Source organism: Triticum urartu, chromosome 1A (assembly GCF_056163025.1).
Source record: "Triticum urartu cultivar PI428250 chromosome 1A, HENAU_Tu73, whole genome shotgun sequence".
NCBI lineage: Eukaryota > Viridiplantae > Streptophyta > Magnoliopsida > Poales > Poaceae > Triticum > Triticum urartu.
This window is the reverse complement of record NC_141873.1, coordinates 63,698,928-63,770,225: the sequence shown is the minus strand read 5'-3', so window position 1 is coordinate 63,770,225 and position 71,298 is coordinate 63,698,928. Positions and strand designations below refer to the sequence as shown.

The 71,298-nt window shown below is 44.9% G+C and overlaps 3 protein-coding genes and 1 pseudogene across 26 annotated transcripts; 3 read left to right on the top strand and 1 right to left on the bottom strand.

Moving 5' to 3' along the window:
- The first annotated feature begins 14,002 nt into the window (after positions 1–14,002).
- Positions 14,003–16,781, top strand: LOC147990042 (wall-associated receptor kinase 3-like; annotated as a pseudogene).
- A 3,411-nt stretch (positions 16,782–20,192) lies between these two features.
- On the top strand, positions 20,193–31,068 carry LOC125529005 (putative mitochondrial saccharopine dehydrogenase-like oxidoreductase At5g39410). 24 transcript variants are annotated; one of them, XR_015619038.1, is made up of 12 exons: positions 20,193–20,555; positions 21,019–21,144; positions 21,244–21,464; positions 21,543–21,607; positions 21,776–21,938; positions 22,330–22,423; positions 22,522–22,781; positions 22,956–23,125; positions 23,645–23,702; positions 23,789–24,021; positions 24,560–24,632; positions 27,794–28,145. XR_015619038.1 is itself a non-coding variant. In XM_087547188.1 (12 exons), the coding sequence occupies exons 2-6, from the start codon at positions 21,106–21,108 to the stop codon at positions 22,553–22,555; spliced, it is 348 nt and encodes a 115-aa protein (XP_087403314.1). In that variant the 5' UTR covers positions 20,193–20,555; positions 21,019–21,105; the 3' UTR covers positions 22,556–22,781; positions 22,956–23,125; positions 23,645–23,702; positions 23,789–24,021; positions 24,568–24,632; positions 25,607–25,749; positions 27,868–28,145. The 24 variants fall into 24 exon arrangements, 21 of the variants coding, with proteins under 21 accessions (XP_087403314.1, XP_087403299.1, XP_087403340.1 ...); XM_087547188.1 differs by lacking the exon at positions 21,543–21,607 and adding an exon at positions 25,607–25,749 and having other exon boundaries at positions 21,019–21,111; positions 21,244–21,299; positions 22,335–22,423; positions 24,568–24,632; positions 27,868–28,145; XM_087547173.1 differs by lacking the exon at positions 21,543–21,607 and adding an exon at positions 25,607–25,749 and having other exon boundaries at positions 21,019–21,111; positions 21,244–21,299; positions 22,335–22,423; positions 27,868–28,145.
- On the bottom strand, positions 28,409–30,373 carry LOC125529006 (mitochondrial pyruvate carrier 1). The gene is made up of 4 exons (XM_048693418.2): positions 30,139–30,373; positions 29,025–29,079; positions 28,798–28,933; positions 28,409–28,618 (listed from the first exon to the last, which is right to left on the bottom strand). Exons 1-4 carry the CDS (start codon positions 30,232–30,234, stop codon positions 28,582–28,584), a joined length of 324 nt encoding a protein of 107 aa, XP_048549375.1. The 5' UTR covers positions 30,235–30,373; the 3' UTR covers positions 28,409–28,581.
- A 2,713-nt stretch (positions 31,069–33,781) lies between the features above and the next one.
- On the top strand, positions 33,782–35,588 carry LOC147990041 ((R)-mandelonitrile beta-glucosyltransferase-like). Its single transcript, XM_087547153.1, has 2 exons — positions 33,782–34,406; positions 34,516–35,588. Exons 1-2 carry the CDS (start codon positions 33,896–33,898, stop codon positions 35,466–35,468), a joined length of 1,464 nt encoding a protein of 487 aa, XP_087403279.1. The 5' UTR covers positions 33,782–33,895; the 3' UTR covers positions 35,469–35,588.
- Positions 35,589–71,298: the final 35,710 nt, after the last annotated feature.

The following is a 71,298-nucleotide window of genomic DNA, read 5'->3' as shown; positions in this document are numbered from 1 at the left end:
ATTTTGGGGCTATGCTTTAGAGACTGCCGCATTCACTTTAAATAGGGCTCCGTCGAAATCCGTTGAGACGACACCGTATGAATTATGGTTTGGGAAGAAACCTAAGCTGTCGTTTCTAAAAGTTTGGGGATGCGATGCTTATGTCAAGAAACTTCAACCTGAAAAGCTCGAACCCAAGTCGGAAAAATGCATCTTCATAGGATACCCTAAAGAAACTATTGGGTATACCTTCTACCTCAAATCCGAAGGCAAGATCTTTGTTGCCAAGAATGGATCCTTTCTAGAGAAAGAGTTTCTCTCAAAAGAAGTAAGTGGGAGGAAAGTAGAACTCAATGAAGTATTACCTCTTGAACCGGTAAGTGGCGCAACTCAAGAAAATGTTCCTGAGGTGCCTGCACCAACTAGAGAGGAAGTTAATGATGATGATCATGAAACTTCAGATCAAGTTGCTACTAAACTTCGTAGGTCCACAAGGACACGTTCCGCACCATAATGGTATGGCAACCCTGTCCTGGAAATCATGTTGTTAGACAACGGTGAACCTTCGAACTATGAGGAAGCGATGGTGGGCCCAGATTCCGACAAATGGCTAGAAGCCATGAAATCCGAGATAGGATCCATGTATGAAAAAAAAGTATGGACTTTGACTGACTTGCCCGATGATCGGCGAGCCATAGAAAATAAATGGATCTTTAAGAAGAAGACAGACGCGGATGGTAATATAACCATCTGTAAACCTCGGCTTGTCGCTAAGGGTTATCGAGAAGTTCAAGGAGTTGACTACGATGAGACTTTCTCACCCGTAGCGAAGCTGAAGTCCGTCTGAATCATGTTAGCAATTGCCGCATTCTATGATTATGAGATATGGCAAATGGACGTCAAAACGACATTCCTTAATGGTTTCCTTAAGGAAGAATTGTATATGATGCAACCGGAAGGTTTTGTCGATCCTAAGAATGCTGACAAGGTGTGCAAGCTCCAACGCTCGATCTATGGGCTAGTGCAAGCATCCCGGAGTTGGAACATTCGTTTTGATGAGATGATCAAAGCGTTTGGGTTTACACAGACTTATGGAGAAGCCTGCATTTACAAGAAAGTGAGTGGGAGCTCTGTAGCATTTCTCATATTGTATGTGGATGATATACTGTTGATGGGAAATGATATATAATTCTTGGAAAGCATAAAGGCCTACTTGAACAAGTGTTTTTCAATGAAGGATCTTGGAGAAGCTGCTTACATATTAGGCATAAAGATCTATAGAGATAGATCGAGACGCCTCATTGGTCTTTCACAGAGTACGTACCTTGACAAGATATTGAAGAAGTTCAATATGGATCAGTCAAAGAAGGGATTCTTGCCTATATTGCAAGGTACGAGATTGAGCACGGCTCAATACCCGACCACGGCAGAAGATAGAGAAAAGATGAGTGTCGTCCCCTATGCCTCGGCCATAGGGTCTATCATGTATGCTATGCTGTGTACCAGACCTGATGTAAACCTTGCCGTAAGTTTGGTAGGAAGGTACCAAAATAATCCCGGCATGGAACACTGTACAGCGGTCAAGAATATCCTGAAGTACCTGAAGAGGACTAAGGATATGTTTCTCGTTTATGGAGGTGACGAAGAGCTCGTCGTAAAGGGTTACATCGATGCTAGTTTCGACACAGATCTGGATGACTCTAAGTCACAAACCGGATACGTGTATATTTTGAATGGTGGGGCAGTAAGCTGGTGTAGTTGCAAGCAAAGCGTTGTGGCGGGATCTACATGTGAAGCGGAGTACATGGCAGCCTCGGAGGCAGCACAAGAAGCAATCTAGGCGAAGGAGTTCATTACCGACCTAGGAGTCATACCCAATGCGTTGAGGCCGATCAAGCTCTTCTGTGACAACACTGGAGCTATTGCCCTTGCCAAGGAGCCCAGGTTTCACAGGAAGGCCAGGCATATCAAGCGTCGCTTCAACTCCATTCGTGAAAGTGTTCAAAATGGAGACATAGATATTTGTAAAGTACATATGGACCTGAATGTGGCAGATCCGATGACTAAACCTCTCCCTAGAGCAAAACATGATCAAGACCAGAACTGTATGGGTGTTCGATTCATCACAATGTAACTAGACTATTGACTCTAGTGCAAGTGGGAGACTGTTGGAAACATTGCTGAGGAAATCGTTAACTGGTAGCTGCTCGGTCGGCTGGTGAGTAGGGGATTAATAGGCTAATCGGCAAGTTAATCGTCCATTTAATCAATTAATCGGATGATTTATCAGGAAATCGGCTACTCGGGGACCCTATGAGTAGGGATTAATCGGCAAGTTAACTGGTTAATCGGATGAATTCTTGAACAGGGGTTGGAAATATGCCCTAGAGGCAATAATAAAATGGTTATTATTATATTTCCTTGTTCATGATAATTGTCTATTGTTCATGCTATAATTGTGTTATCCGGAAATCGTAATACATGTGTGAATACATAGACCACAACACGTCCCTAGTGAGCCTCTAGTTGACTAGCTCGTTGATCAAAAGATAGTCATGGTTTCCTGACTATGGACATTGGATGTCATTGATAACGGGATCACATCATTAGGAGAATGATGTGATGGACAAGACCCAATCCTAAGCATAGCTCAAAGATCGTGTAGTTCGTTTGCTATAGCTTTTCCGAATGTCAAGTATCATTTCCTTAGACCATGAGATTGTGCAACTCCCAAATACCGTAGGAGTGCTTTGGGTGTGCCAAACGTCACAACGTAACTGGGTGACTATAAAGGTACACTACGGGTATCTCCGAAAGTGTCTGTTGGGTTGGCACGAATCGAGACTGGGATTTGTCAATCCGTGTGACGGAGAGGTATCTCTGGGCCCACTCGGTAATGCATCATCATAATGAGCTCAAAGTGACCAAGTGGTTGATCACGGGATCATGCATTACGGTACGAGTAAAGTGACTTGCCGGTAACGAGATTGAACAAGGTATTGGGATACCGACGATCGAGTCTCGGGCAAGTAACGTACCGATTGGCAAAGGGAATTGTATACGGGATTGATTGAATCCTCAACATCATGGTTAATCTGATGAGATCATCGAGGAGCATGTGGGAGCCAACATGGGTATCCAGATCCCGCTGTTGGTTATTGACCGGAGAGTCGTCTCGGTCATGTCTGTGTGTCTCCCGAACCCGTAGGGTCTACACACTTAAGGTTCGGTGATGCTAGGGTTGTTGAGATATTAGTATACAGTAACCCGAAAGTTGTTCGGGGTCCCGGATGAGATCCCGGACATCACGAGGAGTTCCAGAATGGTCCGGAGGTGAAGATTTATATATAGGAAGTCAAGTTTCGGCCATCGGGAAAGTTTCGGGGGTAATCGGTATTGTAGCGGGACCACCGAAAGGGTCCCGGGGGGTCCACCGGTTGGGCCACCTATCCCGGAGGGCCCCATGGGCTGAAGTGGGAGGGGAACCAGCCCTTAGTGGGCTGGTGCACCTGTTGGAAATATGCCCTAGAGGCAATAATAAAAGCATTATTATTATATTTCCTTGTTCATGATAATTGTCTTTATTCATGCTATAATTGTGTTATCCGGAAATCGTAATACATGTGTGAATAATAGACAGCAACATGTCCCTAGTAAGCCTCTAGTTGACTAGCTCGTTGATCAACAGATAGTCATGGTTTCCTGACTATGGACATTGGATGTCATTGATAATGAGATCACATCATTAGGAGAATGATGTGATGGACAAGACCCAATCCTAAACATAGCATAAGATCGTATAGTTCGTTTGCTAGAGTTTTCCAATGTCAAGTATCTTTTCCTTAGACCATGAGATCATGTAACTCCCGGATACCGTAGGAGTGCTTTGGGTGTACCAAACGTCACAACGTAACTGGGTGACTATAAAGGTATACTACGGGTATCTCCGAAAGTGTCTGTTGGGTTGACACGGATCAAGACTAGGATTTGTCACTCCGTATGACAGAGAGGTATCACTGGGCCCACTCGGTAGTGCATCATCATTATGAGCTCAAAGTGACCAAGTGTCTGGTCACGGGATCATGCATTACGGTACGAGTAAAGTGACTTGCCGGTAACGAGATTGAACGAGGTATTGGGATACCGATGATCGAATCTCGGGCAAGTAGCATACCGATTGACAAAGGGAATTGTATACGGGGTTGCTTGAATCCTCGACATCGTGGTTCATCCGATGAGATCATCGAGGAGCATGTGGGAGCCAACATGGGTATCCATATCCCGCTGTTGGTTATTGACCGGAGAGCGATCTCGGTCATGTCTACATGTCTCCTGAACCCGTAGGGTCTACACACTTAAGGTTCGGTGACGCTAGGGTTGTAGGGATATGTATATGCAGTAACCCGAATGTTGTTCAGAGTCCCGGATGAGATCCCGGACGTCACGAGGAGTTCCGGAATGGTCCGGAGGTAAAGAATTATATATAGGAAGTGCTATTTCGGGCATCGGGACAAGTTTCGGGGTCACCGGTATTGTACCGGGACCACCGGAAGGGTCCCGGGGGTCCACCGGGTGGGGCCACCTGCCCCGGGGGGCCACATGGGCTGTAGGGGGTGCGCCTTGACCTACATGGGCCAAGGGCACCAGCCGCAAGAGGCCCATGCGCCTAGGGTTCAAGAAGGGAAGAGTCCCAAAGGGGGAAGGCACCTCCTAGGTGCCTTGGGGAGGAGGGATTCCTCCCTTGGCCGCACCCCCCCTAGGAGATTGGATCTCCTAGGGCCGGCGCCCCCCCCTTGGACTCCCTATATATAGTGGGGAAGGAGGGCCTCTCATAACACATCTTTGGTGCCTCCCTCTCCCTCTCCAACACATCCTCCTCCTCCATAGTGCTTGGCGAAGCCCTGCCGGAGTACTGCAGCTCCACCACCACCACGCCGTCGTGCTTCTGTTGGATCCATCTTCCTCAACCTCTCCTTCCCCCTTGCTGGATCAAGAATAAGGAGACGTTACGCTGACCGTACGTGTGTTGAACGCGGAGGTGCCGTCCGTTCGGTGCTAGGATCTCCGGTGATTTGGATCACGTCGAGTACGCCTTCCTCATCCCCGTTCTTTGAACACTTCCGCGCGTGATCTACAAAGGTATGTAGATGCAATCCGATCACTCGTTGCTAGATGAACTCCTAGATGGATCTTGGTGAAACCGTAGGAAATTTTTTGTTTTCTGCAACGTTCCCCAACAGTGGCATCATGAGCTAGGTCTATGCGTAGTTCTTTTTGCACGAGTAGAACACAATTTGTTGTGGGCGTAGATGTTGTCAACTTTCTTGCCGCTACTAGTCTTATCTTGCTTCAACGGTATTGTGGGATGAAGCGGCCCGGACCAACCTTACACGTACGCTTACGTGAGACCGGTTCCACCGACTAACATGCACTAGTTGCATAAGGTGGCTGGCGGGTGTCTGTCTCTCCCACTTTAGTTGGAGCGGATTCAATGAAAAGGGTCCTTATGAAGGGTAAATAGAAGTTGACAAATCACGTTGTGGCTTTCACGTAGGTAAGAAAACGTTCTTGCTAGAACCCTACTTCAGCCACGTAAAACTTGCAACAACAATTAGAGGACGTCTAACTTGTTTTTGCAGCAAGTGCTTTGTGATATGATATGGCCAAAGTTGTGATGAATGATGAATGATATATATGTGATGTATGAGATGTTCATGCTATTGTAATAGGAATCACGACTTGCATGTCGATGAGTATGACAACCGGCAGGAGCCATAGGAGTTGTCTATATTTTTTGTATGACCTGCGTGTCATTGAGAAACGCCATGTAAATTACTTTACTTTTTTGCTAAACGCATTAGCCATAGTAGTAGAAGTAATAGTTGGCGAGCAACTTCATGGAGACACGATGATGGAGATCATGATGATGGAGATCATGGTGTCATGCCGGTGACAAGATGATCATGGAGCCCCAAGATGGAGATCAAAGGAGCTATGTGATATTGGCCATATCATGTCACTATTATTATTTGATTGCATGTGATGTTTATCATGTTTTTGCATCTTGTTTACTTAGAACGACGGTAGTAAATAAGATGATCCCTCATAATAATTTCAAGAAAGTGTTCCCCCTAACTGTGCACCGTCGCGACAGTTCGTTGTTTCGAAGCACCACATGATGATCGGGTGTGATAGATTCTAACGTTCACATACAACGGGTGTAAGACAGATTTACACATGCAAACACTTAGGTTGACTTGACGAGCCTAGCATGTACAGACATGGCCTCGGAACACAGAAGACCGAAAGGTCGAGCATGAGTCGTATAGAAGATACGATCAACATGAAGATGTTCACCGATGTTGACTAGTCCGTCTCACGTGATGATCGGACACGGCCTAGTTAACTCGGATCATGTTATACTTAGATTACAGGAGGGATGTCTATCTAAGTGGGAGTTCATTAAATAGATGAACTTAATTATCATGAACTTAGTCTAAAATATTTACAATATGTCTTGTAGATCAAATGGCCAACGTAGTCCTCAACTTCAACGCGTTCCTAGAGAAAACCAAGCTGAAAGACGATGGCAGCAACTACACGGACTGGGTCCGGAACCTGAGGATCATCCTCATAGCTGCCAAGAAAGATTATGTCCTACAAGCACCGCTAGGTGACACACCTGTTCTCCCTGCAGAACAAGACGTTATGAACGCTTGGCAGGCACGTACCGATGACTACTCCCTCGTTCAGTGCGGCATGCTTTACAGCTTAGAGCCGGGGCTCCAAAAGCGTTTTGAGAGACACGGAGCATATGAGATGTTCGAAGAGCTGAAAATGGTTTTCCAAGCTCATGCCCAGGTCGAGAGATATGAAGTCTCCGACAAATTCTTCAGCTGTAAGATGGAGGAAAACAGTTCTGTCAGTGAGCACATACTCACTATGTCTGGGTTGCATAACCGCTTGACTCAGCTGGGAGTTAATCTCCCGGATGACGCGGTCATTGACAGAATCCTTCAGTTGCTTCCACCGAGCTACAAGAGCTTTGTGATGAATTTCAATATGCAGGGGATGGAAAAGACCATTCCTGAAGTATTTGCAATGCTGAAATCAGCAGAGGTAGAAGTCAAAAAGGAACATCAAGTGTTGATGGTGAATAAAACCACTAAGTTCAAGAAGGGCAAGGGTAAGAAAGCCTTCAAGAAGGACGGCAAGGGAGTTGCCGCGCCCAGCAAACAAGCTGCCGGGAAGAAGCCAAAGAATGGACCCAAGCCCGAGACTGTGTGCTTTTATTGCAAGGAAAGTGGTCACTGGAAGCGGAACTGCCCCAAATACTTAGCGGACAAGCAGGCCAGCAAAACGAAAGGTATATATGATATACATGTAATTGATGTGTACCTTACCAGTACTCGTAGTAGCTCCTGGGTATTTGATACCGGTGCGGTTGCTCACATTTGTAACTCAAAACAGGAGCTGCGGGATAAGCGGAGACTGGTGAAGGACGAGGTGACGATGCGCGTCGGGAATGGTTCCAAGGTCGATGTGATCGCCGTCGGCACGCTACCTCTACATTTACCTACGGGATTAGTTTTGAACCTCAATAATTGTTATTTAGTGCCAAGTTTGAGCATGAACATTGTATCAGGATCTCGTTTAATACGAGATGGCTACTCATTTAAATCCGAGAATAATGGTTGTTCTATTTATATGAGAGATATGTTTTATGGTCATGCTCCGATGGTGAATGGTTTATTCTTAATGAATCTCGAGCGTAATGCTACACATATTCATAGTGTGAATACCAAAAGATGTAAGATTGATAATGATAGTCCCACATACTTGTGACACTGCCGCCTTGGTCACATAGGTGTCAAACGCATGAAGAAGCTCCGTGCCGATGGACTTTTAGAGTCTCTTGATTATGAATCATTTGACACGTGCGAACCATGCCTCATGGGTAAAATGACCAAGACTCCGTTCTCAGGAACAATGGAGCGAGCAACCAACTTATTGGAAATCATACATACTGATGTGTGCGGTCCAATGAGTGTTGAGGCTCGCGGTGGCTATCGTTATGTTCTCACCCTCACTGATGACTTGAGTAGATATGGGTATGTCTACTTAATGAAACACAAGTCTGAGACCTTTGAAAAGTTCAAGGAATTTCAGAGTGAGGTTGAGAATCAACGTGACAGGAAAATCAAGTTCCTGCGATCAGATCGTGGAGGAGAATACTTGAGTCATGAGTTTGGCGCACACTTAAGAAAATGTGGAATAGTTTCACAACTCACGCCGCCTGGAACACCTCAGCGTAATGGTGTGTCCGAACGTCGTAATCGTACTCTATTAGATATGGTGCGATCTATGATGTCTCTTGCCGATTTACCGCTATCTTTTTGGGGGTATGCTTTAGAGATTGCCGCATTCACTTTAAATAAGGCTCCGTCGAAATCCGTTGAGACGACACCGTATGAATTATGGTTTGGGAAGAAACCTAAGCTGTTGTTTCTAAAAGTTTGGGGATGCGATGCTTATGTCAAGAAACTTCAACCTGAAAAGCTCGAACCCAAATCGGAAAAAATGCGTCTTCATAGGATACCCTAAAGAAACTATTGGGTATACCTTCTACCTCAGATCCGAAGGCAAGATCTTTGTTGCCAAGAATGGGTCCTTTCTAGAGAAAGAGTTTCTCTCGAAAGAAGTAAGTGGGAGGAAAGTAGAACTTGATGAAGTATTACCTCTTGAACCGGAAAAGGGCACAACTCAAGAAAATGTTCCTGAGGTGTCTGCACCGACTAGAGAGGAAGTTAATGATGATGATCAAGATACTTCTGATCAAGCTCCTACTGAAATTCATAGGTCCACAAGGACACGTTCCGCACCAGAGTGGTACGGCAACCCTGTCTTGGAAATCATGTTGTTAGACAACGGTGAACCTTCGAACTATGAAGAAGCGATGGCGGGCCCGGATTCCGACAAATGGCTGGAAGCCATGAAATCCGAGATAGGATCCATGTATGAAAATGAAGTATGGACTTTGACTGACTTGCCCGATGATCGGCGAGCCATAGAAAATAAATGGATCTTTAAGAAGAAGGCAGACGCGGATGGTAATGTGACCATCTATAAAGCTCGGCTTGTCGCTAAGGGTTATCGACAAGTTCAAGGGGTTGACTATGATGAGACTTTCTCACCGGTAGCGAAGCTAAAGTCCGTCCGAATCATGTTAGCAATTGCCGCATTCTATGATTATGAAATATGGCAAATGTTCATCAAAACGGCATTCCTTAATGGTTTCCTTAAGGAAGAATTGTATATGATGCAGCCGGAAGGTTTTGTCGATCCTAAGAATGCTGACAAGGTGTGCAAGCTCCAACGCTCGATTTATGGGCTGGTGCAAGCATCTCGGAGTTGGAACATTCGCTTTGATGAGATGATCAAAGCGTTTGGGTTTACGCAGACTTATGGAGAAGCCTGTGTTTACAAGAAAGTGAGTGGGAGCTCTGTAGCATTTCTCATATTATATGTAGATGACATACTTTTGATGGGAAATGATATAGAACTCTTGGACAGCATAAAGGCCTACTTGAATAAGAGTTTTTCAATGAAGGACCTTGGAGAAGCTGCTTATATATTAGGCATCAAGATCTATAGAGATAGATCAAGACGCCTCATAGGTCTTTCACAAAGCACATACCTTGATAAGATATTGAAAAGGTTCAATATGGATCAGTCTAAAGAAGGGGTTCTTGCCTGTGTTGCAAGATGTGAAATTGAGCTCAGCTCAATGTCCGACCACGGCAGAAGATATAGAAGAGATGAGTGTCATCCCCTATGCCTCAGCCATAGGTTCTATTATGTATGCCATGCTGTGTACCAGACCTCATGTAAACCTTGCCGTAAGTTTGGTAGGAAGGTACCAAAGTAATCCCGGCAAGGAACACTGGACAGCGGTCAAGAATATCCTGAAGTACCTGAAAAGGACTAAGGAAATGTTTCTCGTCTATGGAGGTGACGAAGAGCTCGTCGTAAAGGGTTACGTCGACGCTAGCTTCGACACAGATCTGGATGACTCAAAGTCACAAACCGGATACGTGTATATTTTGAATGGTGGGGCAGTAAGCTGGTGCAGTTGCAAGCAGAGCGTCGTGGCGGGATCTACATGTGAAGCGGAGTACATGGCAGCCTCAGAGGCAGCGCATGAAGCAATTTGGGTGAAGGAGTTCATCACCGACCTAGGAGTCATACCCAATGCGTCGAGGCCGATCAAGCTCTTCTGTGACAACACTGGAGCTATTGCACTTGCCAAGGAGCCCAGGTTTCACAAGAAGACAAGGCACATCAAGCGTCGCTTCAACTCCATTCGTGAAAATGTTCAAGATGGAGACATAGATATTTGTAAAGTACACACGGACCTGAATGTAGCAGATCCGTTGACTAAACCTCTCCCTAGAGCAAAACATGATCAACACCAGAATTCCATGGGTGTTCGATTCATCACAATGTAACTAGATTATTAACTCTAGTGCAAGTGGGAGACTGTTGGAAATATGCCCTAGAGGCAATAATAAAAGCATTATTATTATATTTCCTTGTTCATGATAATTGTCTTTATTCATGCTATAATTGTGTTATCCGGAAATCATAATACATGTGTGAATAATAGACACCAACATGTCCCTAGTAAGCCTCTAGTTGACTAGCTCGTTGATCAACAGATAGTCATGGTTTCCTGACTATGGACATTGGATGTCATTGATAACGAGATCACATCATTAGGATAATGATGTGATGGACAAGACCCAATCCTAAACATAGCATAAGATCGTATAGTTCGTTTGCTAGAGTTTTCCAATGTCAAGTATCTTTTCCTTAGACCATGAGATCGTGTAACTCCCGGATACCGTAGGAGTGCTTTGGGTGTACCAAACGTCACAACGTAACTGGGTGACTATAAAGGTATACTACGGGTATCTCCGAAAGTGTCTGTTGGGTTGACACGGATCAAGACTGGGATTTGTCACTCCGTATGACGGAGAGGTGTCATTGGGCCCACTCGGTAGTGCATCATCATTATGAGCTCAAAGTGACCAAGTGTCTGGTCATGGGATCATGCATTACGGTACGAGTAAAGTGACTTGTCGGTAACGAGATTGAACGAGGTATTGGGATACCGACGATCGAATCTTGGGCAAGTAGCATACCGATTGACAAAGGGAATTGTATACGGGGTTGCTTGAATCCTCGACATCGTGGTTCATCCGATGAGATCATCGAGGAGCATGTGGGAGCCAACATGGGTATCCAGATCCCGCTGTTGGTTATTGACCGGAGAGCGATCTCGGTCATGTCTACATGTCTCCCGAACCTGTAGGGTCTACACACTTAATGTTCGGTGACGCTAGGGTTGTAGGGATATGTATATGCAGTAACCCGAATGTTGTTCGGAGTCTCGAATGAGATCCCGGACGTCACGAGGAGTTCCGGAATGGTCCGGAGGTAAAGAATTATATATAGGAAGTGCTATTTCGGGCATCGGGACAAGTTTCGGGGTCACCAGTATTGTACCGGGACCACCGGAAGGGTCCCGGGGGTCCACCGGGTGGGGCCACCTGCCCCGGGGGGCCACATGGGCTGTAGGGGGTGCGCCTTGGCCTACATGGGCCAAGGGCACCAGCCCCAAGAGGCCCATGCGCCTAGGGTTCAAGAAGGGAAGAGTCCCAAAGGGGGAAGGCACCTCCTAGGTGCCTTGGGGAGGAGGGATTCCTCCCTTGGCCGCACCCCCCCTAGGAGATTGGATCTCCTAGGGCCGGCGCCCCCCCTTGGACTCCCTATATATAGTGGGGAAGGAGGGCCTCTCATAACACATCTTTGGTGCCTCCCTCTCCCTCTCCAACACATCCTCCTCCTCCATAGTGCTTGGCGAAGCCCTGCCGGAGTACTGCAGCGCCACCACCACCACGCCGTCGTGCTTCTGTTGGATCCATCTTCCTCAACCTCTCCTTCCCCCTTGCTGGATCAAGAAAGGAGACGTTACGCTGACCGTACGTGTGTTGAACGCGGAGGTGCCGTCCGTTCGGTGCTAGGATCTCCGGTGATTTGTATCACGTCGAGTACGCCTTCCTCATCCCCGTTCTTTGAACGCTTCCGCGCGTGATCTACAAAGGTATGTAGATGCAATCCGATCACTCGTTGCTAGATGAACTCCTAGATGGATCTTGGTGAAACCGTAGGAAAATTTTTGTTTTCTGCAACGTTCCCCAACAGCACCCCCATGGGCCTCCCCCTGCGCCTAGGGTTGGAAACCCTAGGGGTGGGGGGGCGCCCCACTTGGCTTGGGGGGCACTCCACCCCCCTTGGCCGCCATCCCCCTTGGAGATTGCATCTCCTAGGGCCGGCGCCCCTCCTAGGTGTCCTATATATAGTGGGGGGGAGGAAGGGCAGCCGCACCCTAGCCCCTGGCGCCTCCCTCTCCCTCCCGTGACACTTCTCCCTCTCCCTGAGCTTGGCGAAGCCCTGCCGAGATCGCCGTTGCTTCCACCACCACGCCTTCGTGCTGCTGGATCTCCATCAACCTCTCCTTCCCCCTTGCTGGATCAAGTTGGAGGAGACATCTTCCCAACCGTATGTGTGTTGAACGCGAAGGTGCCGTCTGTTCGGCGCTAGGTCATCGGTGATTTGGATCACGACGAGTACGACTCCATCAACCCCATTCTCTTGAACGCTTCCGCTCGCGATCTACAAGGGTATGTAGATGCACTCCCCTCTCCCTCGTTGCTAGATGACTCCATAGATTAATCTTGGTGATGCATAGAAAATTTTAAAATTCTGCTATGTTCCCCAACACCACCGTCCTCGTCGGCCGCACTGGCTTGCCCGGAGACCTACTCTGGTGGCGGCGAGGGGGGAGCTAGCAGGGGGCGCCGGCGCGCGCTAGGGTTTCGTCGCCGCCCGAGTCGCCCCGAGCGGAGCAACACGGGGGTTGGGGGGTGGGCTTTGGATCTACTTTTTCCAACCATATAGGAATACTCTCTACGTGTACACAACCTTAGGGGTAGTTTGGTCTTTTCTGATGCTTACAAATGGAAAAGAAAAGAGAAAATCAATAAAAGAATGGAAGTGGCATGGTAATCAAAGAGTCGACCAGCCGAGTGGCAATTTTGCGAAGCCAATCTTCGAAGTGGCAATTTTGCGAAGCCACATATAAAAAGTGGTAAATATCCAATTTTATCGTCGGAAGTGGCCCGGTTGGTTGCTACTGGCTAGGGTTCAACCTCACCTGCGACCGCAGCAGCAGTCTACCGCGGTTGTTCCTCGACAGCGAGCGCGAACTCATTCGCGTCCAGGAGATCTTTCTTCAAAACAACACAGTGCGCGTCCTTCGTGACGACACGATCAAATTGATGACCAACATGCCTGTCATTATCATTTATGACAGTGACTTTGACTGCGTCTTCACGGGTCTTGGAGACACGCCCTACTCACTTTCGACCAACGGCAACGAGCTCATCCTCATAGGGTGCAACGTTCAGGCGTCTGTTCGGACAAGGTAGCCAGCAGGACCGAGTAAATAGCATAAAAGTACTACTTTACAGGTTAGGGTTTCAAAAAACTACCGGTTTTAAATTTTTCGCTGATAACTACCAACTCAGGGGTTGCCTGTTTCAAAAAACCCAAATTGTTGAGTCTTTATCAGTTGATACCGATTATGACAGGTCGGGCCCGCATGTAAACACACCGTTACTTTGACCTTAGTTTGACCGTTAACTTACATGTGGGGCCCACATGTAAGTTTCCTCTTCCTCTTCTCTTTCTTCTTCCTCTCCATCTCTTCTCTTCCCTCCCCCTGTGTCTCCCGTCCCGGCCATCTCCCCTCCAGAGCCGGCGACCTCCCTCCCCTCCAGAGCCGGCGACCCCCCTCCCTTCCCAGGCCGGCAACCCTCCCCCATCCCCCCCGAGCCAGCGACCCTCCCCCCCGAGCCGGAGCTCCTGGTGGTGACGAGGCCGGCCTCGTCCGCGAGTCATGGCGTGGCGGCGGCCCCAGGCGAGGCACGGGAGCCGCGAGTCATGGCGTGGCCGCGACGCAGGTGAGGCACGGCATGGCGGCCGTTGCGGGCGCGGCTCGCCGCTGCAGGTGATGCCCGGCATGGCGGCCGCTGCGGGTGCGGCTCGCCCGCCTCAGCTGGTGCACAACATGGATTCCGCCGCTGTGGGCGCGGCTCGCCGGCCGAAGGCAGAGCGCTCGAGATCGAGCTCCTGCCATGGTGGGTGCGCCTTCTCTGGATCTAGGGACCTGGTTGCTTTTTTAAAAACTTCCAGGGACTCGATCGCTTTTTCAAAAAACTTCCAGGGACCCGATTGCTTTTTCAGGCATCGACATGTGGGCCCTGCATATCAGTTAACGGTCAAACACACGGTCAAATAGACGGAATGTTTAGGTGCGGGCCCGACCTGTCATAAACAGGTTTAATTTTTAAGCAATGGACATTTAGGGTTTTTTGAAACAGCCGACCCCCGAGTTGGTAGTTATCAGTGAAAATTTGAAACCGATAGTTTTTTGGAACCCTAGCCTGTAAAGTAGTACCCCCTCCATTCCACAATGTAGTGCTTCCTCTATCCACGTGCTTCAACTTTGACCGTAAATTTAACTATCAAGATCGATTGCGGCGGGAGCAAAAATTATATCAGTGAATTCGTATTCGAAAGAAGTTTCAATTATATAACTTTTTCTCCCGTCGCAGTTGGTCTCGTTGGTTAAATTTATGATCAAAGTTGGACATCGAAAAGCGCGGGCGCACTATATTTTGAGATGGAGAGAGTAGTTTTATGCTATTTACTCAGCAGGACCCCATCAGCGGTTGCACCTCCTTCTGCCCCGTCAACAGATCAACTGGCAGTTACGCCTCAAGGCAGGTACCGTCTGGCGGCAGCGACTGGTACTGTTATGGCATCGGCTGCTGCCAGGCGCGCATCTCCATGTCCACGGACAACATGCTTGCATCGTGGATGGTCAACACAATCGGCGAGGACCATGCAACGCAGGGCAAGAATTCGTCGCGTGCGACCATTCTGATCGCGGAGGAAGGATGGTTCGACCAGCGGCAGGTCTCCGACATGCTGGCCCGAGATTTTCAGCACCACCTTAGCAGATTGAGATCTGTGCTGCATGTTCCCGTTATTTTACAATGGGAGGTCGTGCAAGGCTTGCCGGGGCGGCCGGCTGACGCCAAGTCACAGCATCCGACGACGGCGACTTGTCCCGTGGAGGTAGCCAGAGGTCTCTGCAAGAGCACGCACAGCGATTGCAAATGTGGGAGCAGAGGCTATTTGTGCCAGTGCAGCAATGGCTACGTAGGCAATCCTTACAACAAAAAGGGATGCAAAGGTAACATATCTCCATCTTGTACTATCTCATGTAGTATATGCCAGCAGGCGAATTTACCCTTTTTTGTTTCTTCCTCCCAGGTGTCCGGAAGTCCTTAAATACAGGTGAATAGCACTGCAACTTAAACAAATTTTCTCTCCCCTTTTCACCTATATTTTTACATGCAGGTTGGAGAAGATGATTGACTAGCAGCCATATGCATGTCTTTTCAGGTATATACATCATTATGGGAGTTGCTATTGGGGCTGCTGCTGTCATACTTTCGGGGCTGCTGTCATACTTTCGTTCTTCATTGCTATCTTCATTTCAAAGAAAATTAAGCACCAGCGGGCACAAATGTTGAAGCGGCAGTTCTTCTTGAAGAATCGTGGACAGTTGCTACAACAGTTGGTATCTCAAAGAGCCGATATTGCGGAAAGAATGGTTATAACCTTGGAAGAGATTGAGAAGGCCACAAATAATTTTGATAAAACATGTGAGCTTGGTGGCGGAGGGCATGGCATGGTTTACAAAGGGATCTTATCGGACCTCCATGTTGTGGCCATCAAGAAACCAAAGAAAGTGATTCAAAAGGAGATTGATGAGTTCATTAATGAGGTTGCAATCCTATCACAGATCAACCATAGAAATGTAGTAAAACTATATGGTTGCTGCCTTGAAACAGAAGTCCCCTTGTTGGTTTATGAGTTCATATCCAACGGTACACTTTATGAGCATCTTCATGTTAAGGGGCCAAGATCTTTGTCATTGGATGATAGGTTGCGGATAGCAACTGAAACAGCTAAATCTCTAGCATACCTTCACTCGACAGCTTCAATACCTATCATCCACAAAGATATCAAGTTTGTTAACATACTTCTCGCTGACAGCAAAGGTGGCTGATTTTGGTGCTTCAAGATACATTCCCGTGGATAGGTCAGGAGTAACAACAATGGTGCAAGGTACAATTGGATATTTGGACCCCATGTACTTTTATACACAAAGGCTCACAGAGAAAAGTGATGTTTATAGTTTTGGTGTCATTCTTATAGAGCTGTTGACTAGAAAAAAGCCATTTGCATACATTTTATCGGATGGTGAAGGCCTCGTTGCACATTTTTCTGCTTTACTTACTGAAAGCAATTTGTCACAAATACTAGACCAACAAGTTATTGATGAAGGAGGCAAAGAAGTGGAAGAAGTCGCTGCGCTTGCTAAGGCGTTAAGAGGAAAGGATCGTCCGACCATGAGACAAGTAGAGTTGACATTGGAAGGCCTTCCAGTATCCAAGAAGAACATGTTAGAGGCCAAGGAATTTGAAAGGAATGATATAATGATAAACCACCCATGGGTTGGAGATGAAAGAAGCAGTGAAGAATCGACAAGACAATATAGCATGGAAGAAGAGTACATGTTATCCTCAAGGTATCCTCGATAGCTCTGTATACACACGAGTACAACACAGACTCAATTTCTGTCTGTATTCATTTAACCTAGCTTTGTGCCCTTGGTTCATTTGCTCAAATGGTTAAAAGCTATGTAGCCTGTATTACATTCTCGCTCTGTATAAACTTTTTGTTAGTCAGTCTAGTTGACTGTGAACTTGTTTTCAGTGGTTAATTGAAACTCGTTGTCAATGGTTACACTGCTTTCGATCTTCTTTTTTATTTGTGGAAGAATCATTATTTGTATTCTTGCTCTTTTGTAAACTCAAAGTCAGTCTTGGTTATAAACCTTCTTTGGACCTGCTACTCTGCTTTCAGTAATAGCTGAGCGTGACCTTTTTGGACTGATCTACTACTCTAGAGCAGCATCTAGAGCCAAATTGATGTGCTTACATAGCTCTTCTTTCCCCGTTTGCCTCCCCTCCATTCCTCCCATTCGTCTCCCCCTTCGGATCCCCACTGCCCTCCCGATCTTCACCTCACGCCCGCCTCCCCTCCCGTCGCCGCCGGATCCTTGCTGGGCAAAGCCTGTGTGGGGGATGATGGCGGCGGTGGGGGCGTCCCTTCTTCCCGGCTTGAAGGCGTGTTTGTGACGGTGGATCTTGAGCGGGTGCCTCGGGATGATGTGTGTGTGGCCATGGCGCCGGTCACGCAGCGATGTGACCTTCTCTACCTTTGGCTATCTTCATCGTCGGTCCAAAGGGATCTGGTCGATGGGTGTTGCCTCGCGGTGGCTTTCCGGCGGTGGATCAACTAGAGGAGGAGATAGTGGCCTAGCTACTGAAGTGGGTGAGGATGCCACCATCGTCGGCAGTGCCCGTGGGTGTCGTTTTCCTCGTTGGAGGCGATGGTGGGGCGTCCCTCGCTCCATTGTTTTCGGGGAAACCTCAGATCTGGAGGAGGCTACCATTGACGGCGGGTTTCCACTACGATGCGTCGTCCACCGGCCTGCTCGCCTTCACTGTGGTCCTCCTCGCCCGGCGCTGGCGTCAGCGCGTGCGCGTGGAGACCTTCAGGTCCGCGACCGGCAGGTGGGAGACAAGGGAGCAAGCCGCGAGCGGCGCCGCTCGCTGCCTCGGCACGACATCCCATGGCATCCATGCCGGCAACTGCTTCTACTGGCTCAGCCGGCGCCGGGGCCGCATCCTCCGCTATGATGCAGCCCGTGAATGCGCCCCCGTGGGCGGACCGGTCGAAACGGAGGGTGGGACAGTCACTAGGATCCGTCGGCGGCAGGCTCCGGATGTGGGTGGTAGATGCTTTGTGACTTGTGAATGCCACGTGTTATTCATCAGGATGGGTCTCGCGTGAGACCTGGTCTCATAAAATTCTTTTCCCAACAGAGGCAAAGCGTCTCGCGGGAAGAAAATCTTATACGACCCGGGTCTCACGCTTCAGATCGATAGACCCACTCTGATCTATCTGGCGTTATGAATCTTGAAGCAGCTAACTCCCTCGTCTCTTCCAATGCCAAGTCCCGATTCGTACCGGGCAATTTGCTGCTACTCGGCGCTCGTGCGGAGATGCCTTTTGCCGTCAGCGTCCGACACCGTTTCTCGCTGCCCGGGCTCGAGGCACAGCCGGCGCACCGACCCGGCTGCTCACCTCCATTAGCAGCGGCCAGGAGGATTGCAGTCCTAGTTCTGCAAACAATTGCAACGCCTCCAATGTCAGCCATCAGCATGACCTCTTCCTTCTTGGCTATCAAATAAAAAACAAATCGCATTAGGGAAGAGAGTTAGCTGCGAGTTTTTAGATCACAAGTTAGATCTTGGATTTGCACAATGAAAAAAATAGCGCGCTATATCGCTGCTAATAGCACGCTATAGCATATAGTGAATTGTCTCACTAAATAAGTCAATGTACAATGCCTCGCTAATAGGATATTTTCAGGGGCCACGCTATTTTCTGTAGCGCGCTATTTTTTTCATTGGATTTGCATACTCGCTTCTGACTTTGGAATTCATGATTTTATCACCGGCATCTTCCAACTGACATCATGACATTATTTGAAACCAGTGCTTGTGCCTGAGCGTGGCCGTGGCATATGGGAGTGGGCATCTGGCCGCGGTGGAGCGCCGGCGATTCGGCGACGAGGAGCAGGGTCGTCGCGGGTAGGGACGAGCAGCAAGGTCGCGGCCTTGGAACTGAAGATTGGGGAAATTTTAGTGGGCTAGTTGCTTTGAGATTCGTAACGCCGGATGTCAAAGATCAGAATAAGTCTACCTATTTGAAGCGTGAGACCCAGATCGTATAAGATTTTCTTCCGAGTATCGCGGCATGAAGAGAGTCATCAGCGTGTGGTTGATGGACGAGGCAGCAACGAGGCCGCCGGTGTGGCGGCGTGTGCACGAGGCGGTTCTGGGCGAGATGTGGGAGTACTATTTAAATAGGAAAAAGTCTAAAACAAACCTTAAACTTGTAAACCAAAGTTAAATCGAACCCCAATCTTCAAATCCCTGAAATCAACAATTTTAAAATAATCAACAATTTTAAAATCTCGATATCCTTAAAAGAAAAGACAGTTTTTAAGAATTGCGAACATGTTTGCAAAAGTGTAAAGAAATTTTGGAAATACGGTTTTTTTAAACACAAAGTTCAAATGTGACCATTTTGAAATCCCTGAATATATTTTACACATGAACCATTTTTAAACGTGATTTTTCAGTAACAATTTTTAAACCTGAACAAAATTTTGAATTGAGAACAATTTTCGAAAAGATGAACATTTTTAAACATAATCATATTTTGAAAAATAGGAACAAATTTTGAATCCTGAACAATATTTTAGAATGTGAACATTTTCTAGAAAACTTAATAATGGGGAAATAATCGTACTTTAATTATTTTTCCAGGTTTCAAAATAGATTGTATTTTCAACAATTTGTCCTTTTTTGCCAAAAAGGGATCACACTTTAAAGAATGTTTGGTGCTTTAAAAAATGGTTTATGTTTAAAATGTCATGTTTCTCAAAAACTGTTTGTAAAACAAAAAAAATGTTCAAATTTTTAAAAAACGTTTGGAATTTTAAAAATTGGCTGTTTCTTCGAGAATATTCGGATTTCAAAATTGTTGACAATTTTCAAAAAAATATTTCAAACAATTGTAGAAAATGTTTTCAAATCTCGACGTTGTGTTGGTTTAAATATTTTCGCGCTTTCCTTATCTCTGCAACGGCAATCAGTTAGATTGGCTAGCAGGACGTCTGTACTAGTGTTAGGTTGGAGGTTCGATTCACAAGGCTCTTTTTTTTTTCAACGTTTTGATGTGGCGCGGTTTTGGAAAAAATATTGCAAAATAAAAAACACGCTTCGCCCTGTCTGATGGGCCGGCCCAGTCTGGCCGCAGCAACGTCAACGATCCCTGTTTGGGAACGCACTTAAAGTTTAAAATAGACCGAGAGCCACCGCAGGTCGCCACCCTTCGCCGCGGGAGAGCCGGGGCCGCCGCGATCGTGAGCAGCCGCCCGCCCATCCTCCATCCCCACGCGGGCGCACCTTCCTTCAGCTCCTCCTCGCGCCGCCCCTCTCCTTTGCCCCAGCCGCCAAGACCCCGCGGCCGCTTCACCGGGTTGCGGCGCCGCCCCGCCCGATAGCCTCCCAGCGGCCGCCTGCCGCCATCCGCGCAGACTGCTTAACCGACTCCCGCGGCCGCTTCACCGGGCCACGGCGTCGCCCGCCCATCCCTGCGTGTGCGATGGCTGAAAAATTCGATCTGCGATGTGCACGGAGATCAAGCAATGACGGCAACATCATCGAGCTTTGCAGGTATTGAACCCCCCCCCCCCCCCCCCCCCCCCCCCGGTCCCCTTCCCCTTCCCCAGATGAATGAATTTGCTGGCACGAGTATGCAAGATAGAAAATTAAGTGAATCTTTTGATGTTGTCCCCTCCGCATTAGTATGAAATTCAGAAATTATCTTGTTATCTTTGCCCACTAGCATTTTCTAGACTAATAATGGTAGTGCAGATTTCAGCTAGAGCTTGCAGAGTTTTAAAATATGTTGACCAAATCGTTTCTTCAAAACCTGGTTCACAAATACTATAATCTTGCTATTGGCTTCTATGAGTGTGGCTGGACTGAATCCTTCCACTTTGCTCATAGGTGAGGACTCTTATCAAAGGAACAAATAATTGGTCTTTCATTCTTCAAGAAAGTTATATTTCAAAAGAAAAAATATATGAAAATATGTCATAGAACATTGCTAACTGTGATTCCCCATGTGTCTTAGCATTTTAGGTGGAATGGTGAATCTTGAAGCGAAAGTACCAAACGGTACGAGCACTTTCTGGCCCTATAGCTTGAGTTGAAGCCTGGGATGAAGGTCGTTTTTCTTATGAAGATCAAATAACCCATGGTAGAATGATTTTCCTTTTTAAGCTGCTCTTGCTGCAGCTATATAACTTGATAATGGAGCATACAACATCGTGATGTTTGTTTAATTGTTTTGCTGTAGGTTTTGGATGTCAAGTGTGGAATAGGCAGACCATTAAGAGAAATTCCAAGATTTAGGTTTAATTCCCGTTTCGCGCTTTCACCTCTCTTCATATCTGTGAATACTGATGTGTTCGGGTTTAGACATTCTCATATGCATGATTAATGCAACTGAAGTGATTCATGTTTTTCTTACTTTGAACTGAAAACCTGTGGGGGCATGATTTTGAGGAGGCGATCCCGGTATTATTCATCTTTCAATTTTTTTTATCATGATCTGTCTCTTTGAAAAAGTTGAAAACCTAATATGATGGTTTACAGAGCACCAATAAGTTAGAGAAGTTCGACCTCAACCTTTCCAGGAATTAATCTATTTTGGAACGGAGGTACTAAGCAGTACTAATACTTGTCTCTTCTGTTTGTAACCTAAAGAAGATGTATAATTGTGTCTGTAAGTTAGATAAGGACTATTGGCTTTGTGATATTTCGTTATCTGATGTTTGTAACCTAAAAAAGATATATAACTGATCAAGCAACTGTTTTTTGGTGATGAGGTCGCCACCAAGAACGGGTAACATGGAGGCGTGCCTTAGCCTGGAGCCCAGCAAGAAGATCATCGGGAGCTTCGGGACATTTGAGACGGCCGTTCTCCATGTGGCCAACGCCAGCCAGCTGCAGGCATTGCGCCGGCCTCGGCAGGAGTCGGTCAAGCCCAATGTGAGTTACCAATCTTCTTACATTAGAGTGTCGTAATTGATTTACTTATTATCATAGCAATATGCTTGGATGGTAGTAATTCATGACGGGATTAACAGTACCCCATCACAGAAACTTCTACATTCAGTTAGAAGGACTACTTATGTCTACTTAAACGTGTTCCTTATCCCGACTTTCATATACACGCATAGTATGAACCGTAGTCCTGCTAACTGCTAGCTTTCTTTGGTCATATCTGATTCTGTGGTGTTAATCCACTCCTACGTTGCCAAACTCAGTTTGATTATACATGGAGTGTGTTATATACTTTGATGATATTTTCAGATTTTAAATATATGACAAGCACAATCCCTGATACTAATGCTTACTCTGTTTATTTTGGATGTTCAAGTGTAGCATCTATTGACCAATGCAAGCTCCATCAGGATGTGCGTAGTGTCCATAAGTTCCCTTTTGGCCAGTACATGGAGAAAAAAACATGGAATGTACAACAATCCTACATGAAACATTCTGAACGAAGTCTTATTGAGCTACCCCTAGAAATTTTTGCAGTTTCTGTGAACTCTTGTTTTATGTTCTATAGGGCCAACTTGCATTTTCACGTCAAGCATGGCTGATTATCAGAGGGCAAGGAAAGATGGAGTAGCAGAAGCATTGCTTACGATGAGTTCATCGGGTCAATAGTGCACATTAACAAGCATTGCCTGTTGTCCGCCTTCGCCTACTTTGACGAGGACGATAGCGGGTACATCACCGTTGACCGCTGGAAGAGGTGTGCTGGGAGTACAACACAAGCTGACCGGCATCGCGACATCGCCAGGGAGGTCGGCAATGACAACATGCGTATGTTTATTCACTGCAGTCACCATCTCAAATTAATTAATTAGTTTCAATTAACTCTGTTGAATAGTCTGTACTATTACGCTAATTACTACAAATCTGAAATGCAAATTGACCATGTCTCATTTGATTAGGATGTTCAAATTGACTATGGAGAGTATATGACAACTCATGCAGGTTCGTAATGACTTGAAGAAAGCATATGAGAAGCGAGTATAGGAGCTTTAATATTAGAGCAACAGGGGAGGAGCAAATGATTGAAGGGCTATCAGCCGTGTAAAAGAAAGCTGAGGATAACGTCACCAGGTGGAAAACTATATTTGGTTGACATAATAACACTAGCAAAGGTGAATAACAATGTAACATTATCTTTTCATTAGTTGATCCATTCAACTTTTGTTTGATATGACTGGCATGATATTTGGATAGGAAAGTTATTTGTTAACTTCGTATCATTTTTATGTGCAAGCTAATAATTATGCACTGTGCATTTGCCTGCAATTTCCTAGAAGTTTTCCATACTTTTCGAAGAAAATGTTTTGTGAAGTATAGGCTTTCTCCCTGTTGTACATTACCGCGCACAGGCTTTCTCCCTGTTGCATATGCCTTTATAATAACTTGAGCTATCCATACTTGGATTAGCAACTAAATCTTAGATAATATGAAACTTGTTCTCACATGTCCATTTTCCATAATTCTTAGATGTCCATTCTAGATATTGAGCCTAGAAGCATGCACTTCATGTACAGAATATCTAAGATTTATAGCATTCACTCATATCTCTGACCACAAGATACAATCACTGACTATATAGTACAATAAGATTTGATCTCTGAATAAAACCTCACCAAAGAATCTTCATACAGAAGTATAGACGTTGATGCAAATGTATGGAGCAGGGTAACCAACAGATCCACACATTTGGTCAGTGATGAATCAGTGCAACCTATTGGTACATGAGTTATTTCTCTTTCTTTCTCTAAACTACTCTTTCTCTTTCACAATTGCAGTTCAGCACCTTCTATGAACTGCACCTTATATCATGTCTGATTGATAATTCCTTGTGGTGGGAGGGGAGGATATTCGGTCTGAGTATGTCAGAGAGGAGGAGCAAGACAGAATTAATAAGGCAATAATTGTTTCCCTTTTAGTTTGGATCTCTGTTGCTTCATGATGATATTATCTAACTGATGAAAAGGGAACGTTGTACGTGACTGATGAAAGAGTTGTTTCGCCTCACCAGGCAAGAAACTTTTGACCCATCCCTGCAATGTATTTTCATAGTGCCCTTGTATAAGTAAATGGAAAGAATTCTGAATGATGAAGAGTGTCTTATTGCATTAGTTTTTTTATATCTGCAGAGTGTGCACATGACTTTCTTCCCTGCCTTTACTTACTAATGAAAAATAAACAGCAATGCATGTTATCTTTACTAAATAATAACACTAAGTAGGAATTCAGAATAATAACATATTAATAACAACGGGTAGGAATTCTGAATAAAAATAGTGCATGAGAAATATGGCATGCACCTTAACATAGAAATGTCCTTTTCAATTGCTCGGATGTTAATGTTGCAAATGTTCTTTTCTTGTTCTCTTAATAATGGTTTCAGACAGAGAGTTGCGCCCATGTTGTATGCCAACATTGGTCCTTAGATTAGTCAATTTTTGTTGCAGCATATGTTCTCTATAGATTTTTTTAGAATGTCTATGAAGTTTCATCTGCAAGCTTTTGATCCAAATGGCTACATCCTTATAAGGCTATTTCTTGTTTGTAAGATGAATAGTCTATGTCAAGACTCAAGACTCAAGAGAAGCAAGAGTGCATAGCAGTAGCAGTTGTTCAACCAAGGTAATCACTTGAACCGAATATTTCTAAATTATAATTAAAAGAGGATGGGTTCTTAAAAATCTAACATATTCCTTTTGATTCTTGATCTTGTTTCATATATAGCTTAGACGTAGCATGTCATGTATGAATTTATTTCCACTGGGTGGAAGCATTTTATGCTCTTACCTTTCTTATGCTTTTAAGACTTTTCATTTTGGCTTTATTAGTCAGGACGTGCATTGCATGTACACGATTAACAAGTACAAAATGCCAAACCGGTAAAAGCGCACTTTATTATCAATTCAGTCCAAATGGTTTGTGCAACATTTGCATGTAAGAGTAGATTTGCATGTGTTCTTATTTTTTTATGGCTAATTAGCTAAACACAGTTGCTACATAATGGTTCCACTTGCTGACAACGGTGAGGTGCAATGGAGATTGCCCTAAGATACACAAATATATTGCTGAATTTAGCAAAGTTGTCTCGAGCTAACTCTTCTAACTTCTACAATAGCCAATATACATGGCATGTTGTTCTCCAGACAGAGGTCAATTCATTTTTTACTATCATTGTCTATTGCTTCCGAGATAAGCACATGCTGACTTTTATATTATCATTCTAGATGTATCTTGTGTTACAAGTTGTTAGATCATTGTTGATGCTGCTACATCACTCTGACTTTTGAAGATGCTCTTATCCCTTTTGTTTCAACATGTCTTCTTTGCTTTCAATTAATCTTGTGTGAATTCAAAGCCGACAGAAAGTGCCATTTTTTTTGTTCTAGCATGTCTTCTTTATACTCCCTCTGTAAAAGGCTTTTATATTTCTTTACGGAGGAAGTATTTGTAAAAGGCACATTACATATTTTTTTAATTTGACTTGACTAACTGAGCTTGCATAATTCAGTTCATCATAGATTATCCAACGTGATGTAGTAAAAGGCACATTACATATTTTTAAATTTGACGTGACTAACTGAGCTTGCATAATTCAGTTCATCATAGATTATCAAATGTGACATAGACAATAGAATATAGATGGCTTAGAAGGGTTCTATGAGCATAGATGGCTTAGAAGGGTTCTATGAGCAAGGATTTTCTTTGGGCGGAGACGTGCATTGCACGTGCAAACTTACTAGTAAGTTCTAATTCAACTCACTGTTGTTATCAGTAGTACCATTAATTACCTAGAGTGCGTACTGCTGGAAACTGAAAAATACTACTCCCTCTGTTCACTTTTATAAGGCTGCTCCCAATGGACAGGTACTTAGATGGGGTGCTAAGCATATTAAATAGCTTAGCAACAAACTTCCCTATGCATAGGTGATTAGTTTTTTGTAGCTAAGCTCCCTTCATTTAATGATTTAGCTACTAAACACTCTCATGCATTGGTGAGTTTGCTTCATTTAAATATTTTGCCTAGGTTCGCGCGTTTGGCATTGATTCTTTCCGGGGTTACTACACCCGTCTCTCTCCTCTTAATTGTCTTGCCACATCAGATTTTTCATCTACATGGCATGCTTAGCACCCGTACAAGGTGGAGCATTGGGAGGGGCCTAAGACCTTGAAGACATTTCAGACAATATGCAAAACAGCTCATTTTGAGTTGTCTGAAACGACTTACAAAACATCTCTCTCCTCTTAATTGCCTTGCCACATCAGATTTTTCGTCTACATGGCATGCTTAGCACCCGTACAAGGTGGAGCATTGGGAGGGACCTAAGACTTTGAAGACATTTCAGACAATATGCAAAACAGCTCATTTTGAGTTGTCTGGAACGACTTACAAAAGTGAATGAAGGGAGTAGTAACTGTCTAGGGGAGAAGAATAGTGCCCCATGGCGAGCAAGCCCAAAATGCGACTCAAATTGCCACTTCCATCTAGATCTTGTCAGCAAATTTCACTACTACTACATGTTGGAAATATGTGCAATTTACCAAATGATTTTATTAATAGAAATATTAGATAAAGCATGACTAATATAACATGGATAAAAGTAGTCGTGCGATCTGACAAAGAGAAGGTAAATAACATCTTCATATATGAACTGCAACCAAACATGTCTAAAGCAGATAATAGAACAGGTTGCATAGATAGCGTAGAACCTAACATATTTAGGACAAACACTAGAGCAAAGAACTGCTAGAGAATTTCTAACAGAAAGAGCAAGAACACGTGCGGGACAGCAGCAGCAGTAGCACTGGACTTGGGGTCGGTGTCGTCGCCAGCCATGTCGTCGAGAAGATCGTCAACGTCGGGGAAGAAGTCGTCGTCGGGGAAGTAGTCGTCGGAGTCCGGGGCGTCCGCGACGAAGAAGTTAGTAGTACCGGGGCGTCCGTGACGAAGAAGTCAGTAGTCGCGCTGAGCGCTCCCCAAAAACCTTATCACCCTTCTCCCGTACAGGACTCAAAAGGTGTGATTTCGGAGGCCTACTGTCCCGACCCGCGGTGCACGCCGCAAGTAGGGATGGGGAAGAACGTAGCAGCAGCGCAGTGCTCAGGAACTTGTGGCGAGAGGAAGAAAAGGTTCTGATGCGTCTTTCTGGGAGGAGCGACCTCCCTTTTATAGGCGCAAGAGAAGGAGGCGAGAGGGCAGTGATGGGAGGTGAAACGAAGAGACAGAGATGAAGCGAACAACCAACAGCCAAAGGGCTGCACCGTTCGCATTCAAACTTCACTTTCGCAAAAATCTTTTCAGTTTTCGTGTGACCTTTCGTATACCCGTAGTGCGTGGCAAAAATTTAGACATCGGCTCGGCTCATTCCCGCAACCCAAGGCGTGGCATGGCGGGCGGCAGGGGAGGAGCGCGCGTGGATGTCCCTCTTGTTCTCATGCTCATACTAGTGGGGAAAGAACTAAACTAGTAATGTGGGACTAAACTTTAGTTCCACCTCCTGCCTTGTACGAATGGGCTGCGTGGGCTTTTAGAATTTATTAAGAATTTCTAAAACTGCTATTGGGCTAGTCCTAAAGTAGACAAAATTCCAACACTACAGCCCCTAAAGCAACAAAGAAATTTGTTACCTCCTAGGAGCCATGTGAAGCTTAATGTAGACGCCCCATTCGATCAAGATTTCCTGGAGGGGAATACCTATTATATGGGTTGAGAAGATGAACTTTATTAATGCAAGTAATTGGAGAATTGATATGGGCCCTGATGTTTATTTTTGTTGAAGCTATAGCTCTGCGGTATGGACTTTCTCTTGCACAGACAATTGGTTTCAACAAGATCATAGTGAACTTGGACAATCTGCAGGTTATCAATACAATGAACGAGGGAGGCCGATCACTGCACCCCGTGGCTGCATTTTTTTGGTGATTGCTATCAATGGCGTGCAAATTCTATTTTACTTCATTTGTGCACTGTCCTAGGGAAGCTAATATTGTTGCACATGGATTAGCTAAGTTGGCTAAAGGCCCTTCTTGTAACAGTTTCCTTGATAAGTCTCCTGGGGAGCTCATCCCTCTCTTGCTAAATGATGCAGCATTGATCACAAGGTTATAAATATAGAGACATGTTATCAAAAATTATAATCGTACACAGTCTCGTTAAAAAACCCGCAAAGGGTGCCTTTATGAGCTGTATATTCAGGATAGTCTGGTCGAAGGAGGAATAAAATGTAAAGTAGTTAATTAACAAACCAACTCAACAAATCTCTTGTGGGCTTAATTAGTAGATCAGACGACCTTCGTGCACCTTACCAGACGGCCTCCGGCTAGTATGATAGATGCAAAGTATCTATAGTCCGATGCCTAGAATTGTCGAATGCGGCATGGACAGACGATGCACATTGACGTCCTTCTAATCCCTCCTATGTCAAAGGATCTCATTCCGTATCATAGGGGTTTCCATTTTGTTGTATTCCGACAGTGTAATTAATACATAAACTTTACGATCACAAGCATTACAAATTGCCCGAAACCAATTTTGTTTACATAAATAGTGTCTACAGTATTCTTCGGGCCATTGTTACTGTTGGGCTTCAGGCTCTTTCTTCTCTAGGTAACTGCAAAATCCAAGGCCAAACATCTATATTATCACTCTATTGTTGCATTAATTAAGTGCCATGTTAGCATTTGGCAATTATGCAACAAACAAGAAAACAATATAACCATGTTTATGATCTTTTGGTGGATACTGTGGTATAGTAATATGGCAAGAAAAAGTTCACATAAGAAGACTTACCCTTGAGCCCTAGCATAGCGAGATAACTGGTAGAGTTGGACGCTTTCGTTGGAGGCATGGGTTGCCATAAGAAAATAGTTCCGGGGCCGTACCACCCATGCGAACCTCATAAATAGGCCAGAATACACACACATGACTGCACAACACAATAGTAGTCACTAAAGATAGTTGAAGATGTATTGATCATGAAACTATATCTAGAATCTGTGACTTGTCAGACAAATAACCTGCAGTCATATGGCCGGATATCAATTCAGGTGGCTTGTTCATGTCAGCCATACCCTAGAGATGAAATAACAACCGAGGGATTATTAAGTTACAGTGTCAAAGAATTTAATGACAGGCGAACTTGAAAAGATTATTCATTTACACCGTTTCATGAACTTCCTAGAAAGAGATCATGCTTCAAAATCCGATAATATTTTTGTAACTATAGTAAGTAACAAATTAATGAATTATTCTTATGAGTAACAGACATACAACACTGATGCATATGAATCGACTGGAATTCATGGGTTCTAATAATATTTAAGTATATATTAGTTCTCTTTTGGTTCATAAAAATATGAAAATCATAGAAAGTAAGATGACATGTATCTCAATTTCTACAAGGAAAGAGAACGATGTGATTTGATGGATAGGATATGAATTTTTCTATCGAGTCTAGGCTAATATTTTTTTTTCTTTAAACTATGAAGGATTGCTTCCTATCCTATATAAGAACAGGAATCCATTCCTACAAATGAAAGAGCTTTGGACGAACTTTTTCTATAAAATTTAAAACCTTTAGTATTCCTACGAAGTTCCCGTAAATCAAAGGAGGCCTTAAATCGTGAAATTGCAGTGGGTCGCTAAGAGATATATTAGGTTGACTATAGATGACACAATAACTTTATTTATTAGTCATGCTCTAATAGATTCGGGGCATGATAGACTCACCGAAGAGAACATTATCATGCAAATAAAAAACTAAAACATCTGTCTTTCCTTGGTCTCCTTCCCCGTTTCCACAACCTCTCTGGTCACTCATTTGGGGCGATTGGAAGATAATTAATTTCGGGTTGTATATGTTAATATGTTTGTCAAACTTAAAGAATTTTGACGTAAAGCTAGAACTATAATTAATTTGAAATGGAGAGCACGGGAGAAATTCCCCGTATATAGATAGATGATCATAAACTGCAACCGGTGTCACTAGGAATTCGCAGCACTCTGGTAGTCGCGATCAACCAACAGCACAGGTTAATTTGGGAAAGCTAGATAGATAAACCAGGTACAGAGAGAGAGAGAGAGAGAGAGAGAGAGAGAGAGAGAGAGGAGAGGGAATCGTGGAGCGCGTACCGCGAGGATGAAGCCCCAGTTGCTGACGGGTCCCCAGAAGTGCGTGGTCTTGGGGCCGACGGGGCTGTTCAAGAACGCCTTGAGCGCCGTGGCCATGGCCGATGACCTCGCCCCCTCTACGGCTGCTTGCTTGCCGTCCGCGGTCGCGGGTGGAGTGGACTCGTGGAGACGGCCAACGGCTGAGGAACGGGCTTCCGAGCTTGTGGGGGGTGGGTGGGGGCAGCGAAATAAGAAGATGATTTAACGGAGAGTAGGCGCACTGTCCCACTCATGCACTTGCGTGCGCAGGTCCATCACATGATCTGGAAATGATGCGGCCATGCCCATGCGGGGGCACTGTACATGGAGTGGATATGCACTGCACCGTGAGCTGATTAGGCTCCACCGCGTTCGTGGCATGGGCGGCTAGCTCGAATACTTTGAGGTGAGGTTGCTCTTGTTCCTACCACATACGATCGTATCGCCGCCGGGTGGTTGGAGCATTTGAATTACTCGCTCCACGTAACCGAGGGCAGATCGGCATGCCTAGCCGAGGCTCAGCGTAGCTGGATTTGCTCTCATCACCTGTCTGCTTGTACGTGATAGTTAATTGCTTGTACAGTATTTTTAACTGAAAGGGAGACCGGTCCGACGATGGATGTGTCGAACAATGACTTGGTAACTGACACATAAACAATGGATTCGTTGGAATAACCATAGCAGCCACTTGTGGGGGGCCGGCATCGTGACGTCCGATAATCTTTGTTCTTTTTCAGGAAGGAAATGATCGGATAAGATCACGTATGCTGACCAGGACGTCGACGGCGGCGGACGATGTGGAGAACATGGGTCAGTTTTCCTTTTTTTTTCCATCATGGAAAACATGTTGATTAGTGTGTGTTTGGCCACCTTCCCACATCTACCCGAAGGGTAGGAGCATTTTCATTTTTATAGTTCATTACATCTATGCACTCTCTCCGTCCACTTTTGTAAGACTGTTTAGACATTTAAGACAATACCCAAATCAGTTCACTTTTCAGCTGTATGAAATAAGTATCTTATAAAAGTGAACAGAGGGACTACAACTTATATGGATTGTTCACTTTGTCCTTTTCACATAAGCACTACCTTTCCGATGATGGCTATCCTAGCAAAAAGGGATACATCGCACCGTACAAAGAAGAAAGATAGCATATAATGTTTAATTCTTTGACCGTTCACCACTCTCGAATTTGTGTCTTCGAAGTTGTTGATTTTTATGGCATCGGAACGGTAGACCTCCTCGATGATATAAAGACCTTTCCATTCAGAGAGGAGTTTGCCTGCAAAAAATCTTAACCGGGAGTTGTATAATAATACATAATCATCTATAAAAATAAAAGAAGCGTAAACTGTAAAAGGAGGGAAATAAACAGGGGCGCCACGCACCCGCACATGGGCCTACACAAATCGTGCACGGGATGGAAGGGGGTGCGCACTTTTGCGCTATCTTTCGCCTCGGTCGTCGAATAGGAGGACACGATCTCCTGGCTATTCAATCGAGAGTTGGTTGGTGGTTTTCGGCTAGAGGAGTTAAGGATTTGAGGGCTGTGGAGCACTACCGATCACGTTGTGAAAGCATAATCTTTTTTGCTACTCGTTTCTTCTCTCTCCTTTATCCATAACAGATTTCGATGTTGTTAGGGCATGTACAATGGTTGATAAAATTGTCTTATCTTAAATCTGACACATAATTTAGAGAAGGCAACAAAAAAATTAAATGCACTGGAGGTCCTGAAAGTTTCGTCGGGGTGTCACTTTAGTCCTAATTCTTTCAAAATGCACCTTTAGGTCCTAATTCATTAGTAAGTGGTTCACCCGAGGTCCTTTTTTCACGAGCGCTTGCTGACATGCCCACTTGGCGCATTGACCCACGGCACGTCAACAGAGGGCCCAATCGCCAGGCGAGAGAAATACACTGGAGGTCCTAAAAGTTTCTGGGCAGTATCACCTCAGTCCTACTTTTTTCAAAATGCTCGTTTAGGTCCTAATTCTATAGTAAATGGTTCACCCAAGATCCTTTTTTGCACGACCGCACACTGACTTGCTCGGTTGCGCGTTGACCCATGCCACGTCGACTTAGGGTCACTAGCAGATGACGAACATTGCAACAAAAAAAACCTATTTTTTCAATCACTAGCTGTAAGCATTGATTTAGTTTGATTTGCATTGTTTCATTAAGTTTCTCAAACCGCCTGCTCTGATTTGAGGTTGGGTGATAGGAGCTTGTGGAGGAGGTGGAGCCGACGATGCTGCTGCAATGCTCCCCTTCGTCACCCGCTTCCCTGTCGAGGAGCTTGTTGTCCTAGCCATGGCGATGGTGTGGGCACGAGAGGATTTCGGTAGGGGCTGGAAAATGTCAAGAGGGGGGGTTTACAAAGGGCTTTCTGTAAAAAAGAGCAACCGCAACAGCCTCTAAGTTGACATGGTGTGGCTCAACGCGTCACGCGAGCAGGTCAGCAACCGCTCGAGCAAAAAAGGACCTCGGGTGAACCACTTACTATAGAATTAGTACCTAAACGCGCATTTTGAAAGAAGTAGGACTAAAGTGACACTGCCTAGAAACTTTTAGGACGTTTCTCGCCTGGCGGATGGGCCCTGTGCTCATGTGGCATGGGTCAATGCGCCACGCAGGCAGGTCAATGAGCGCTCGTGAAAAAAGGACCTCGGACGAATCACTTACTGAAGAATTAGGACCTAAAGGTGCATTTTGAAAGAATTAGGACTAAAATGACACCCCGTCAAAACTTTTTAGAACCTCTAGTGCATTTAACTCCAACAAAAATATGATGTACAATGGTTATCTCTTAATCTTATTGCTAATAACTAGGCATTGCTAGAAAAGTGGTGAGACATATTGTTGCCAAGAGGTTTTTTAACATGCTCACTCCTACCTCTCATTTTCACATGAGAGGCAAAAGTGTAAGATAGATCCAATCCGTTGATTGCACTAAGTAGTGGGTTTTATTATCTCTTATCTTCTTACTTTTCATGTAAAAGGGGGGGGGGGGGGGGGGGGGGAGGGTAAGAGGGAGCATGTTAAAATTGAGGCAAATATTTTCTTATGTTTTTTTTTACTTCACCTTTATCTTGTCCATCAATTCTCCTCGGCATAGGTCATGCGGGCCTGCATGAAGTTATAATCTCACGGGCACTACTCATGTGACCTGGGTTAATGTTATTTCTTGTTCTGGTTTTATATCTATTTGGGTTAGAGTAGAAATGGATGAACATAATCTTGTCAAACAAAAGTGGATGAACATAATTATTATCTTGTCAGATGTCGTTCCCGTTATCAACAATTTAGGACCAGTAAGGGAGCATGGTGACCAAATGATGATTGCAAAGAGTCCCCGGAAGATGCAATCGGAATCTAATGTGCCGTGTTGAGTGATTTATTGCTCTTACCCTCAAAGTAAATGAAACAATTTAGGACTAGTCAGTGTGGCTAAAAAATGGCAACATATGCTCTGAACGGGGAAAACAAAAAGAAGATTATTGCTTCATCCATCACCTGTTATCTCTAGCTATGTCGTACTCCTTTTTCCAGCCACACCTATGTGTAGATAAGCAGGCCGAAAAGTCTTCGTCACGTGCAATGCCAGGATTTCCTTTTGGAATTGCGTTCACAAAACAACAACGGTGTGCAGTTTTCTTTCCAATGGCCCGGCAGCGACACAAGGTTGCTGTTCTGAATATCCAGATCAATAGATAGGGAAGGGAAAGTGTGCCGCCGGCGATGGGCGTGGAAGAAGGCGAGAAGCCGCACGCCGTGTGCCTGCCGGCACCGGCGCAAGGGCACATCACGCCGATGCTGGAGATGGCCAAGCTGCTCCACGCCCGGGGCTTCCACATCACCTTCGTCAACACCGAGTTCAACCATCGCCGGCTGCTCCGCTCCCGCGGGGCGGCGGCACTTGACGGCCTCCCGAGCTTCCGCTTCGCCGCGATACCGGACGGGCTCCCCGCGTCAGACGCCGACGCCACCCAGGACGTCCCCGCCCTGTGCTACGCCATGATGACCACCTTTCTCCCCCACCTCCGGGCCCTTCTTGCCAAGCTCAATGACCCGGGCTCCGGGGTGCCGCCGATCACCTGCCTCGTCGTCGACGGTGTCGCATCGTTCAGCTACGATGCCGCGCAGGAGCTCGGCGTGCCTTGCGCCGCGTTGTGGACGTCCAGCGCTTGCGGGTTCATGGGTTACCGCCACTTCCGTCGGCTAATCGACCGGGATCTTGTGCCTTTCAAAGGTCTATCTATTGATCCTATTCTATACCGTGCTGGGCTGCCGCTTCGTTTCTTGGCGCACCATGATGTCCTTAGAATTAACAGAGTGTTGCCTTTGCCGCTTGTGTGCAGACGAGGAGCAGCTGACGGACAATGGGCATCTCGACACGGCGGTCGACGGCATGAGCGGCATGTGCCATGGCATACGGCTGCGCGACTTCCCGACGATGATCCGCACCACCGACCGCGACGACATCATGCTCAACTACGTCATGCGCGAGGCCGAGAGGCTGTCGCTCCCCGACGCCGTGCTGCTCAACACCTTCGACGCACTCGAGCAGCCGGTTCTCGACGCCATGCACGCCATCCTCCCGCCCATGTACACCGTCGGCCCGCTGCATCTCCACGCCAGCAGCGTCGTCCCCACCGGCACCCCGCTCGACGGCCTCGGCTCCAACCTCTGGAAGGAGCAGGACGGCCTCCTCGCGTGGCTCGACGGGCACGGCGCCGGAGCCGTCGTGTACGTCAACTACGGAAGCGTCTCCGTGATGACGAACGAGCAGCTCCTGGAGTTCGGGTGGGGGCTGGCCGACAGCGGCTACGCGTTCATATGGAACGTCCGGCCGGACCTCGTCAGGGGAGAGACCGCCGTGATGCCGCCGGAGTTCCTAGCATCGGTCCACGGCCGCGCCATGCTCACGACGTGGTGCCCGCAGGCGGAGGTCCTCGGGCACGAGGCGGTGGGGGTGTTCCTGACGCACTCCGGCTGGAACTCCACGCTCGAGAGCATCTCCGCCGGCGTGCCGATGCTGTGCTGGCCGTTCGCCGGGGAGCAGCAGACCAACTGTCGGTACAAGTGCACCGAGTGGGGGATCGGGATGGAGATCGGCGGCGAGGTGAAGCGGGCGGAAGTGGCGGCGATGATACGCGAGGCGATGGTGGGGGGCAAGGGGCGGGAGATGAGGCGGCATGCGGCGGAGTGGAAGGAGAAGGCCCAGCGTGCGTCGCTGCCAGGTGGGGCCGCAGAGGCCAACCTAGACGAGGTGATTCGTAGCGTGCTCCTCGCCAAGTACTACAACATTTAGTAGTCGAGGAAATTCAATAACGCGCATGCTAAATATCAGTCGACTGGGATTTAACTAAGTTTCAGACGACCATGCAACATTTTTGCCATCGTTTGCAATATTTTTTCTTATCAGTTGCAATATCCGTCTTGCTGGTTGTAGCATGTCGTCCCTCATCGATTAGTAGCACGTTATCTCACCGGTTGCAACATCCTTCATTAAAGGCTATAGTATTTCAGTTAGAATAGTTGTCGCATTTATTGTTGTTGCTTGCAATACTGTTGTAATATTTCTTGTCCCCGTTTGTAGCATCGAACCGTGCCGCTTGTAGCAAAAAAAAACCACATTGGCGTCACTCGACTGAGACCGACTGAGTTCTAGACACGTCCATTAAACAACGGAAATGTTAACGCCCACACGTGTGGGCGTTTGCATCTCGCCCACACGCGTGGATCCGCGTCCGTTCATGAGCGCACGAATCTTGTCATGTTTCTAGTGCCACGTAGGACTGGCCTGGTGTGTGGGCGTTCAGCCGGTCGCCCACACGGCCGTTTCATCACACAGGAGGGGCTGGTGTGTGGGCGTTCAGCAGTTCGCCCACACGCCACTTTGCACGCACACACAAGGGCTAGTATGTGGGCATTTGGCATCTTGCCCACACGCCCTTCTCCTCTCCCACACCCAAGCTGCTAGTTGTCATGTGTTTTTGCACTGCACATGGCAACTGCCCCTAATGTGCTTTTATAAGCAGGTGGCAACTCTCTTTTTTTACCCGAGTTTGCCATGTGTTTTGCAGGGTACACGGCAACTGCCTAGTGTGCACGTAAACAGATGGCAACTCCCTTTTAGCGAGTTGCCATATGTTTTTGCATGGTACATGGCAACTGCCCTACCGTGCACGTAAGCAGATGTCAACTCTTCCTTTTTACATGGCAACTGCCCTAGCATGCTTGTGAGCACATGGCAAATCTCTCAACTGCCTAGTATTAGTATGTGGCAACTCCTAAAGTTATGAAATCATGGCAACTACATTAGATCAGACCATACATGGCAACTGCAGTTGAGCAACCATGGCAACTGCAGTTGTCCGACATGGCAACTGCAATTAAACGAACATGGACGAGGGTCTGGACCATGGCAACTGCGGGCGCGCGGTGACCGTCACGCGTGGCGTGCGGGACCAGGAGGTACGAGGCCTGACATACGGGCGTGTGGGCGTTATCAACTTCGCCCACACGCACGCGTGTGAGAGGGATCGGGAGGGAAAAAAGAGGCGTGTGGGCGCTAATTGTTTTGCCCACACGTAGGTGTGTGGGCTGTTCCTCTTATACACCACACAAAATGTGTGGACGGACTCCCTAACGTCCACACGTGTGGCACTTATCGGCGTCCTTAAACAAAGCTTCACGGGGATTGCTAAAAAGATGGGGGCCAGCGGTCTGATACGTCCATTTTGCATCATGCTTTTATATCGATATTTATTGCATTATGGACTGTTATTTCACTTTATGCCACAATACTTATGGTTATTCTCTCTTATTTTACAAGGTTTACATAAGGAGGGAGAATGCCGGCAGCTGGAATTCTGGGCTGGAAAAGGAGCAAATATTAGAGACATATTCTGCGCAACTCCAAAAGTCCCGAAACTCCACGGAATATCTTAAAATAAATAAAGAAAAATCATCGCCAAAGATGAAGGCCAGGAGGCCCACACCCTGCTCACGAGGGTGGGGGGCGCCCCCCCTAGGGCGCGCCCCCCTACCTCGTGGGCCCCTTACTGGGTCTCCGACATCCATCTTCTCCTATATGAGGTCTTTCGATGAGAAAAAAATAAGAAGGAACTTTTTGGGACGAGACTCCGCCGCCACGAGGCGGAACCTTGGTGGAACCAATCTAGAGCTCCGGCAGAGCTATTCTGCCGGAGATACTTCCCTCCGGGAGGGGGAAATCATCACCATCGTCATCACCAACGCTCCTCTCATCGGGAGAGGGCAATCTCCATCAACATCTTCACTAGCACCATCTCATCTCCAAACCCTAGTTCATCTCTTGTATCCAATTCTTATCTCAAAGTCCGGGATTGGTGCTAGTAGGTTGCTAGTAGTGTTGATTACTCCTTGTAGTTGATGCTGGTTGGTTTATTTGGTGGAAGATCATATGTTCAGATCCTATATGCACATTATTACTCCTCTGATTATGAACATGAATATGCTTTGTGAGTAATTACGTTTGTTCCTGAGGACAAGGGAGAAGTCTTGCTATTAGTAGTCATGTGAATTTGGTATTCGTTTGATATTTTGATAAGATGTATGTTGTCTAGCCTCTAGTGGTGTTATGTGAACGTCGACTACATAACACTTCACCATTATTTGGGCCTAGAGGAAGGCATTGGGAAGTAATAAGTAGATGATGGGTTGCTAGAGTGACAGAAGCTTAAACCCTAGTTTATGCGTTGCTTCGTAAGAGGCTGATTTGGATCCATATGTTTCATGCTATGGTTAGGTTTACCTTAATACTTTTGTTGTAGTTGCGGATACTTGCAATAGAGGTTAATCATAAGTGGGGCGCTTGTTCAAGTAAGAGCAGCACCCAAGCACCGTTCCACCCACATATCAAATTATCAAAGTATCGAACGCGAATCATATGAACGTGATGAAAACTAGCTTGACGATATTCCCATGTGTCGTCAGGAGCGCTTTTCTTATTATAAGAGTTTGTTCTGGCTTGTTCTTTGCTACAAAAAGGATTGGGCCACCTTGCTGCACTTTATTTACTTTTGTTACTTGTTTCTCGTCACAATTTATCTTATCACAAAACTATCTGTTACCATTTATTTCAGTACTTGTAGAGAATACCTTGCTGAAAACCGCTTATCATTTCCTTCTGCTCCTTGTTAGGTTCGACACTCTTACTTATCGAAAGGACTACGTTAGATCCCCTATACTTGTGGGTCATCAAGACTCTTTTCTGGCGTCGTTGCCGAGGAGTGTAGCGCCTTTGGTAAGGAAAAATTTATATAGTATGCTGAAATTTACTGTCACTTGTTAGTATGGAAAGTAATTCTTTGAGGGGCTTGTTCAGGGTATCTTCACCCTGTCCAGTAGAGCAAAGAGTTGCTCCTCAACCTACTGAACCGATTGAAAATGAAACTCCTTTTGAATTTCCTTCGGGTATGATGGAAAAACTGCTAGCTAACCCTTTTACAGGAGATGGAACAAAGAATCCTGATGAGCACTTAATATATGTGGATGAAGTTTGTGGATTATTTAAGTTTGCAGGTATACCCGATGATGTTGCTAAGAAGAAGGTCTTCCCTTTATCTTTGAAGGGAGACGCATTGATATGGTATAGGCTATGTGATGATATGAGATCATGGAACTATAAAAGATTGAAGTTGGAATTTCATCAAAAGTATTACCCTATGCATCTTGTTCATTGTGATCGCAATTATATATATAATTTCTAGCCTCACAAAGGAGAAAGCATCGCTCAAGCTTGGGGGAGGCTTAAATCAATGTTATATTCATGCCCCAATCATGAGCTCTCGAGAGAAATAATTATGCAAAATTTTTATGCTCGGCTTTCTCATAATAATCAAACCATGCTCGATACTTCTTGTGCTGGCTCTTTTATGATGAAGACTATTGAATTCAGATGGAATTTATTGGATAGAATTAAACGCAACTCTGAAGATTGGGACCTCGACGAAGGTAAGGAGTCAGGTATGACACCTAAGTTTGATTGTGTTAAATCTTTTGTGGACACCGATATTTTCCGTAAGTTTAGCACTAAATATGGACTTGACTCTAAGATAGTAGCTTCTTTCTGTGAATATTTTGCTACTTATGTTGATCTCCCTAAGAAGAAGTGGTTTAAATATCATCCTCACATAGAAGTAAAAGTAGCTGCACCTATTAAAGTTGAAGAAAAGACTGTCACTTATAATGATCCTATTGTTCCTACTTCTTATGTTGAGAAACCACATTTCCCTGTTAGAGTAAAGGATCATGCTAAAGCTTCAACTGTTGTTCGTAAAAGCAATATTAGAACTTATACACCCCCTGAGCAAGTTAAAATAGAACCTAATATTGTTATTGTTAAAGATCTCCTGTATGATAATATTGATGGGCATGTTATTCAGTTCGAAGGTGAAACTGCTAGAATTGCTAAACCTTGTGCTAAAGATAAACATAGACCTGTGGTAGGCGTGCCTGTTATTTCTGTTAAAATAGGAGATCATTGTTATCATGGCTTATGTGATATGGGTGCGAGTGCTAGTGTTATACCGCATACTTTATACGAAGAAATTAAGAATGAAATTGCACCTGCTAAGTTAGAAGGTATTGATGTCACAATTAAACTTGCCAATAGAGATACTATTTCACCAATTGGAATTGTTAGAGATGTTGAAGTCTTGTGTGGGGAAACTAAATATCCTGCTGATTTTCCTTTTCTTACTTCTCCGCAAGATAGTTTTTGTCCCATTATATTTGGTAGACCCTTCTTGAACACTGATAATGCTAGGATAGATTGCGAAAAGAATGTTATTACTATTGGCTTGGATGATATGGTTCATGAGTTTAATTTCTCTAAATTTAGTAAATAACATCGTGGGGAAGAATTACCTAGTAGGGATGAGATTATTGGTCTTGCTTCTATTGCCGTACCTCCTAATGATCCTTTAGAACACTATTTGCTAGACCATGAAAATGATATGTTCATGAATGAAAGAAGGGAAATAGATGAAGTATTCTTTAAACAGGAACCTATTCTGCAACACAATTTGCCTGTTGAAATTTTAGGGGATCCTCCTCCACCCAAGGGTGATCCCGTGTTTGAGCTTAAACCGTTGCCTGATAATCTTAAATATGCTTATCTTGATGAAAAGAAGATATATCCTGTTATTATTAGTGCTAACCTTTCAGAGCATGAAGAAGAAAGATTATTGAAAACTCTGAAGAAGCACCGTGCTGCTATTGGATATACTCTTGATGATCTTAAGGGCATTAGTCCCACTCTATGTCAACATAAAATAAATTTGGAGGCGGACGCCAAACCAGTTTGTGATCCTCAACGACGTCTGAATCCTAAAATGAAAGAAGTGGTAAGAAAAGAAATACTCAAGCTTATGGAGGCAGGTATAATTTATCCCGTTGCTGATAGTCAGTGGGTAAGTCCTGTCCATTGTGTCCCTAAGAAGGGAGGTATTACTGTTGTTCCTAATGATAAAGATGAATTGATTCCACAAAGAATTATTACAGGTTATAGGATGGTAATTGATTTCCGTAAATTAAATAAGGCTACTAAGAAAGATCATTACCCCTTACCCTTTATTGATCAAATGCTAGAAATATTATGCAAACATACACATTACTGCTTTCTAGATGGTTATTCTGGTTTCTCTCAAATATCTGTGTCGGCTAGAGATCAATCAAAGACTACTTTTACATGCCCTTTTGGTACTTTTGCTTATAGACGTATGCCTTTTGGTTTATGTAATGTACCTGCTACCTTTCAAAGATGCATGATGGCTATATTCTCTGACTTTTGTGAAAAGATTTGTGAGGTTTTCATGGATGATTTTTCCGTCTATGGTTCCTCTTTTGATGATTGCTTGAGTAATCTTGATCGAGTTTTGCAGAGATGTGAAGAAACTAATCTTGTCTTGAATTGGGAAAAGTGCCACTTTATGGTTAATGAAGGTATTGTCTTGGGGCATAAAGTTTCTGAAAGAGGTATTGAAGTTGATAAAGCCAAGGTCGATGCTATTGAAAAGATGCCATGTCCCAAGGATATCAAAGGTATAAGAAGTTTCCTTGGTCACACCAGATTTTACAGGAGGTTCATTAAAGACTTCTCAAAAATTTCCCGGCCTCTGACTAATTTATTGCAAAAATATATAGCATTTGTCTTTGATGATGATTGTGTAGAAGCATCTGAAATACTTAAGAAAGCATTAGTCTCTGCACCTGTTGTTCAGCCACCTGATTGGAATTTACCCTTTGAAATTATGTGTGATGCTAGTGATTATGCTGTAGGTGTTGTTCTAGGGCAAAGAGTTGATAAAAAATTAAATGTTATTCATTATGCTAGTAAGACTCTAGACAATGCTCAAACAAATTATGCTACTACTAAAAAAGAGCTTTTAGCAGTTGTATTTGCTTGTGATAAGTTCAGACCTTATATTGTTGATTCTAAAGTAACTGTTCACACTGATCATGCTGCTATTAAATACCTTATGGAAAAGAAAGATGCTAAACCTAGACTCATCAGATGGGTTCTCCTGCTACAAGAATTTGATTTGCATATTGTTGATAGAAAGGGAGCTGAGAACCCCGTTGCAGACAACTTGTCTAGGTTAGAGAATGTTCTTGATGACCCACTACCTATTAATGATAGCTTTCCTGATGAACAATTAAATGTTATAAGTACTTCTCATAGTACTCCATGGTATGCTGATTATGCTAATTATATTGTTGCTAAGTTTATACCACCTAGCTTCACATACCAGCAAAAGAAACAGTTTTTCTATGATTTAAGACATTACTTTTGGGATGATCCACATCTTTATAAAGAAGGAGTAGATTGTGTTATTAGACATTGTGTACCTGAGCATGAACAGGAACAGATCCTACGCAAGTGTCACTCTGAGGCTTATGGAGGACACCACGCTGGAGATAGAACTGCACATAAGGTATTGCAATCTGGTTTTTATTGGCCTACTCTCTTCAAGGATGCCCGTAAGTTTGTCTTTTCTTGTGATGAATGTCAAAGAATTGGTAATATTAGTAGATGTCAAGAAATGCCTATGAATTATTCACTTGCTATTGAACCGTTTGATGTCTGGGGCTTTGATTATATGGGACCTTTTCCTGCCTCTAATGGATACACACATATTTTAGTTGTTGTTGATTACGTTACTAAGTGGGTAGAAGCTATTCCAACTAGTAGTGCTGATCATAACACTTCTATTAAAATGCTTAAGGAAGTTATTTTCCCAAGGTTTGGAGTCCCTACATATTTAATGACTGATGGTGGTTCACACTTTATTCATGGTTGCTACGTCTTGAGCTTGCATTGGTTTTCCCCGAAGTGGAAGGGATGATGCAGCAGAGTAGCGTAAGTATTTCCCTCAGTTTTTGAGAACCAAGGTATCAATCCAGTAGGAGGCCACGCTCAAGTCCCTCGTACCTGCACAAAACGATAGCTACTCGCAACCAACGCGATTAGGGGTTGTCAATCCCTTCACGGTCACTTACGATAGTGAGATCTGATAGATATAATATTTTTGGTATAAAGATGCAAAGTAAAAAGTAAAAGCAAAGTAAAAAAGCAAAGCAAGATTAAAGTGATGGAGATTGATATGATGAGAATAGACCCGGGGGCCATAGGTTTCACTAGTGGCTTCTCTCAAGAGCATAAGTATTCTACGGTGGGTGAACAAATTACTGTTGAGCAATTGACAGAATTGAGCATAGTTATGAGAATATCTAGGCATGATCATGTATATAGGCCTCACGTCCGTGACAAGTAAACCGAAACGAATCTGCATCTACTACTATTACTCCACTCATTGACCGCTATCCAGCATGCATCTAGAGTATTAAGTTAAAAACAGAGTAACGCATTAAGCAAGACGACATGATGTAGAGAGATAAATTCATGCAATATGAAATAAACCCCATCTTGTTATCCTCGATGGCAACGATGCAATACGTGCCTTGCTGCCCCTTCTGTCACTGGGAAAGGACACCGCAAGATCGAACCCAAAGTTAAGCACTTCTCCCATGGCAAGAACTACCAATCTAGTTGGCCAAACCAAACGGATAATTCGAAGAGACTTGCAAAGATAACCAATCATACATAAAAGAATTCAGAGAAGATTCAAATATTATTCATAGATAGACTTGATCATAAACCCACAATTCATCGGTCTCAACAAACACGCCGCAAAAAGAAGATTACATCGAATAGATCTCCACAAGAGAGGGGGAGAACTTTGTATTGAGATCCAAAAAGAGAGAAGAAGCCATCTAGCTACTAGCTATGGACCCGTAGGTCTGAAGTAAACTACTCACACTTCATCGGAGGGGCTTGGATGATGATATGGAAGCCCTCTGTGATTGATGCCCCCTCCGGCAGAGCTCCGAAACAGGCCCCAAGATGGGATCTCATGGATACAGAAAGTTGCAGCGATGGAATTAGGTTTTTGGCTCCTGTTCTGATCGTTTGGGGGCACGTAGGTATATATAGGAGGAAGGAGTACGTCGGTGGAGCACCGAGGGGCCCACGAGGCAGGGGGGCGCCCTAGGGGGGCGCGTGTTGGGGAACGTAGTAATTTCAAAAAATTTCCTACGTGCACGCAAGATCATGGCGATGCATAGCAACGAGAGGGGAGAGTGTTGTCTACGTACCCTCGTAGACCGGCAACGGAAGCGTTGACACAACGTAGAGGAAGTAGTCGTACGTCTTCCCAATCCGACCGATTCAAGTACCGAACGTACGGCACCTCTGAGTTCTGCACACGTTCAACTCAGTGACGTCCCTCGAGCTCCGATCCAGCAAAGTGTTGAGGGAGAGTTTCGTCAGCACGACGGCGTGATGACGGTGATGATATTCTACCGATGCAGGGCTTCGCCTAAGCACCGCTATGATATGACCGAGGTGGAATATGGTGGAAGGGGGCACCACACACGGCTAAGGAACGATCACGAAGATCAACTTATGTGTCATGGGGTGCCCCCTTCCCCCGTATATAAAGGAGGGAGAGGGGGAGGTGCGGCCAGCCCAAGGGGTGCACCTGGAGGAGTCCTACTCCCACCGGGAGTAGGACTCCCCCCTCTTGCCTTGTTGGAAAAGGAAGGGGGAAGGGAGAAAGAGGAAAGGGGGCGCCGCCGCCCCTTCCTTGTCCTATTCGGACTAGGGGGGAGGGGCGCGCGGCTGATATGTCTCCAACGTATCTATAATTTTTTTATTGCTCCATGCTATATTATCTACTATTTTGGGCAATATTGGGCTTTATTATCCACTTTTATATTATTTTTGGGACTAACCTATTAACCGGAGGCCCAGCCCATATTTGCTGTTTTATGCCTATTTCAGTGTTTTGAAGAAAAGGAATATCAGACGGAGTCGAAACGGAACAAAATCAACTGGAGAAGTTATTTTTGGAAGGAAACACATCTGATGGACTTGAACCTCATGTCAGAAGATACGGGAGCTGCCCACGAGGGTGGGGGGCGCGCCCACCCCCTAGGGCGTGCCCCCCTGCCTCGTGGGGCCCCCGTGGCTCCCCTGACGCGCTTCTTGTGCCTATATAACTCCATATACCCTAAAACTTCCAGAACACATAATAGATCGGGAGTTCCGCTGCCAGAAGCCTCTGTAGCCACCAAAAGTCAATCAGGACCCTGTTTCGGCACCCTGCCGGAGGGGGGAACCCTCACCGGTGGCCATCTTCATCATCCCGGTGCTCTCCATGACGAGGAGGGAGTAGTTCTCCCTCGGGGCTAAGGGTATGTACCATTAGCTATGTGTTTGATCTCTCTCTCTCTCTCTCTCTCGTGTTCTTGAGATGATACGATCTTGATGTATCGCGAGCTTTGCTATTATAGTTGGATCTTATGTTTCTCCTCCCCCTCTTCTCTCTTGTAATGAATTGAGTTTCCCCTTTAAAGTAATCTTATCGGGTTGAGTCTTTAAAGATTTGAGAACACTTGATGTATGTCTTGCCGTGGATATCTGTGGTGACAATGGGATACCGTGTGCCACTTGATGTATGTTTTGGTGACCAACTTGCGGGTTCCGCCCATGAACCTATGCATAGGGGTTGGCACACGTTTTCGTCGTGATTCTCCGGTAGAACTTTGGGGCACTCTTTGAGGTCCTTTGTGTTGGTTGAATAGATGAATCTGAGATTGTGTGACGCATATCGTATAATCATACCCACGGATACTTGAGATGACATTGGAGTATCTAGGTGACATTAGGGTTTTGGTTGATTTGTGTCTTAAGGTGTTATTCTAGTACGAACTCTAGGGCTGTTTGTGACACTTATAGGAATAGCCCAACGAATTCATTGGAAAAAATAACTTTGAGGTGGTTTCGTACCCTACCATAATCTCTTCGTTCGTTCTGCGCTGTTAGTGACTTTGGAGTGACTCTTTGTTGCATGTTGAGGGATAGTTATGTGATCCAATTATGTTAGTATTGTTAAGGGAACTTACACTAGCGAAAGTATGGACCCTAGGCCTTGTTTCAACACATTGCAATACCGTTTACGCTCACTTTTATCACTTGCTGCCTTGCTGTTTTTATTATTTCAGATTACAAAAACTATTATCTACTATCCATATTGCACTTGCATCACCATCTCTTCGCCGAACTAGTGCACCTATACAATTTACCATTGTATTGGGTGTGTTGGGGACACAAGATACTCTTTGTTATTTGGTTGCAGGGTTGCTTGAGAGAGACCATCTTCATCCTACGCCTCCTACGGATTGATAAACCTTAGGTCATCCACTTGAGGGAAATTTGCTACTGTCATACAAACCTGTGCACTTGCAGGTGAAAGTGCAACTACCCCTAGGTGGTTTTGGTAATTCATAACAACATATAGCTCATTGAGCTAATGCTATTCCAAGATGACTATTTCAGGAAAGCTCAGTGATTGGCATGGCATGGATGTGAAAGTGGAACCCTCAAAATGCTAAGGACAAAGGATTGGCTCAAGCTCAAAAGCTCAAGACTCTTCATTTTATATTTTAGTGATCCAAGATCACATTGAGTCTTTAGGAAAAGCCAATACTATCAAGGAGGGATGAGGTGTTGCTTAATGAGCCTCTTGCTTCATGTGCTTAGTGATATGCTCCAAAACCCTCAACTACTTTCCCATATCCACATATGACCTAAACCCTAAGCCAAACTCGGTCATACCGATTCTTTCTATCCGGCGCCACCGAGTTTCACTTGTCATAAGCCACTGCCAAACCCTAGCAATTCGGTTCTACCGATAGGGATCTCGGTCTCACCGAGATGGGATTGCAAACTCTCTGTTTCCCTTTCGTAACTTTTCGGTCTCACCGAAAGAGCGAATCGGTCCCACCGAGATTGCAATGTAAATTCAGTGTTTCCTTTTTGTAACTTTTCGGTCTCACCGAAAGAGCAAATCGGTCCCACCGAGTTTGCCTGACCAACTCTCTGGTTAGCCAATTACCAAAATCGGTCTCACCGAGTTTGTGTAATCGGTCTCACCGAGATTACGTTATGCCCAAACCCTAACCATATCGGTCCTACCGAGTTGCATGTCAGTCCCACCGAAAATCTCTAACGGTCACTAGGTTTACCTTTTCGGTCCGACTGAGTTTGTTGATTCGGTCCCACCGAGATTGGAAAACTGTGTGTAACGGTTGGATTTTGTGTGGAGGCTATATATACCCCTCCACCTCCTCTTCATTCGTGGAGAGAGCCATCAGAACACATACACAATTCCAACTCATATGTTCTGAGAGAGAACCACCTACTCATGTGTTGAGACCAAGATATTCCATTCCTACCATATGAATCTTGATCTCTAGCCTTCCCAAGTTGCTTTCCACTCAAATCTTTTTTCCACAAAATCCAAATCCTATGAGAGAGAGTTGAGTGTTGGGGAGACTATCATTTGAAGCACAAGAGCAAGGAGTTCATTACCTACACACCATTTGTTACTTCTTGGAGAGTGGTGTCTCCTAGATTGGCTAGGTGTCACTTGGGAGCCTCCGACAAGATTGTGGAGTTGAACCAAGGAGTTTGTAAGGGCAAGGAGATCGCCTACTTCGTGAAGATCTACCGCTAGTGAGGCAAGTCCTTTGTGGGCGATGGCCATGGTGGGATAGACAAGGTTGCTTCTTCGTGGACCCTTTGTGGGTGGTTGCTTCTTCGTGGACCCTTCGTGGGTGGAGCCCTTCGTGGACTCACGCAACCGTTACCCTTCGTGGGTGGAGCCCTCCGTGGACTCGCGCAACCGTTACCCTTTGTGGGTTGAAGTCTCCATCAACGTGGATGTAGGATAGCACCACCTATCCGAACCACGGGAAAAACATCCGTGTCTCCAATTGCGTTTGAATTCTCCAAACCCTTCCCTTTACATTCTTGCAAGTTGCATGCTTTACTTTCCGCTGCCAATATACTCTTTGCATGCTTGCTTGAATTGTGTGATGATTGCTTGACTTGTCCTACAATAGCTAAAATCTGCCAAGAACTAAAATTGGGAAAAGGTTAAGTTTTTATTTGGTTAAGTAGTCTAATCACCCCCCCTCTAGACATACTTTCGATCCTACAAGTGGTATCAGAGCTTTGGTCTCCATTTGCTTTGATCTCCATAGCTTTTGGTGGTCATAGCCTTGGTTTCACAACCTAGGAGAGTATGGCGTCTAGCGAGGGAAATTATCACCGTAGAGGTCCTTACTTTGATGGTACTAATTTTGCTAGTTGGAAGCATAAAATGAAAATGCATATTCTTGGACATAACCCCGCCGTTTGGGCTATTGTGTGTGTTGGTTTGCAAGGTGACTTCTTTGATGGGAAAGAACCAAACCGTGAAGCTACCGCGGATGAGTTGAAGATGTTGCAATACAATGCTCAAGCTTGTGATATTCTCTTCAACGGATTGTGCCCCGAAGAATTCAACAAAATCAGCCGTCTTGAGAATGCAAAGGAAATTTGGGACACTTTGATTGATATGCACGAAGGTACCGACTCCGTCAAGGAATCCAAGTTGGATGTGCTTCAAAGTCAACTTGACAAGTTCAAAATGAAGGATGGTGAAGGTGTCGCTGAAATGTACTCTAGGCTTGCTCTCATCACAAATGAGATTGCCGGTTTAGGAAGTGAAGAGATGACCGATAGATTCATCATCAAGAAGATTCTAAGAGCCTTGGATGGAAAATATGATACCGTGTGCACATTGATCCAAATGATGCCCAATTACAAAGATCTCAAGCCAACGGAGGTGATTGGAAGAATTGTTGCTCATGAGATGTCACTTAAGGATAAAGAGGAACTTCACAACAAATCAAGTGGTGCCTACAAAGCCTCATGTGAAGCCCCTACATCATCAAGTGAGAAACAAAACTTCAATGAAGAATTGAGCTTAATGGTGAAGAACTTCAACAAGTTCTACAAGAGTAGAAGCAAAGATAGAAGCTTCAAGTCAAGGTCCTACAATGACAAAAGATCTTCTAGTCAAGAGCGAAACTGCTACAGTTGTGGAAGACTCGGACACTATTCCAATGAGTGTACGGCTCCCTACAAGAGAAGAGAAGATTCTCCAAAAAGAAGAAGCAAAGAATCTCCACCAAGAGAGAGAAGGAGTAGAGATGATCGTTATGAACAAAGATACTCACGGAGAAGCAAGGATTCGGAAAGGAAGGAAAAATCATCAAGGAGCTACACAAAACGAAGACATCAAGCTCATGTTGGTGAATGGGTATCCGGCTCCGACTCCGACAGCCACTCCGAGAGAAGTTATCACTCCGACTCCGAAGATACTCAAGATGAAGGTGTTGCCGGTCTAGCACTTGTGTCAACCAACTCCTACGACATATTTGACTCACCAAATGAAGGAATTGGAAGATGCTTCATGACCAAAGGTCCTAAGGTAACACACCCCGAGTATGTTGATTTCAATAGTGATGAAGATGACTTGTTAGGTGATGATTTGCTTGTTGACAACTCTAGTGATGAATACTATGATAAAACATCAATTAATCATGCTAATCAAGATAAAACGAATGACAATGATAAGGAGAAGATTGAGGCTCTAACTAAAGAACTAAACACTCTTAAGTTAGCTCATGAAACTGTCTTCGAAGATCATCGAGAACTTTTAAGAGCTCATGAGAAATTACGCTTTGAAAAGCTCAATCTTGAGCAAGAGCATGAGTTCTTAAAATAATCAATGATGATCTCCGCAAGAAAAGTTCTTCTTACATTGCCAAGCGTTTACTCTTATCCACTTACATGCCTCAAGTCAAGTCTAGTAACAAGAACAAGAAAGATTCTTCCTCTAGCAGTAACAATGATCATGCTAAATCCAATATTGTTGCTTCTAGTACTTCTCTTGATTCCACTAATGATTCTCTTAGCCAAGTTACACTTGAGCAAGAAAATAGCTTATTGAAGGGAATTATAGAGAAAGGAGTGTACAAAAGCCTTGCCGGGATAAGCAATTTGAGGAAATTGTGCGCAAGCAAGGAATGCACCGGAAGAATCAAGGTGTTGGTTTTGAACAAAAGTTCAATGCCAATGGAGTTGAGTGGGAAGAAGATCAATACCCCAAGACAAAGTTTGTTCCTCAACAAGAGAAGTATGATACTTTTTTCAAGGGGACACAAGCTCAAGATGATCTTCCACCACAAGACTACAAGCAAAAAGGCAAGGACAAGCTTCAAGAGGAAATTGATGCATTTGAAGAAGCTCCTAAGACCTTAGTCAAGTGGATTCCCAAGACTACTTCAAGTTCCACTTCATCAAGTACGACTACAACTCCAAGGATTCCCATCAAGATGGTGTGGATCCAAAAGAAGAAGAACTAGAGAGTTCTTGAGGGTGACTCCGCCAACATACTTCACTCTTATCATTTTGGCAAGAACAAGTGCAATCAACTTCCACATCTTGTACTACTTCAAGGAGTCACAAACCCTCTTGTTGGTAAGACAAGGGACAAGGTAACCTAAAAGTTTTTATGGACATCATCTTGTGTGTGCATCACTCTATGTCTATGGATATCCTTGTTTGTTCCTTGTGGGACTAACCCATGTAGGTATTGAAAGTGCAATTCACTCAAATGGATAGCTCCAAGTGATCTACATCAACATTGAGCATCCACATCTTCAACATCTACATGAAGTCATCATCGACAAAACCCGAGGTTAGTTCATCCCTCTAAGGGGGGATATCACATCTAGGGGGAGCTTTACTCTAAGACTTGAGCTAAAGCAACTCTAAAGATGTGAACACAACAATGCTTTATGTAAAAGTGGTAACCCCACTTGAGCTTAAACGATGAGTATGACCTATGATCAAGTGTTCTCACTTGACTCCTAAGTCAATATACTCATATATAGATGACCTTGTCATCGCAAATTGCTTGATAGATGCTAGAATTGGTTGTGCATGCCTTGTCACATATTTCATTTGCCATCTTATTGTGTGAGCATGCTGGTTGCATATTTTACTCATTCGAGGACATCCACTTGTTGTTTTGATTGTTTGGTTTTATTTCCTTTTGCCAAGTGGATGGACAAGAATGCCTAAGAACCTCCTCTAGCTATCTATGCTTTTCTCGTCTCAAACTCTATTCATGCTACATCACAAAATTTGATCAAGTCAGATTCGAACCACTCTGTGTGAGGAGCGCTCGGAGTCCCTGATTCGTCATAGACTTAAACTTCCAAAACCTCTTTATGATTTTCAGTCTGACCGATACCCTACTTTCGGTCCTACTGAGATCATTAAGTTGATCTAGGTTTTTGATCTCAGTGTAACCGATTTGAACCTTTCGGTCACACCGAGTTGCAATAACTGTATACAGTTTTGCATCTCGGTGCCACCGAGTCGTTCCACTCGGTCACACCGACAGGGTCGGGCTATATATAGTCACGGGCAAAATTTGGAAATTTCTCCGAACCCCTTCACCTGCGCGATAGCCTGCTCTGCCAACTTGGTCTTCGGATCGTCTCCTCGCCGCCAGCCGCCTCCAGTCGCTGGTCTCCATCACCATCAACGGAATTCAACCCCGCCGTTGCCGCCGTAGCGAGTCTCCGCCGAACTAGGGGTCTGCAGTCAGCTTGTTCATCATGTCAGACCAAAGTGATAGCCAGAACATGTCAGAATAGCAAGTGCAGATGAGTGAGGGCACTAGTCCCTCAAGTTCTTCAGATGATGGCAGCAGAAGTACTCCTAGCAATCTGCCAAAAGCTGCCACCAGACAGAGGAAGAAGAGAACCTCAGAATCAGATGATGAGGATTATGTGGCAGAAGAGGAAGCTACATCAAAGAGAGTTGAGCCAGCACAGGGCACAAAGCCAGGCCTGAAAGTCAAAAAGCCAGCAGGCAGGCAGCCTATGTCAAAGGCCAGAGCTTCAACTGAAAAGCCTGCACCCAAAGAGCCAGTTGCTGCTGAAGGCAAGAAGAGGAAGGAAAGGGTCAAGAAAACCGTAGCCAGAGTGCTTGGCAAGGCTTCCATCATGGAAGAAGAGGAGGAAGAAGAGGTTGCTGCACCAGCACCTAAGGCACCTAAGCTTATGGGTGATGCTATCAGGACAGGGGCTGCCACATCCAAGCCCAAAGAAGCACCCAAAGCTGCCTCCAAGCCCAAGTCTGCCCCAAAGAGAAATACGAGGAGCATACCTGCAACTGAGAAGAACAAGGCCCCGGTGCCCGAAGCTGCAGAAGAAGATGATGAAGAGCAAGTACTCAGAAAACTCAAGCCCAAGATCCCAGACCACAACGATGTTCATCCTGTGGCTGAGGATATGAAGCTCAGGAGAGACTCAGGGCTGAGGAAGTGGAGAGAAGCAGATCCGTGTGCTTCAAGGAGGAGGACTGCTATTGACTACAGATTTCACACCAAGGAACAGCAGGACTTCTATGAGACAGTGCTGCTTGATAAGAAGCCAATAGTCTGTGACATGAGATGGGTCGACTGGGAATACATCAAGGACAACGAAGAGTACTACCCTGGAGTGATTGACAGCTTTAGTGCTTGTGGAGTTGCAGACTTTGTTGCGCAGAAGCTCACAAAGTGGAATGAGGAGCTTATCATGCAGTTCTACTCCACAGCCCACTTTTATCCAGATGGTAGGATAACTTGGATGTCTAAAGGTACAAGGTACCAATCAACTGTTGAGGAATGGGCAAAGTTGATCAATGCCCCAGAGGAGCATGAGGATGACTTGGATATCTATGCCAAGAAGAAGATGGACCACAACTCTATGTCTAATATGTACAAGGAAATTCCAAATGAAGCTCTTGAAACTTTCAAATTTGGCTCAGTGCACTATCTTCTGTCAGGGCTGCCAACTATTAATTGGATTTTGAGGCACACTCTGTTGCCCAAGTCAGGTGATCACAAGATGATCAGAGGCCATGCAATCAATTTGCTTCATGCATTTGATGTACCTTAGAAGTTCAAGGTGATGAGCCTCATGGTAGAGACAATCAAGAGGACAGCAGCAGACCAGAAGAGGAGTTGTGGATATGCCCCACAGATTCAGGAGCTCATTAACTCCAAGATGGGCACAGGCATATACTTATTGGACAAGGAACACCTGCCCATCCGTCCAGATTTTGAGGACAATCAAGTTGTGATGACTGAGAATGAACCATCGTCTGCACAAGCACAAGCAAAGAAGGAGAAGGCAAAGAAGGAGAAAGCTGCCAAGATGCCAACTCAAGAGGAGGCATCTGAGTATTTCTTGAAAACCAAACAAGAGCAGCTTGGTTACTTGATTGCATCCACACTGAGGATTGAGCAAGGACTGGCCACCCTCACTCAGAATCAGCAGAGCTTAGAGAGAATCATGGAACAAAAGTTCTATGACTTGGATGTCAAAGTAACAGAGATTCAGACTGCAGTGGAACAACTTCAGGATGACATGCAGGAGAGGAGAGGCAAGACTACAACTGATGCATTTGCCAGAGTGCCAAGAGCTCAGAGATCACATGCAGTGCCAGTTGCTGACACCAGAGCCACCACTTCTGCACCAGCTACAGCCTCAGTTCCACCAGCGTCCACTTCAGCCTCGACCCCAACCACGTCTATAGAAGGCTTCGTCCTTGGAGTGCTCCGGACTCCACCACCACCTGAAGATCAAGCCTGAGCGTCGATCTAGCACTATGCATTTTCTAGGAACTTTTTGGTAACTTGTTGCCAAAGGGGGAGAAAAATGTATAGATCATAGGCTTCGAGAGAGAGTGTGTTGCTTTTATTCTCTCTTGCTTTATTTGGTGGTTTTTCGAACTTTGTTTGCTTTTGAGTGCTTGAGATACTATGCTTGTGAGACATTGATCATCATGTGTTTGATCATAAGCTACACTTAATGTTTGCTTAATGCTATTATCTTATCTATCTTATGTGATCATTCACTTCTCTTGGTGATGAGTGCATGTATTTCATTCTTATCATTTTAAGCGCTCCACCAAGATGTATGTGACATGGAAGAGTAACCCATGACTCTAACTCCTTGTGCATTTGCAGTCCAAAGCAAATTTTAAATATGCACAAATTTAGGGGGAGCTCTTACTTGTCACATACTTCTCAAAGCGACGATATATTTCATGCTTATTATCATTTGTCGAAGCTTTGATCTATATGTTGTCATCAATTACCAAAAAGGGGGAGATTGAAAGTGCAACTACCCCTAGGTGGTTTTGGTAATTCATAACAACATATAGCTCATTGAGCTAATGCTATTCCAAGATGACTATTTCAGGAAAGCTCAATGATTGGCATGGCATGGATGTGAAAGTGGAACCCTCAAAATGCTAAGGACAAAGGACTGGCTCAAGCTCAAAAGCTCAAGACTCTTCATTTTATATTTTAGTGATCCAAGATCACATTGAGTCTTTAGGAAAAGCCAATACTATCAAGGAGGGATGAGGTGTTGCTTAATGAGCCTCTTGCTTCATGTGCTTAGTGATATGCTCCAAAACCCTCAACTACTTTCCCATATCCACATATGACCTAAACCCTAAGCCAAACTCGGTCATACCGATTCTTTCTATCCGGCGCCACCGAGTTTCACTTGTCATAAGCCACTGCCAAACCCTAGCAATTCGGTTCTACCGATAGGGATCTCGGTCTCACCGAGATGGGATTGCAAACTCTCTGTTTCCCTTTTGTAACTTTTCGGTCTCACCGAAAGAGCGAATCGGTCCCACCGAGATTGCAATGTAAATTCAGTGTTTCCTTTTTGTAACTTTTTGGTCTCACCGAAAGAGCAAATCGGTCCCACCGAGTTTGCCTGACCAACTCTCTGGTTAGCTAATTACCAAAATCGGTCTCACCGAGTTTGTGTAATCGGTCTCACCGAGATTACGTTATGCCCAAACCCTAACCATATCGGTCCTACCGAGTTGCATGTCAGTCCCACCGAAAATCTCTAACGGTCACTAGGTTTACCTTTTCGGTCCGACTGAGTTTGTTGATTCGGTCCCACCGAGATTGGAAAACTGTGTGTAACGGTTGGATTTTGTGTGGAGGCTATATATACCCCTCCACCTCGTCTTCATTCGTGGAGAGAGCCATTAGAACACATACACAATTCCAACTCATATGTTCTGAGAGAGAACCACCTACTCATGTGTTGAGACCAAGATATTCCATTCCTACCATATGAATCTTGATCTCTAGCCTTCCCCAAGTTGCTTTCCACTCAAATCTTCTTTCCACAAAATCCAAATCCTATGAGAGAGAGTTGAGTGTTGGGGAGATTATCATTTGAAGCACAAGAGCAAGGAGTTCATTACCTACACACCATTTGTTACTTCTTGGAGAGTGGTGTCTCCTAGATTGGCTAGGTGTCACTTGGGAGCCTCCGACAAGATTGTGGAGTTGAACCAAGGAGTTTGTAAGGGCAAGGAGATCGCCTACTTCGTGAAGATCTACCGCTAGTGAGGCAAGTCCTTTGTGGGCGATGGCCATGGTGGGATAGACAAGGTTGCTTCTTCGTGGACCCTTTGTGGGTGGTTGCTTCTTCGTGGACCCTTCGTGGGTGGAGCCCTTCGTGGACTCGCGCAACCGTTACCCTTCGTGGGTGGAGCCCTCCGTGGACTCGCGCAACCGTTACCCTTTGTGGGTTGAAGTTTCCATCAACGTGGATGTAGGATAGCACCACCTATCCGAACCACGGGAAAAACATCCGTGTCTCCAATTGCGTTTGAATTCTCCAAACCCTTCCCTTTACATTCTTGCAAGTTGCATTCTTTACTTTCCGCTGCCAATATACTCTTTGCATGCTTTCTTGAATTGTGTGATGATTGCTTGACTTGTCCTACAATAGCTAAAATCTGCCAAGAACTAAAATTGGGAAAAGGTTAAGTTTTTATTTGGTCAAGTAGTCTAATAACCCCCCCTCTAGACATACTTTCGATCCTACAAGTGGGAATTTTATTTCATAATTTTTGGAGCTAGGGAAGTATGGATGTTGCAGCATTCTTTACAGACTATCCTGTTTAGGCAGATTGCTGTTATGTTTGCATATGTTTGCTTCTTTAATGATTCTATCTGAGGATAGGACTATTAAATATGCAGAGGAATTTAGTATGCAATGTTTAATAATAATTTTAGTGATTTGCTACAGCAGAGTATGATAAGGTTTTTGCAATGGTTTATACTAACTTATCTCATGAGTCCTTGTTGAGTTTTGTGTGGATGAAGCTTTTGAGATTTAGGGAGACCTTGATATGAGAGGAATTAAGGAGACACAAAAGCTCAAGCTTGGGGATGCCCAAGGCACCCCAAGATAATATTTCAAGAAGTCTCAAGCATCTAAGCTTGGGGATGCCCCGGTTGGCATCCCACCTTTCTTCTTCAACAATTGTCGGTTAGTATCGGTTGATCCTAAGTTTTTGCTTCTTCACATGATGTTTGCTATTCTTAGATGTAATTTTATTTTGCTTTGCTTGCTGTTTGAATAAATTACCAAGATCTGAAATTATTAAATGTTAGAGAGTCTTCAGATAGTTGCATAATTATTCGACTACTCATTGATCTTCACTTATATCTTTCGGAGCAGTTTGTCGTTTGCTCTAGTGCTTCACTTATATCTTTCAGAGCATGGTGGTAGTTTTATTTTGAAGAAATAGATGAACTCTCATGCTTCACTTATATTATTTTGAGAGTCTGAAATAGCATGGTAATTTGCTTAAAATCCTAATATGCTAGGTATTCAAGAATAATAAAATTCTCTTATGAGTGTGTTGAATACTATGAGAAGTTTGATACTTGATAATTGTTTTGAGATATGGAGATGGTGATATTAGAGTCATCCTAGTTGAGTGGTTATGAATTTGAGAGATACTTGTGTTGAAGTTTGTGATTCCCGTAGCATGCACGTATGGTGAACCGTTATGTAACGAAGTCGGAGCATGAGGTGTTTATTGATTGTCCTCCTTATGAGTGGCGGTCGGGGACGAGCGATGGTCTTTTCCTACCAATCTATCCCCCTAGGAGCATGCGCGTAATACTTTGCTTTCATAACTTGTAGATTTTTGCAATAAGTATATGAGTTCTTTATGACTAATGTTGAGTCCATGGATTATACGCACTCTCACCCTTCCACCTTTGCTAGCCTCTCTAATACCGCGCACCTTTCGCCGGTATCATAAACCCACCATTTACCTTCCTCAAAACAGCCACCATACCTACCTATTATGGCATTTCCATAGCCATTCCGAGATATATTGCCATGCAACTTTGCACCATCCAGTTTATCATGACACATTCATCATTGTCATATTGCTTAGCATGATCATGTAGTTGACATAGTATTTGTGGCAAAGCCACCGTTCATAATTTTTCATACTTGTCACTCTTGATTCATTGCATATCGCGGTACACCGCCGGAGGCATTCGTATAGAGTCATATCTTGTTCTAAGTATCGAGTTGTATTATTGGGTTGTAAATAAATAGAAGTGTGATGATCATCATTCAATAGAGCATTGTCCCAAAAAAAGAAAGGCCATAAAAAGGGAAGTCCAAATAAAAAAATAGAGGCCAAATAAAAAAATATAAATAAAAGGGACAATGCTACTATCCTTTTTCCACACTTGTGCTTCAAAGTAGCACCATGATATAGCGAGTCTCATATATTGTGCTTCAAAGTAGCACCATGTTCTTCATATAGAGAGTCTCATATGTTGTCACTTTCATATACTAGTGGGAATTTTACATTATAGAACTTGGCTTGTATATTCCAATGATGGGCCTCCTCAAGTGCCCTAGGTCTTCGTGAGCAAGCAAGTTGGATGCACACCCACTAGTTTCTTTTGTTGAGCTTTCATACATTTATAGCTCTAGTGCATCCGTTGCATGGCAATCCCTACTCACTCACATTGATATCTATTGATGGGCATCTCCATAGCCCGTTGATACGCCTAGTTGATGTGAGACTATCTTCTCCCTTTTTGTCTTCTCCACAACCACCATTCTATTCCACCCATAGTGCTATGTCCATGGCTCACGCTCATGTATTGCGTGAAGATTGAAAAAGTTTGAGAACATCAAAAGTATGAAACAATTGCTTGGCTTGTCATCGGGGTTGTGCATGATTTAAATATTTTATGTGGTGAAGATAGAGCATAGCCAGACTATATGATTTTGTAGGGATAACTTTCTTTGGCCATGTTATTTTGAGAAGACATGATTGCTTAGTTAGTATGCTTAAAGTATTATCATTTTTATGTCAATATGAACTTTTGTCTTGAATCTTATGGATCTGAATATTCATATCACAAGTAAGAAGAATTAAATTGAAATTATGCCAACTAGCATTCCACATCAATTTTTTATATCATTTATCTACTCGAGGACGAGCAGGAATTAAGCTTGGGGATGCTTGATACGTCTCCAACGTATCTATAATTTTTTATTGCTCCATGCTATATTATCTACTGTTTTGGGCAATATTGGGCTTTATTATCCACTTTTATATTATTTTTGGGACTAACCTATTAACCGGAGGCCCAGCCCAGATTTGTTGTTTTATGCCTATTTCAGTGTTTTGAAGAAAAGGAATATCAGACGGAGTCGAAACAAAACGAAATCAACTGGAGAAGTTATTTTTGGAAGGAAACACACCTGATGGACTTGAACCTCACGTCAGAAGATACGGGAGCTGCCCACGAGGGTGGGGGGCGCGCCCCTACCTCATGGGGCCCCCGTGGCTCCCCTGACGTGCTTCTTGTGCTTATATAACTCCATATACCCTAAAACTTCCAGAACGCATAATAGATCGGGAGTTCTGCCGCCAGAAGCCTCCGTAGCCACCAAAAGTCAATCGGGACCCTGTTCCGGCACCCTGCCGGAGGGGGGAACCCTCACCGGTGGCCATCTTCATCATCCCGGTGCTCTCGATGACGAGGAGGGAGTAGTTCTCCCTCGGGGCTGAGGATATGTACCAGTAGCTATGTGTTTGATCTCTCTCTCTCGTGTTCTTGAGATGATACGATCTTGATGTATTGCGAGCTTTGCTATTATAGTTGGATCTTATGTTTCTCCTCCCCCTCTTATCTCTTGTAATGAATTGAGTTTCCCCTTTGAAGTAATCTTATCGGATTGAGTCTTTAAAGATTTGAGAACACTTGATGTATGTCTTGCCGTGGATATCTGTGGTGACAATAGGATACCGCGTGCCACTTGATGTATGTTTTGGTGACCAACTTGCGGGTTCCGCCCATGAACCTATGCATAGGGGTTGGCACACGTTTTCGTCGTGATTCTCTGGTAGAACTTTGGGGCACTCTCTGAGGTCCTTTGTGTTGGTTGAATAGATGAATCTGAGATTGTGTGACGCATATCGTATAATCATACCCACGGATACTTGATGTGACATTGGAGTATCTAGGTGACATTAGGGTTTTGGTTGATTTGTGTCTTAAGGTGTTATTCTAGTATGAACTCTAGGGCTGTTTGTGACACTTATAGGAATAGCCCAATGGATTGATTGGAAAGAATAACTTTGAGGTGGTTTCGTACCCTACCATAATCTCTTCGTTCGTTCTCCGCTATTAGTGACTTTGGAGTGACTCTTTGTTGCATGTTGAGGGATAGTTATGTGATCCAATTATGTTAGTATTGTTAAGGGAACTTACACTAGCGAAAGTATGAACCCTAGGCCTTGTTTCAACACATTGCAATACCGTTTACGCTCACTTTTATCACTTGCTACCTTGCTGTTTTTATTATTTCAGATTACAAAAACTATTATCTACTATCCGTATTGCACTTGTATCACCATATCTTCACCGAACTAGTGCACATATACAATTTACCATTGTATTGGGTGTGTTGGGGACACAAGAGACTCTTTGTTATTTGGTTGCAGGGTTGCTTGAGAGAGACCATCTTCATCCTACGCCTCCTACGGATTGATAAACCTTAGGTCATCCACTTGAGGGAAATTTGCTACTGTCCTACAAACCTGTGCACTTGCAGGCCCAACAACGTCTACAAGAAGAAGGTTGTGTAGTAGACATCAGCGGCCTGCCCTGGCCGGCCCTCCTCTTCTCCCTTAGGGCCCATGTAGGACCAATAACCCCCGGGGGGTTCCGGTAACCCCCCGGTACTCCGGTAAAATCCCGATTTCACCCGGAACGTTTCCGATATCCAAATATAGGCTTCCAATATATCAATCTTTATGTCTCGACCATTTCGAGACTCCTCGTCATGTCCGTGATCACATCCGGGGACACTGAACAACCTTTGGTTCATCAAAACACAAAAACCCTAATTATGATCGTCACCGAACTTTAAGCGTGCGGACCCTACGGGTTCGAGAACTATGTAGACATGACCGAGACATGTCTCCGGTCAATAACCAATGGCGGTACCTGGATGCTCATATTGGCTCCTACATATTCTACGAAGATCTTTATCGGCCAGACCGCATAACAATATACGTTGTTCCCTTTGTCATCGGTATGTTACTTGCCCGAGATTTGATCGTCGGTATCTCAATACCTAGTTCAATCTCGTTACCGGCAAGTCTCTTTACTTGTTCCGTAATACATCATCCCGTAACTAACTTATTAGTTGCAATGCTTGCAGGCTTGAGTGATGTGTATTACCGAGAGGGCCCAGAGATACCTCTCCGACAATCGGAGTGACAAATCCTAATCTCGAAATACGCCAACCCAACAAATACCTTCGGAGACACCTGTAGAGCACATTTATAATCACCCAGTTACGTTGTGACGTTTGGTAGCACACAAAGTGTTCCTTCGGTAAACGGGAGTTGCATAATCTCATAGTCATAGGAACATATATAAGTTATCAAGAAAGCAATAGCAACAAACTAAATGATCAAGTGCTAAGCTAATGGAATGGGTCAAGTCAATCACATCATTCTCTAATGATGTGATCCCGTTAATCAAATGACAACTCATGTCTATGGCTAGGAAACTTAACCATCTTTGATTCAACGAGCTGAAGGAAATATGCCCTAGATCCAACCATCCTCTGCCTCGATCCAACCAACCGAGGCCTCCCCTCGATCCAACCATCCTCTGCCTCCCTGCCGTTCTGGATCGGAGCCCGAGCAGATGAGCCCCGTCGCGCCCTCTCCTTCCTCTGTTGTTCCTCCTCTCTGTATCTCATCTCTCTCTCGTCTCTGTCCCGTCTCGCAGGAAGCCCGAGGATTTGCGCTCGTCACCGCCGGCGAGCATCAGCACGCCCCAGGGACATGGCGCTGCTCGTTCTTCTACAAGCCAGAGCAGAGGACCTGCAGCCCCTGCCTCGAGCATCCCCGCAAGCAGCAGCAGCTCCCGCAGCTCAAGGAGGAGCCCTGCCGTCGGTGGCCACCACCAGGCTGCACCTCTCCTTCCCTTCTTCCTCATGTTTCTTCCCCCTCCCTTCTCACCGAATCTCTCTCTCCCTCTCACCAGGGAGCGCCGCCGCCCGGAGATTCCCGAGCTCGCCGTCATCGGGAATGAGGCCCCGGGGCCAGATCTATCCTCTCCGGTCCTCTCCGCACCCGGATCCCTCCATCCCCGGCGAGCTCTGCCTCCCTCCATCGTCGGAGCTCCGCCGGATGCCTCGCCGTTGACCCTGCCATCTGCTTCGTTCGCCTAGGCAGCGCCCAGTCTCTGCTTCATCCACGCGAGGGAGACGAGCGCAGCGCTCCTGTTTCGTTGACCGAGTCCGCCCGAGCCGGCCCGCTGCTGTTTTCCCCTGCAGGCCTCCCTATCCGTCTAAACCGGCCCAAGGCCACTTGGTGAGCAGTCCCAGATCCAGCGCCCACTAGTCCGGCCCAGTTCCAGTGGTTTCATCCCAATGCATGTTTTTTCCCTGCCTGCAATTTTATCAATTATGCAGAGACTGCAGTTTTGCAGAAAAGGCCTTCAACTTCATGCATTTAATATCTCACAAACCGTGCATCGGATTAAAACAAACTTAACATGAAACTTGCTTAGTTTTTCATCTAGTTTAATAATATGTCGTTTTCATCCATGTTTAAAATATTTAAAATGCTGTTTGTTTAAATTTGCTCCTATGCCATGTTAAAAATGATTTATTTCATAACTTAATAACCGTAACTCCGAATTTAATGAATTTTATATGTAAATGGGGTAGAAAAATGTCTAGTTTAACATGGTGTACTTGTTTTGCATGTTTAACAACTCTAAAATATGGTTTAGGGCAGAACAGCACCAAATCTAAAATATGCATATGGGGATTTACCAAAATTTGTTGTTTGTTGTTCCGGCCTCATTTAAACTTGCCTAGATAGATAGTTTCTTTATGCTTCACCTCTTGCCTGTTTAAAAACATTTAATATTGTTGGGTACCTAAACGAGATCGAACTAAATAATTTGAATGTGGTGTTTCGTCAATATGCAACCCGTTGCATGTTGAGCTCCACTTAATTTGTAGGATTGCTTGTGCATTTTGCCATGCCATGCTTCATTAAACCGTACATGCATCATACTTGATTGTGCATCATGCCATGATTATGTGGTGGTTGTTTACTATGTTGTTTGCTTCTTTCCGGTGTTGCTTCTTCGGGTTGTTACCGATAACATCGCGTTTGTGAGGAACCGTTCGTCTACGTCCGTTTGTCTTCTTCATGGACTCGTTCTTCTTCCTTGCGGGATTTCAGGCAAGATGACCATACCCTCGAAATCACTTCTATCTTTGCTTGCTAGTTGCTCGCTCTTTTGCTATGCCTATGCTGCGATACCTACCACTTGCTTATCATGCCTCCCATATTGTTGAACCAAGCCTCTAACCCACCTTGTCCTAGCAAACCGTTGCTTGGCTATGTTACCGCTTTGCTCAGCCCCTCTTATAGCGTTGTTAGTTGCAGGTGAAGATTGAAGTTTGTTCCTTGTTGGAACATGGAGATGTTGTTCCTTGTTGGAACATGTTTACTTGTTGGGATATCACAATATATCTTATTTAATTAATGCATCGATATACTTGGTAAAGGGTGGAAGGCTCGGCCTTATGCCTGGTGTTTTGTTCCACTCTTGCCGCCCTAGTTTCCATCATATCGGTGTTATGTTCCCGGATTTTGCGTTCCTTACGCGGTTGGGCTATTATGGGAACCCTTGACAGTTCGCCTTGAGTAAAACTCCTCCAGCAATGCCCAACATTGGTTTTACCATTTGCCACCTAGCCTTTTCTTTCCCTTGGGTTCTGCAGACTCAAGGGTCATCATTATTTTACCCCCCCGGGCCAGTGCTCCTCTGAGTGTTGGTCCAACCTGTCAGCTCCCGGTGGCCACCAGGGGCAACTCTGGGCTGGCCTACCCGTACCTAGGACAATCTGAGTGTGCCCTGAGAAAGAGATATGTGCAGCTCCTATCGGGATTTGTCGGCACATTCGGGCGGTGTTGCTGGATTTGTTTTAACTTGTTGAAGTGTCTTGTAGAACCGGGATACTGAGTCTGATCGGAATGTCTCGGGAGAAGGTCTATTCCTTCGTTGACCGTGAGAGCTTGTCATGGGCTAAGTTGGGACACCCCTGCAGGGATTTGAACTTTCGAAAGCCGTGCCCGCGGTTATGGGCAGATGGGAATTTGTTAATGTCCGGCTGTAGAAAACCTGAAGTTGACCTTAATTAAAATGCATCAACCGCGTGTGTAACCGTGATGGTCTCTTCTCGGCGGGGTCCGGGAAGTGAACACGGTGTTGGAGTTATGCTTGACGTAGGTTGTTCTAGGATCACTTCTTGATCACAGTTTCTCGGTCGTGCTTTGCCTTCTCTTCTCGCTCTCATTTGCGTATGTTTAGCCACCATATATGCTAGTCGCTTGCTGCAGCTCCACCTCATACCTTTTACCTTACCCATAAGCTTAAATAGTCTTGATCGCAAGGGTGCGAGATTGTTGAGTCCCCGTGACTCACAGATACTTCCAAACCCAGCTTGCAGGTGCCGATGAGTCCGTGCAGATGACGCAACCAAGCTCAGGAGGAGCTCGATGAAGATCTTGTCCTTTATGTTGTTTCATTCTAGTTGATCAGTAGTGGAGCCCAGTCGGGACGATCGGGGATCTGTGTAGCATTTGGGTTCTTCTTTTATTTTGGTTCCGTAGTCGGACCTTGATTGTATCTGGTTGATGTAATGCTTTATTCATGTAATTGTGTGAAGTGGCGATTGTAATCCAACTATGTATCTTTTCCCTTATGTATTACATGGGTTGTGTGAAGATTACCTCACTTGCGACATTGCTTTCAATGCAGTTATGCCTCTAAGTCATGCTTCGACACGTGGGAGATATAGCCGCATCGAGGGCGTTATAAGTTGGTATCAGAGCCTTCCCCGACCTTAGGAGCCCCACTGCTTGATCGTTTTTAGCAGTCGTTGTTGAGTCTAGAAAAATGTTTTGAGTCTTTTAGAAACTATATATCGGAGAGTCTAGGAATTCTTTTTACTCCCCAGTCCCTTCATCGCTCTGGTAAGGCATCCTGACGTAGAGTTTTGACTCTTCTCTTCTCAAATTTCACTAAAAAAATTTAGGATCACGCGGGTATCTTGGAATCGTTCTGATGGTTTTGTGACGAGAACATTGTTCTTGGTGCCTCCTGTCATTTAGGGGTTATGGCAGTGTCCCGGGGAGTTGAGCTCCGAGGTGTTGTCGTCACAACTTTATCGTTGCAGTTCTAGAATACCTGAGATAGTTTCGCCGACATCGAAAATCTCTTTTATGCAGTTGTTGGTGAGATAACCTCGACGCCACCCAGTACTGGGGCGGGAGTTCGGGAGTATTTCCATAACTTGTATAATGGATGCTTTTCGAAGGTTGAGGTAGACGATTTCCGAAGGTTTCTTGGTTATGTGTTGAAGGATGGATACAGCTGGATGTAGGATTTGCTAGTTTTGGGTGAGATATTATGCTTCCCCTGTATCCCCAACACCTGATTGCATAACTGGAAAATTTCGGGAGTTTATAAGTGGGAATTCAAGTAGCTCCTAGGATTTCTTTCCAACAAATGTATGATACGAAATTGGGGTTCGACGTCTAGTGGTCCGCCTATTCATGGTTGGTTTTACAGTGGTCTCGTTGTGTCTTAAAGGGTCCTTGGCTATGCCGACTCGGGGACGCTTCGTATGTCATGTGCACTGCCTTGTACATGATGGTGTTGTACGATCGAGCCCGTGTAGGCCCCACCACGAAAACTTCGAGCGAAATCTCTATCATATGTTTGTTCCGGCTTATTCTGCAAGCCAATCCTTTGTTTTGTTTTGAGTTGTGGTATTCGAGTTGCTTCGAAGTCAAATGTTGATTCCATACCTTTCCTAAACGGTGTTCTCATACTCCGATGTGAACACTAATCCTTCATGATAATCGAGATTGCCATGTCAATCCTTTTTCAACCGACGTGTTTCTCTTCAAGTGGATCCAATCATCTTCAACATTCGCAAGATCTAGTATCAGTTCTTCTCAACGGTGTTTGTTTCATCCGTCTCCAAGTTGCCTTTGTTTTCCCGCCCACCCACCCTTTTTCCTCAAGGACTCAGATTTCTTAATCAAGTATCCTTTTATTCTTGTGAAGTCTCTTCATTCTTTTCTTTCAATGTTCGTATCCGGTGATTCTCATGAAGATTCTAACGAAGCTTCAAGTTCATCACTCTTCACTCATTTTCTTCTCCGGTGGATTTAATTCAAGCTTTGGTATTGAGCATACTCCTTTTCTTTTTGCCCAATGCCTATTTATGCCGGTGCACCTCTTAATCTTCCCCGCTTGCTATTCTTTTGTTCAGGAGTGCTAAAGATATCTCAGAAGATTCATGTTTCCACTCTTAATCCGTTCAAGCTATTTTGAGGATGTTATCTCATTCAAGCCTTTTAATTCAACCGATGCAACCTCTCCTTTAATCATTTCAATGGTGTTTCTTTCGAGTGGGCCCCAACCTACAGGTCTTTTCCCAGGATCTTACCTGACTCTTCTTATTTTCCCGGAGTTTTTCAAATTCGTTTCAAAGATTGACATAAGAATGATTTATCATCAGTCAAATGTCTTTCTCCAAGATCTTTCAAATTCTTTCCATCGTTGGCTCAACCTTTCTAATTTTCATTCCGGAGTGTCTAAACAATTCATGGTGGTGTTTCTCATCGTCATTCTCGGATTTTGAAGACGAAGAAGATTTTTCCTCTCAATCTTGGTCCGTTCTCTTCAATATTCGTGATTCTAGCTTGTTGCCATCCTCTCATAATTGTTTTTGATTGTGAGAATTCTTTTCACCTATCCGGAGCAATTCAAGATTCTGTTCAATTTGATTATCCGGAGCCCATCATCTGAGATTTATTCATTCTCGGCTTTTAGCTATGGTTCTCCAAAATCGTACCGGTGCTTCGTTCAAGTATCTCTAATCAGTTCGTGATTCCTTCGTTCTTATGTATCTAGATTCTCTCAAGCATCTTCGTTCATTTGCAAATTCTTCCCGGTGATTCGTTATCATTTATTTTTGTTCATTTCCAATTCTTACGGTGGTTCTTTCAAGATTTCTCTTCCTTCTTTATCTTATCAATTCATTTGTTGTTCCAATCCTACCGGTGGTTCGTTGAAGACCTTCTCAAGTTGGGCGCCATATTTATCTTAATCCTTCTATGAGAGTAAGTAGTATGTCAAATCCGTTGCTTGTCATCAATTTAATTGGTGAAGGATAAGCATAATGTAATTCTTATTCTTGTTTCATCCAAGTGATTAATTCCTTATTCCGGAGGCTCTCCAAATTCTTGGGTTCAATAGCTCATCTTTGTTTTTCCGGAGTTCCAAGATCTATTTATCACGGAGATCCATCTAAATCATTACAAGGTTTCACCTTGTGTTCCCAACTTCTCTTTATCTTCGTAATTCTTTTGTTTACCGGAGTTCTTCACGAAGGTTCTACATGATGGTTCATCAAGGATTTATATTCTTTCTCGAAGTGTTCATCGAGATTCTTTTCTAAGGAGCTCAAGTATTCTTCATCTTGCATCCGGAGTGCAATTCTTTCTACCTTATCATTGGAGGTGGTATTATGTCATTCTTGATCATTTGAGTTCATGTTTCATGATTCACATGTTGTTAAGAATGAGGTATTTTAAATCCACCAACCAACTAGTTGGAGCTATTTTGTGTCATGTTTCACCTAAAGCCTTCCCTAAGGATCGTTGCTATTTATGGTTCTCATAAATGATCCATGTTCTTCATTTATCCTCCCGGTGAGATAGCTTCTCGTCTCCTTGTTCTTATCAATCCAATTCTTTTTCCCGTGAATGGCAGGTTGTCACCTCATAATTTTGAGATGTATTCTATAAGTCCATATCAAGCTTATCATTTTCGTTGTTGATAACCCAACAACTTCGTTCTAGCTTTTGGTGTAAGCGTGCTCTCTCAAGACCTTGTTTTTTCTCCCCCGTTCATTCAGTTCCATTCTCTCACTTCTTCTAGAGGCATTGTGATGTTGCTCTCTTCAAACCTTCTTCTTGTTCTTGTCAGGATCATGTTCTTTTCGTGTTATCCATTTTACCGGAGTGTCGTGCCCTCTTTTCAAGTTCTCTCATCTTATCAAGTTTTGCGTCCCTTCTCAGACGGAGTGTTGTCCAAATTATATCATTCTTAATCCTTCTCTATCTTGACTTAACCGGAGTGTTTTCAGTATATATCTTGCCCTCCAACCTCAAGGTTTTTCGCAATGTTCTTTGTCCCTCTTTTATAACGGAGTGTTTTCGACCTTGTTCACCTTCGTTGTATTCTTTTCTCGAATTTGTTCAACCTCTCAAGGTTCTTTGGTTTCACTCGTTTGTCAAAGAAGCAACTTAGTTTTACCTCTTCTCTGTCTCTTCCGTTTTCTCTCAGGTGCCATTCTAGATCTCGGGATGAGATCCTCTCGTAGTGGTGGAGTGTTTTGATGCCCCGAGACCGATGTGCCAGTTGTCCTCCAGTTTTTCGTTGTTGTTGCTTTGTCATTTGCTTGCGTGTCGCATCTTGTCATGTCATCTGTGCATTGCGTCATCATGTTTTCAAAACTTGCATCCGTCCCGGTCTCCTCGTTCCTTCCGTTGTCCGTTCTGAGCCCAACCACACTTGCACGCGCCCGCGGCATGTCCGAGATATTATTTTATAAGTGGCCAAAAAATGTACTCAGAATGGGATGAAAGTTGGCATGCGGTGTGGTTTTGTTGTTAGTAGGCCGCCTGCCAAGTTTCATCGCATTCGGAGTCCGTTTGACGCCCCAACGGATAACTATAGCGGCAGTATAGCCGGTCTAACGTCGGACGTTTTCGGTCTCCGGAAACCATGCCGGGCTGCATCTCTCCCCTCTCCTCTCAGACCAAACCGCTCTCCACAGTCCTCCTAGGCCCAGCCTACCCCTCTTTGCGCCGCGCATAGACCTCTCGTGCACGTCCGAAACTTACCCGGACCCGACCCGAGCAGTCGTCACTGTCGTGTCCGGATCATCCCCAAACATCTACAAAACGTCTCCGTTTTTCTTTTTGGGTTACCTAGCCTATTTTTTTCGGTTCGTCCGATTACGATCGGAGGGACATAACCGCCCTAAACCGATTTCATCAGCTATAAATATAAGGTCCAACCCTAGATCCTAGGGGTCTTGTCCCATCAATCCCACCGTGCCGCCACTCCACCTGTTTTTCCTCGGGATCCCTCCCGGACCAACCCGCACCAAACCCCCGATCCAAAAAAATATCCTCTCGATCTCTCCCCACCAACCGAGGCCTCCCCTCGATCCAACCCTCCTCTGCCTCCCTGCCTGTTCTAGATCGGAGCCCGAGCAGATGAGCCCCGTCGCGCCCTCTCCTTCCTCCGTTTTTCCTCCTCTCTGTATCTCATCTCTCTCTCGTCTCTGTCCCGTCTCGCAGGAAGCCCGAGGATTTGCGCTTGTCACCGCCGGCGAGCATCAGCACGCCCCAGGGACATGGCGCTGCTCGTTCTTCTACAAGCCAGAGCAGAGGACCTGCAGCCCCTGCCTCGAGCATCCCCGCAAGCAACAGCAGCTCCCGCAACTCAAGGAGGAGCCCTGCCGTCGGTGGCCACCACCAGGCTGCACCTCTCCTTCCCTTCTTCCTCCTGTTTCTCCCCCCTCCCTTCTCACCGAATCTCTCTCTCCCTCACCGGGAATGAGGCCCCGGGGTCAGATCTATCCTCTCCGGTCCTCTCCGCGCCCGGATCCCTCCATCCCCGGCGAGCTCTGCCTCCCTCCATCGCCGGAGCTCCGCCGGATGCCTCGCCGTTGACCCTGCCATCTGCTTCGTTCGCCTAGGCAGCGCCCAGTCTCTGCTTCATCCACGCGAGGGAGACGAGCGCAGCGCTCCTGTTTCGTTGACCGAGTCCGCCCGAGCCGGCCCGCTGCTGTTTTCCCCTGTAGGCCTCCCTCTCCGTCTAAACCGGCCCAAGGCCACTTGGTGAGCAGTCCCAGATCCAGCGCCCACTAGTCCGGCCCAGTTCCAGTGGTTTCATCCCAATGCATGTTTTTTCCCTGCCTGCAATTTTATCAATTATGCAGAGACTGCAGTTTTGCAGAAAAGGCCTTCAACTTCATGCATTTAATATCTCACAAACCGTGCATCGGATTAAAACAAACTTAACATGAAACTTGCTTAGTTTTTCATCTAGTTTAATAATATGTCGTTTTCATCCATGTTTAAAATATTTAAAATGCTGTTTGTTTAAATTTGCTCCTATGCCATGTTAAAAATGATTTATTTCATAACTTAATAACCGTAACTCCGAATTTAATGAATTTTATATGTAAATGGGGTAGAAAAATGTCTAGTTTAACATGGGGCACTTGTTTTGCATGTTTAACAACTCTAAAATATGGTTTAGGGCAGAACAGCACCAAATCTAAAATATGCATATGAGGATTTACCAGAATTTGTTGTTTGTTGTTCCGACCTCATTTAAACTTGCCTAGATAGATAGTTTCTTTATGCTTCACCTCTTGCCTATTTAACAACATTTAATATTGTTGGGTACCTAAACGAGATCGAACTAAATAATTTGAATGTGGTGTTTCGTCAATATGCAACCCGTTGCATGTTGAGCTCCACTTAATTTGTAGGATTGCTTGTGCATTTTGCCATGCCATGCTTCGTTAAACCGTACATGCATCATACTTGATTCTGCATCATGCCATGATTATGTGGTGGTTGTTTACTATGTTGTTTGCTTCTTTCCGGTGTTGCTTCTTCGGGTTGTTACCGATAACGTCGCGCTTGTGAGGAACCGTTCATCTACGTCCGTTTGTCTTCTTCATGGACTCGTTCTTCTTCCTTGCGGGATTTCAGGCAAGATGACCATACCCTCGAAATCACTTCTATCTTTGCTTGCTAGTTGCTCGCTCTTTTGCTATGCCTATGCTGCGATACCTACCACTTTCTTATCATGCCTCCCATATTGTTGAACCAAGCCTCTAACCCACCTTGTCCTAGCAAACCGTTGTTTGGCTATGTTACCGCTTTGCTCAGCCCCTCTTATAGCGTTGTTAGTTGCAGGTGAAGATTGAAGTTTGTTCCTTGTTGGAACATGGAGATGTTGTTCCTTGTTGGAACATGTTTACTTGTTGGGATATCACAATATATCTTATTTAATTAATGCATATATATACTTGGTAAAGGGTGGAAGGCTCGACCTTATGCCTGGTGTTTTGCTCCACTCTTGCCACCCTAGTTTCCGTCATATCGGTGTTATGTTCCCGGATTTTGTGTTCCTTACGCGGTTGGGCTATTATGGGAACCCCTTGACAGTTCGCCTTAAGTAAAACTCCTCCAGCAATGCCCAACATTGGTTTTACCATTTGCCACCTAGCCTTTTCTTTCCCTTGGGTTTTGCAGACTCAAGGGTCATCATTATTTTACCCCCCCCCCCCGGGCCAGTGCTCCTCTGAGTGTTGGTCCAACCTGTCAGCTGCCGGTGGCCACCAGGGGCAACTCTGGGCTGGCCTACCCTTACCTAGGACAATCTGAGTGTGCCCTGAGAAAGAGATATGTGCAGCTCCTATCGGGATTTGTCGGCACATTCGGGCGGTGTTGCTGGATTTGTTTTAACTTGTCGAAGTGTCTTGTAGAACCGGGGATACCGAGTCTGATCGGAATGTCTCGGGAGAAGGTCTATTCCTTCGTTGACCGTGAGAGCTTGTCATGGGCTAAGTTGGGACACCCCTGCAGGGATTTGAACTTTCGAAAGCCGTGCTCGCGGTTATGGGCAGATGGGAATTTGTTAATGTCCAGTTGTAGAAAACCTGAAGTTGGCCTTAATTAAAATGCATCAACCGCGTGTGTAACCGTGATGGTCTCTTCTCGGCGGGGTCCGGGAAGTGAACACGGTGTTGGAGTTATGCTTGACGTAGGTTGTTCTAGGATCACTTCTTGATCATAGTTTCTCGGTCGTGCTTTGCCTTCTCTTCTCGCTCTCATTTGCGTATGTTTAGCCACCATATATGCTAGTCGCTTGCTGCAGCTCCACCTCATACCTTTTACCTTACCCATAAGCTTAAATAGTCTTGATCGCGAGGGTGCGAGATTGTTGAGTCCCCGTGACTCACAGATACTTCCAAACCCAGCTTGCAGGTGCCGATGAGTCCGTGCAGATGACGCAACCAAGCTCAGGAGGAGCTCGATGAAGATCTTGTCCTTT

Excerpts from the sequence above, each read along its gene's own strand:
- LOC125529005 (XM_087547190.1), top strand. Across the intron at positions 21,300-21,775 it reads AGAGAAATTCCAAGATTTAG|GTCGCCACCAAGAACGGGTA; the intron begins GTTTAATTCCCG and ends TTTGGTGATGAG. Across the intron at positions 21,939-22,334 it reads AGGAGTCGGTCAAGCCCAAT|CATCTATTGACCAATGCAAG; the intron begins GTGAGTTACCAA and ends GTTCAAGTGTAG.
- LOC147990041 (XM_087547153.1), top strand. The coding sequence starts at position 33,896 with ATGGGCGTGGAAGAAGGCGAGAAGCCGCACGCCGTGTGCCTGCCGGCA. Across the intron at positions 34,407-34,515 it reads GGATCTTGTGCCTTTCAAAG|ACGAGGAGCAGCTGACGGAC; the intron begins GTCTATCTATTG and ends GCTTGTGTGCAG.
- LOC125529006 (XM_048693418.2), bottom strand. The coding sequence starts at position 30,234 with ATGGCCACGGCGCTCAAGGCGTTCTTGAACAGCCCCGTCGGCCCCAAG. Across the intron at positions 28,934-29,024 it reads ATCCGGCCATATGACTGCAG|TCATGTGTGTGTATTCTGGC; the intron begins GTTATTTGTCTG and ends TGTGTTGTGCAG. Across the intron at positions 28,619-28,797 it reads CGCTATGCTAGGGCTCAAGG|TTACCTAGAGAAGAAAGAGC; the intron begins GTAAGTCTTCTT and ends TGGATTTTGCAG.